The following is a 59,194-nucleotide window of genomic DNA, read 5'->3' on the forward strand; positions in this document are numbered from 1 at the left end:
CACACACACACACACACACACACACACACACACACACACACACACACACACACCACCAGTGTTCCATAAGCAGACGTCTGAATGGTAGCTGTAAGGTGTGTGTGTGTGTGTGTGTGTGTGTGTGTGTGTGTGTGTGTGTGTGTGTGTGTGTGTGTGTATGTGTGTGTGTGTGTGTGTGTGAATGTGGCTGCTGCCGTCAAGCTCCTGGCGTTGACACAGTAAACTGATACTAAAGGGTCTGAGAGGGGAAATATCTCCCCGCCACACACACACACACACACACACATACGTATATACACTCACACACACACTCTAGAGGGAGAGGAGAGCACTGGAGGAGCGGCACTCACACGGAGATTGAGTTACAGCTGAATTAGATCTGAGCTGTGGGAACCAGCACCTTCCCCTAGACACACACACACCACACACACCACACACACACACACACACACACACACACACACACACACACACACACACACACACACACACACACACACACACACACACACACACACACACACACACACACACACACACACACACACACACACACGCTGTCACTTCTTGACACCATAGACACGCTGGGACACACGCTGAGATGATGCAGTATGTGTATACATTCTCACACACACACACCCCTTATAAACAAACAAACGGTCATGAACAGATGCAGGAAAAGCCTCAGAAAGAAACACACACACACACACACACACACACACACACACACACACACACACACACACACACACACACACACACACACACACACACACACACACACACACACACACACACACACACGAATATGACATCAAAGAAAAAATCCCACAAATAAATAGCAAGTATGAACACGACATGATAGAGCGTGTTTATGTGTGTGGCTGGATTAACTGACATAATCATAAACACTGATACTGTAAACAGAACACACACTCACACACATTTGTGTCACCCATTGACAACAGAGCGAGGGAGGCGGCAAGTTAATATCTGGTGCAAACACTGCGATATGTGTGTGTATGTGTATGTGTGTGTGTGTGTGTGTGTGTGTGTGTGTGTGTGTGTATGTGTATGTGTGTGTGTGTGTGTGTGTGTGTGTGTGTGTGTGTGTGTGTGTGTGTGTGTGTGTGTGTGTGTGTGTGTGTGTGTGTGTGTGTGTGTGTGTATTGATCGGGCTGGCCTTGACTTGGGGATGGTGGCCCTAAATAAAGCGAGACTGAAAAGAAAGACGACAGAAGAGAGGCCACCACACCGAAAGCCAGTAAACTCTCCACATCTTAATTGCCCTTCCGTTTTCACATGGTAATGCCTTTTCCTTATATGTGTGAGTGTGTGTGTGTGTGTGTGTGTGTGTGTGTGTGTGTGTGTGTGTGTGTGTGTGTGTGTGAGTGTGTGAGTGTGTGAGTGTGTGAGTGTGTGAGTGTGTGTGTGTGTGTGTGTGTGTGTGTGTGTGTTTATTTGTGTGCCCCTGCCAGGTTCACACAGCGAAGCCCGCCAGTGTGCCATAAACACACACTCTGTGCCCCTCGCTCCATTGTACACACAGCCGGATGGAGGGATGGATGGAGCGTTTCCACCCCCACATACACCCGTTTTGTTTCATCAACCAACGTTTCCCATCACCCCCTCCTGATCTGCCACTGCTTCGTGGAGTGTTCTGGCATTTTAGACCTCTCTGAGTCACTCTTTTCTCTTGATTCATATGCAGCAATTCTTACGAACTTACAAACAGTCGGAGTGATGTTATGTTTTAACAAACTGAGAGGAATGAGAGCAAAGCTTGGACAGTCCTTGTACTTTTTCTGTGTGAGGTCAGTGTCAAGCTAATGTATGAAATGCTTTTCCTTTTTTTTTAATTCACACTAAGCATACAGTATAATACTGGGATGTTCTCAACAGTACTGTTTTCCTTCACCCTGCCAGAACACCATTAGAGAAATCTTTATCTTTGATTTTTATACTTGAAACATTCCTTTTTTAGATAAACTGCTCCATTATTTCACTTTTATTATGTTCAACAAGTGATTCTGTATTGGAAATATATGTAACAAGAAACACATTTTAAAAAGAAGAAATTCACTCGTTTTATAATTCTAGTTTTCTGATTAACAGAAGACATTATGGAACTGTTTTTCGATCACCATTACCAAAAATGTAACCTTTACACTACAGCATGTGTCAAATCAATTTAGTTCCCCTTCAAAGGTGGAACACCGATGAAAGATTACTCAGAAACCATCCATCGCTGTGTCACATCAAAGTCAGCTGTCAAGAGCAGTATTAAGCCGCCCGCCCACAACACTTTGAGTTTGGGATCTCCATTAATGTTTCCTCTCCCTTTGACCTCTGACCTCTCAGGGCCTTGATATGATGTGAAGGTAAAGATCTCACACACACACACACACCCAATGGGGCACAATTAGGTTCCCCTGTCGACAACTGCAGCTGTGACCACATGATTACCTGTTTTTCCACCTTAGGTTCTATAATGTCACACACACACATAAACAACCCCCCTGAACTTCCCCTTGCCACAACCAACACACACACCTACGCTGTGCCGCCATCCGTTTAGCCCCGTCCCCGTGGGCGAGAGCTCCAGGAGCACCAGGGGAGTGAAAGGGGAGTGCAAACAAACTCTCCCCAGGTCCGGGGCTCCGGTTTCAGCCTTCCGTCCGCCGTGGCTGGGGGGCCATGGGAACACGAAGCGCCAGGGGCCCTGTGTCAATAAGGAGCAGTGGTTCAACACAATGGGGGCCTGCCTGCAGACAACACCGCTGACAGACACCCACACAAAAGGGCCTGTGAATGGGAAGGAGGCTCATGCACGCACACATGCACACATGCACACATGCACACACACACACACACACACACACACACACACACACACACACACACACACACACACACACACAAGAATAGAGCAGTGTGTGGTTGCCCACAAGGCCAGTGTTGATGACTGCTTGTGTGTGTACACACACTCCAACACACATGCCCACGCAGACATAAACACTATGATAATGCCTGAAGTCTGTACAAGGTTTAAACGTACAGCACTGTGTGAACCAGAGAGAAACAGTGTGACAAACACACATCAGTAGATTTTACTTTAAATGCATTCTTGGCATTTGTTCTATGGAATTTGTTGCATTGAGTCGTTCCGATAAAATAAGATGGATTGTCACAGAAAAGTGTACCATCAGATACTGATATCGCACTGTGTAAAGCAGTGTTTGCTCCTGACTTATTCTGCTCTTCGTGCATGCTTTGAAACAAGAATACCTTATCTGATTTCATGCCATAAATGTGTTTACACGACTACTGGCACAAAGGTTTTAGTGTGTGCCTCTAATGTCAGAACAAAATAGGATGACAAAATTAAAACTGAAATCATTGAAGAGAAACATTGAAAAAAGTTGTATAACCTTGTGATTTGTGTTATATGTGTCTGTCTCTCCTCTAGCTTATTGTACTCTGCACCAACCAAAAGTATTTGTATTGTTGTCTAAGCAAGGATCAAATTACTGCTTGTTATTGAGGATTAACACATTTAAACAAATCACTTTTTGTATTACTAGCATTTAGAAAACATTGCTACAAAATATGTCTAGAGGAATCATTTAAACCCTGCAACCCCAGTGTTAGCAGACCTGTACTTCTCCATTGCATGGATGAGTTGTTCCATCAGTGTTCTCAGTGAATAACTGGGACAGTGCAGGAGCTTTGTGGACTGTGAAGGAAGGAGGCAAAGAGAAGTGCTGCCACCTGGTGTCGGCCCAGACAGAAAGTAAAGCTGTGTTTTATTCCCGACTCGGAACAGCAGATGGCAGCAAATGAAAAATCATATTCCTTGTAAGGAGGAAGGAGAACACTTGGAATTAATGTTAATCAGTAAGTGATGTATTTTGAGCTGCATGTAACTTGGCAGTGGTCAGTAAATCTCTGAAAACATCTCATCGTCAGCAGACTCCCTCTTACTGTGTGCTGTGCGTCACCCTGTTGTTATCCTTTAACCACAGGTGTGTCAGTGTGCAAACTGTTAGTTTACAGCGAAGGACACACTTACAATTAACTTCCTTAAAGGGAGTTTCTAAATCTGGCAGAGCTAGTGTTACGGCAGCCAATATTCATGACTGTTGTGTACGTGTAGTCTTCTTTAACAGTGCAATATCTTTCTGACTAAACTATATCACTGAACCGTTTTTTTTAAAGGTTATGACATTTAGGTCAAATATGAGCATGAGAGAATTGATGCAAAACTACCATGATACATATCTGCTTAACACCTAATACAAATAATCTGAAAACAGTGTAGTCCATGTTGATCACCAAGATTATCACAAAGCAAAATGTGGTAAACTGGATATTATTTGTATGCAGAGAGAATTGAGTTTCACTTGATTATTGTGCCTGAGCAAATGAGAAAAACTAAGTATAATCTCCTGAGCATGGTCAGACACTTCACAAGGCTGTTATAACAATAATACAATAAGTGTTGGATGATATGAAATACAGGCATGTTTTAGGCTGCCTGGTTCCACCTTGTTCGGTGAGTTGGGGTCTTAATATAAAAAAGGTAATGTACCAAAGTGGTTCAGTCTGAAATGCATCTCTTTGGTAGTTTTTGGATAGAAAGTGTTGCTGCTCTTGGTCTTATGGAGAAAGAAGTTTGTTAGACCATCATCAGAAGAGCAAGGTTAAATAATTGCACACAAAAGGTTAAAGCAATATCAAAGTTTTATTCTTAAAATGTAGTATAGAGAGGAACAGTAGTACAATTCAGACAGAAAAAAAGGAGAATGTAGTTCCATCTTTGATAAAAACGTAAAAAGAGTAACCTGAATTTGCCGTGTTCGGAGGGCACTGAGGCGCGGCCCGAGTTTTGCATCACTGTTAAAGTTCGAGAGAAATTGAAAAATACAACCTTTTGAACAGCGTAAAAAAATACAGCTGGGGAAAGAAAACCTCTGCTTTACATCTTTAGTGTTTTTTGCTTTTGTTTTCAATGTTTGTTTTTTTGTCCATATAACAAATACAGCATAAAATCTAAAATGATACATCGTTTTGAGTTTCATTCGTTACAGTAAAATCAGTAGAATGGTAAATAGTATCAAAAGAACAAACAAGACAACAGGTTGGTGTGATGAGCAAGCACACGGCGTGAACAGAGAGCGAGCGGCGGAGAAAGGTTCACGGAAATAAAACCGCCACGCAGGGAGGTTTTGAGCTGACCATGTGTTCCATTAAGTAAATCCACTAGTTAAATAATATATTCTTCATATATATATATATATATATATATATATATATATTTATCTCATATAATCTCCACATATAGATATATATATATATATCCGCAATATAACTCCTCCCACAGTGATTTGAAGGTAAAAGTGACACGAAGAGGATGAATATCTCTAGGACTTAAAATATATCTTCTTGCACTGAGTAAAGGGAAGTTACACATCTTCTGTATCATTAGCACTTCAGTACATGTTGTAAAATCCACTGCATATGAACAGATAACTGCTGATCCAAGGTTTTAACCCGCAAACAATCCGTGTTTCTTTAGAAAATATGTGCTTAATGAAACAACAAAAGAAGGAAAGGAAACATCTGTGGAAAACAAAATATGCATCTAGGGTAAAGTGAATGATTCTGTAGCATAACAACATTTAAAAATCTCAACAATTACAGACACGAGCAAGGATTCTCTACACTAAGCAAGTTTCCACCTGGCTTCTCTCATACATTATTCAACAATAATTAAAAACAATTTTGGTTGGACAAATAGAAATTAACAGTCTTGATTGCATTTTGGAGTCAATGTATATATAATATTAAATAACAACACAGAAATATCTAATAAAAAAACGTTGCGCATTGGAAGAAGACACAACAGTTTATAAAGTTCCATTCAGACCCGCTTTTTGGGAAGCGAAGAAGCATAAAAAGAAAATGATATTCAGGAACACAAAATAAGTGCATGTCTATGAGGCGCCATAGAGCTTCACTTTTTGTGGAACAAAGTGTTTTTCTACCTGGCAGACCTAAAGAAATAAACAAACTAACATCAAATTAAACCCACGACATTTTTGTATACTTTTAAACACATGGAAAATGGAGTTCTTTCAGACATCACGCATGATTTTCTACACACTTCGTTCCCCTCTCAACCAACGTTCAAGTGATTTCAAAATATATATATATATATATATAAACTGTATTTACTTTATAACTCAGTACCAAATATAAACAAACGTATACAGGTATTGATGTTGATTAGGTCCTCGATTACAAGTACTGCCGGTAGTTCTATAAAATGGTATGTGTGTGTGTCTCTTTGTGTGTGCATTAAATAAAAAGCTTAAAAACATGGCAAAGCATACCTGATAGTCGCCGTAGCACAACAGTGTTCTATAGATTAAGCTGATTACATATAAGTATAACTGAGTCAGTTTAAGCTTTATGATTAGAAACATCATATATAGCCAGTAGGTCCAGTATTCTGCGACAAGCATTATAGCACCAAACGTTTCGTCATTTGGCAAAATTCAAGCTTTAAGTGAAAGTCAAATGCTTTTGTTTAATAATAAAGTGTTACTGTGACGCCGTGATTTGTATAAAGCTAGCAATAACATTTCCCCTTGTACTTTTTTTTTATTTTTTTAATTCATCTTCCTCTCCCCCCCCACCCCCCACCTCACGTTTTCTTTTCTTTTTCTTTTTCTTAAGCGTATTCAGTAGTTTTTGCGTCCTGCTAAATCTTGGTGTGCGGTCTGTTTGGCACAATACCACAGCCCTCTTAAATTAATTATAAATATGGCTGTAATACATTAGAGTCACAAAACAGATTTTTTGGTTCCAAGATTTTTGCAGGGAAAGAAAATAAAAAATGTAAAGAATATAATAATATTTAGCGCATCTAAACAAGATCTACAGAGCAAGTTAAACATCTTCCTGTGGACAATAATGCTCTTCTTCTGTCTACAAGCACCGAGCGATATACTTTCAGATTGTGCAGAGAGCCACAGCCACTCTCTCTGCTCGCAGACAAAAACAGAAATAAAAAATTATCGATAAGACCATTATAACCTCTCTTCATAAATTAAATAATTAACATTTCGCTTTTTTAAATGATTGGCCTACCCCATCTCAAAACTACATCATTACCCTGCCCAAGTCTCCCCAACCCAAAACAGGAAATAGAAATACATCACCAAAAACCTGATTTATCATATTATTCGTCGATAGAATCTTTCTCCTGTGGGCTCTCGGCCCAGAGTTGGACACAATTTAACAATAATAAAATCTGTACATCTTGGAGTTCCCACTCTACGAAAGCTTTTCATTTTTTTTTAAATCCATCTTTTTGTCGTATACTTGCACAATTAAGTAACCTCAAGGTTTGATAGCACTTTGGAGTTGATTGTTTACCAGCTAGTTTACATATATATTATAAACATCAACTTATTTTTAGTTTTGTTTCTCAAGCTTGTTTAAATTCTTAGTCCTCTTCCGGGGCAGTGCCAGCGTTGCCCTCACCCCAATTTGATTGGTCGTTGTCGGTGGGCTCCTCCCCATCCAGGTCCTCTCCTTCCTCGCCCTCGAAGTCTTCATCACGGGGGAACTCCATGCCCTCCTGCGTGGCCTGGTGCGAGTCTGCGCAGTCGGCACAGACGCCGTAGCGCCGCGAGCCGTGACGGATCCCGACGCTCGCCGCCAGCATGAAGATCTTCTTACACACCATGCACTTGTACTTTTTGTCCTTCTTGTGCACCTTTAGGGGAGAAGGGGGCAGGGCAGAGAGGGTTGGGGAAAGGATGAGAGCACTTTTACTTTTTATCGCTTTAAAAAAGAAGGTACTTAAAAAGATATGCGAAAAGTCCACAGAATTCCTTTTTAATCACAACAATTATTTGGTATTTACATATCTGTTCCAGGGTTTTCGTTAGCCGGTAATTACCGGTTTTTAGCTGGTAACATTTATTAAAAAAACGGTAAATTCAAAATGTCTGGTAATAATTAGGGATGCTCCGATCGATCGGCCGCCGGTCATTATCGGCCGATATCCACTCTTAGTAGTTTGATCTGTGCTCTCTATAAAGGCCGATCAGGAGAGCTGGATCTGATCGATATGGACATAAACGCGAGTGAAGTGTAACCGGACGCGAGAGAGAGATCAGATCAGATCAGCTGCTGCATGATCACCTGAAGCCCCGCCCACTGTTTAGGGAGCTGCATGAGAAACTGACGGGCTGTCAGGAGAGGGAGGGAGGGAGAGAGAGAGGATCCGTTTCTCCCGTGTAATTATTCAAAGTTAATGTAAACTTTTGAATAATGTACTTTATCTACTACAAGTAGTTTGTTTGAATGTAATAATTATGTTTTGTTATTTGTGGAATCATTTATTGAAAAATAAATCTGAATTTCTCTATCTGTTATAAACTGAAGCAATATAAAATGAGCCCCATTAACTGAGTTTTAAACATCAGCATATCCGGTCATAGTCCGGTAATTACCTGCTAACGGAAACTCTGATACACAATTCTTCTTCTTATTATTATTATTATTATTATTATTATTGAAACATGACCGGTAAGTTTCAAATTTGTCTGGTAAAATAAATTCTGTCCGGACCATTTGACCGGCGAGAAAAAAATCCTAGCGGAAACCCTGATCTGTTCATATAACATTGCATAGAGAACGTGTTTTGAAAATGTCCCATTAAGCTTAATTTAACATTCAACAGATTACATTATTATTTGATGCAGAAAACTGCTGCCTGTCATACAGGTTGTTCTGCCGGTACAACTGGTTTAGCCTCCTGATTTAAAAACACGTAATGTCCTATCTTAGACATACTGTAGGTCTCACATCCATTTGTTGTTAGACATTTTGTGCCTCTAAGATATGTTAGAAAACCAGTATCATTGCATTCAACTTCTCACTCCCTGGAGCGAAGAGCTGCCTGACACAAAACGTGAGGCGGGGTGCAAAGATGCGAGGGTGGCCTAAGCTCTGTAGCGTTTGGCAGAAGATGGTGGCTGCGCCTCACACGGCGGTGTAAAAGAGAGGGTCCGTTGCATATGTGGACTCACCAGGGAATGTCTCTTGACGTGCTCGCGGCGGGTGAACAGCTTGCCGCAGATGTCACAGCTGAAGGAGCGCACGCCAGAGTGGATGATCAGGTGTCTCTTCAGCGTGCGCCGGTGCTTGGCGATGTAGTTACAGTGGGGGCACTTGAGCTTATTGAGGGCTAGGTGTGAGGACTCGCCTGCGAAGAGAGAGAAACAAAAACATTCAGACAAAGTGATTTAGAGACTTCATGTCTAAGGATTTTTGATTTAGTGTACATCATAAAAACGGTTCAATTGCCACACCCACTGAGAAAAAGCATTTTTCCTGCCCTCTTTTTTCTCCTCTTAAAAAAACAATACCACATTTTACTCCTACACAATAGACTGCTTGGTCACCATATGTATTGGGACCACCATGTCTTCTCTCAACTGACACCCGTTTCTTTACTAAATAAAAAAAATATATAAGAAACTCAACCATTGTTTTCTCCTTCAGTTAGATTTATGGCATTGGAAGAACAAACCGGAGATGGACGAAGACAATCATCATAAAAGCTACATCTGCATCTATAGATCTTCTAATGAGGGAGGGGTGTGTCAGGAACCAATATCCTGTTTATCAAATCACAGAGTTAAGATGCGGTAACCATTACGGAGAATAGGACACCACAAAGGGATGTATCACAAAAAGCCTCTTTAGCAAAAGTTTGCTCAACTGTAGATGAAATAGAATACTGCACAGCTCTGTCACTGTTGCTAAGTAACTGTACGTAAGGATGCTGGAGGTCTCATTAAGGCAGTGTTACAAAGGATGCAGACACGTATTCGCAGTGAATGTAAAGCAGGGCTGTCGTTGTTCTACATGGACGTAATAATGTCGTTTGGTAGAAGATATTAAAGAATTCATCATTACCAGACCAGTGGTTGTGATGGCAACTAACCGTTTTTAAAAGAGGTTCAACTAATAACGTATTGCCTCATTATATTAAGAATATATCAATTATCAGCTTTTTTATATTACCCATAATGCTGATTATCTAGTGCATTCTGGATGTTCAGTAATATGGGGGAGCACCCGTAACATCAAACCCAATCAAATACAACACCTTTATTTATCAACCATGAAGATCGGCTTCAATAAGATTGAAAGACGAGATGTTTGTTTTTTTTGTGTCTAAATGAGAGACATCAATGTCCTCACACAAACACAGATGTTTATGCTAAACAAACTCCTGAGGACAGCTGGGCTGACAAATAAATAAGCAACCTATTGATTCTGAAGAGCCTCCTAACAGAGTGGTAGTGCTTCAGTGTTGAAAAGGGGGGGGGGGGGGGGGGGGGGGCTTTTGTTTGAGCCAGGGTGAACACAACAGAGGCGTTGTCAGGGCAGGTTGCTAGGGAGAGGAAAGCGGAGGAGGGTTGATGAGAAGCAGGTCACCTGAGTATTTTCCGTGTCTGTATTCTGGATAGAATTATATTTCATAATACCAATAATGATTAGTAATTGCACTGTTTCGTTTTTTGAGTTTTAGATATTTTTTTAAGCTTGTTTTTATATTCTAATCTCTTCTGTTTTTAATGTCTGTTTTAATTGTTTTTTAATATCATTTTTTATAAATATCTTGTTGCCCCAATGTGAAATGTATAAATAAAAATGACTCGACTTACTTTTAACCTTTAGAGGTTAAGAATACAATAGAAGTTTCTTAAGTGTATTTTACTTTTTACTTTAAGGCCAATAGGCTCTTTCGCACCAGAGTACTTTTCCCACCGAACTAGGCCGATAAGGGGGGGGGTGGGGTTCACATCAAAAAGGATCTGGAACTAGTCCCTAGTTCGCGTGAACCAAACAATTTCTGATTGGCTGGGCGAATTGCAAACCACGCCCCGTAAAACTCCGAAAAGTTTTGTGAACCCAAAGCAGAAGAAGAAGCGACGTCAGTGGCTTCATTTGTCTAATCCTCCGTCAGGGACTTATTCCGGTGAGAACGCGATCTACTAGAACAGTTGGAGGGACTAAAGAGTTCGGGGGGAACAAGTACCGGGGACAAGTACCGGCTAAGTACTTGGTGTGAAAGCAGCTAATCACCCAGATACTCTTCTACCACAAATAATAATATTGTCTCTTTCATTCCCTATGCATAGTGGGAAGCAAGTGTCCAACAGCACTGGTGTGTTTTTTTTTGAAAGCATACATTAACTTTTCGACACTGCAATCTTAACACACTGCATACATACTTATTATCAGTGCGATGTATGGCATTAGGCTGCATAGCTTTGTGTACTTTAGACAATGGCTGGCTACTCCACCACCACTTTGAAACTGATTAGTATTTTCTGACCTAAATGAATACAATTGACTTTATTCATACCTGGACAGTTTGTAAAGACACTGACATGAGCATGTCATTTTGACAACAATTAAATAGAAATAACTATTGACTCGACTGCCCACACTCAATTAGGAAGATGCATTTAAGTTAAACTTTTCAAGTTGCGTTGAAACTGTTTTTTTAGTTTAGTTTTTTTTAGTGGTAGTCTAGCGAGTGCGGCGTCTTACCATTCTCCCAAGACTCCCCTTGCTGTAAGTCCTGGATGATGCTATACTGGATCTGATTGGCCAGCTCTGGGAAAGGGGGAGGGGGGGGACAAGAGAAGCGAGAGGGAGAAAGAGAGGAGAGGTGGGTGAGAGCCTGGATGGGGGGGTTGCACACCTCACAACGCCTTGTGTACACAACTAACCAAACCCCCCACGTGAAACAAAGGAAGTTTTAGTTAACCACATAGGTCAGCCCACACACAAACAGACAGGTCCCTACTATATGTAAAACAGTGTGCTCCCCTGGCCAGAGAGCAAACTGATGGTGTAACCTGGGCTCCAGCGGGGAGGGGGTTAATGAGAGTCTGCCCCTCACACCGGCTCAGCTTACACCCAGCTTTTGAAAGCACTTGTGTGAGAGCACCTGTGTGTGTCCTGTTCCTCCAGCTTAGAGCCCATTAAAGACACGCCCCTGTGTGTCAGAGAGAGAGAGTGTGTGTGTGTGTGTGTGTGTGTGTGTGTGTGTGTGTGTGTGTGTGTGTGTGTGTGTGTGTGTGTCCATTCTACCCAGGTCAATATTTGGAATAGTGAGGACAGTCCCAGTGCATTAGAGTGGATTAGGGAGGGGAGGGAGTGCCCCTGTTAGCTTTGCACCTCGTATGGATTTGGTAAGTTATTGTGCATTTGTGTGCACGCTTCAACAGCGACTAGTGTGTGTGTATGCAAATGCATTTCACCTGCTCTGTGTGCAGCACGCACCCTTTACAACAATCCAACAGTGTTGTTTGGAGAAGACCCAAGAATTTATTGGCCATGAGCTGTGAGGCTCAGCGATGCAAAAGCAGACAGCGATGGCAAAGTACTTATATCCTTCCAACCAGCCTTCACTTTCAGCTGCTATTTTCCACACAACACTAGCTTTCATGTCAATCTGTAAACCATCTACCTCCAATGGTTTCAGACATTTTCCCTGCAAAAAGCTATGTGTTTCATGGTTAAAGTCTCTTAAACAACATGATTCTGTGCTTTTTCTCCCAAATGTTTAAGTTATAAACTGAACAGGTTTGGGTTTAGTTTTTTTTTTGTCATTTGCCAAGACTATATCCAATTAGGAAACAGCCACCTTATAAAAAGAGAAAAATTAAAAAGCACAAATTATTTAAAAAGGGAAGATACGCAACAGCGGAGAGATTACCACCATTTGGGAGACTGCGTTTCCATTCTTGGCACATGACCACACAGATCAAAGTGAGGCTAAATGAAACCCAAATGGTTTACATCACTGAGGCAAACTGGGACAGCTAATATTGGTGGATGACTGCTCCTAGGCTCGGTCAAAAAAATGCAAGCCAGCCAAGACTAAACGCACAAGAGGGCCGTCTAGTTTTAGATCGAACATCTCACAACCAGAAGATGATGTTTTGGTATTTAATCATGTCCGCACGCACAACAGTAAACCCTTCCAGTCCCTTCTGCATCATTGCTTTATGGAATAATCTAATAACCCACAGCAGATAAGGCTAACCATTGGACACACTCATTTTATTTCAGTAAAGCGTAACTAATATTTTAGATATCATGTGACACAGATATCTAGAGCGAGTCACTTCAAATGAGCAGTGTGCAAAACACAAGACTAATCAAGCCTAGACAGCACAGAGAGGCTGTGGGAACAAAATGAAGATTTAGCAAATTCATTTAAATGGTACTCATCGTGTGCGACACACACACACACACACACACACACCCCCACCACCCCCCCCCCCCCCCCCGATCGGGCAATCTATTATACCAGTATCATGCAGCTCGCGGATCCAGTAATGAGTGACCCGACAGTAAAACTAAACATATCTATAACTAGTTTAGGTAGTTTGAGAGGTAATTAAAATAGCTACGTGTGATATTCTAACCTGAAGTGTGAGTTTTTGTCCGCTCACCGCTGCATGTGATCTATTGGGCTCAGGGCCATCTGTAAATTAGCTTAGATGGCCCACAGGGCCATCTCCCAACACACACACACACACACACACACACACACACACACACATACAATTAAAAACTGTCAACTTAAAAGCTTGACTAAATAGTGTTATGACTCTAAAAAGTTAGATACAAAAGAAATTAAATAGGCTGGCATATTACATATTTGTTCTGATAGTTCCCTCCATCTCACCTTGCCTTAACAAATCGAGAGCAAAAGTGTTAAAGAATTCACTTTCAAAAAGCCAGTCAGTCAAAAATGTGGAAAAGAGAAACTGAAAAAAAAAACTAGCAACACAGAGCCTTTTGTGAACATTGCTTTTAAATAGGGGAACCTAAAAGCTCTAAACACAATAGATAGTAGTAGAGGGCCCTGAAATAATGTACTTTTTGATAAGGTCCAAAAGGGCAAAAGGCCCTCCTGTCACTCTGACACTACACTGCATCAGCAGAATGTGTTTCTGTATCAAATCCTAGATTTTAAGCCCTTATAGAGACTAAATATGCGCAGATCTATTTTTAAACTCTTAACATAGAGTATACTGTATGAATGAATGGTCTGCTGAGCACAAAACTATCATTTAAGGGTAAACAGTTTCCTTGAAACCTTTTACTGTGACTAACAGCCTACTTGAAGTCCTAACCATATCTTTATTTGGAAACGTAGTATACATTAAGGAGAGACGCGGAGCTAAACAGCAAAGACACATGAGGAGGAGAAGGGACGAGAGTTAGCACACATGCAGACAAACAGTCTTTAAGTCTCTTTAGGCTATTACAACACCCTGGATCACTTTGTGCACACATTAAAAAGAACCATAGGAGGAGTTGGAGGCACTAACAGCCTTCAAGTGCATTTAGGGAGGCTTCTTCATTTCCCTGCATTAGGGAGTCTCTCTCTTTCTCTCATACAAAATGTAGATCTCTCACTTTCTACACACACCCTGCTCCTCACACATCACCTCCCCTCCCCCCGATCCATACCACTTCACTTAATATGTGATATCATTATGGAGCGCCATGCTTAATGGGGCCAACAGAAGGAGAAGGCAGCAGCTATGAGAAGAGATTACTGTCAAATAAGAGCGCTACACTGTATGTGGATAGTGATGCATAGATTAAGGTAAAAGAACGAGGTATCAAAAGGTCAACAGAAAGGGAGAAGATCAACGGGTGCAAAAGTTTTATCAAGAAAGATATTGGATTTAATATTATTACCAACCACATCATATAAAGTGGTATTTTGAGGATAGTTCCATCCCCTAATCCCGTTAAATATCTACTCTTTTGTGATTTTATAGATACACATTACCCATCTGAACCATAACATAGCTTCAACATCATTGCATTGTACTTAGTCTTATCAAATCTCTCTTCTTTTCATCAGAACCAGTCTCAGCAGCGATGTGGCAACACACCTCTGAGACAAAGCAGTCCAGGTGGGCGTCACGTTGCTAAGCCCCCTGCTCTGGGGTGATTAAAGGATCTTGGGGGGAGTTACTCAAGTCTTGGCTCTGCACAGCAGGTTAAAAGCTAGATAAGCAACTATCCTGTTAGGGGTCACAGCAGGGAATGAATGGAAGGGGTGGAAATCTATACTTTTGGTGTTGTGATCAATTATTTGATCATGAATACTAGTGACCGCGCCTGTGTTACCGACGGGTGGCCACAGATGAGCTTTTAGCACGAAATCGATACGACCCTTACTGGTGATAGATCTTTCATATTCAAAAGTCATACAAAGGTGTGATCTTTATGAGCATAATTATACCACAATTTCCAGGCTTGCAAAAAGAGGATCAAATACTAAAGCCATATGAACTTCAGGGTTATCCTCTTCAGCCCTACTGACCGCCCCGGAGGTTAATCATTAAATCGCAGGAATTTTTCAAAACCTACCGAATTCCATTTCAAATACAGAATTCAACCATAGACAGTTTATGCGAGCATCATTTAGCTTCAAGTGAATGTTGGGACAAGGAGAAACTGAATGTCACGGTAATCTTAGTGTTTAGAGGTTAAAAGTTCAATTTAAAAAGTTAAATCGGGGGGGGGGGGGCAAGCAGAAGCTAGTTAGTGATGCTAGCTGACCCAACTGGTTACATTTTCCAACTAGCTTATATTGGTTGATTCCAATTTTTTAGCTGAGTATTTATATAATCTGTCCCTCACAACTTTGTTTTATTTGTTTAGTGTTCCCCAAGCCATTGTCATAAATGTATTTGCAGTATTGTAGATTCTCTAAACAATGTCCAAACACAATGAATAGACGTGCAAATAAAAGAGAAAGTGAAGCATTCAAATGAAGTTTTTCAGGTCAGCATTATTTATCTAACTTTGAAGTACTTAGTTCAGCCCTACAAATGATAATATGTCACATTCTGCATGCACCTCCCTACCTCATAAAGGGAGCTTGTTCCTTTGACCTACAGTGAGTATACAGTGTGACTGATAGCAATAAGAAATTCATGAGGTAACGGTGAAATCTATTTATATATCATAGGGGAAAGGACTGGCCGTTGTGAGGATATGAAGCGTGTTTAGAGCTACAAATGTGTCTCATACCTGCATTCTCTGAGAGGGAGGAGAAGTCCTCTCTCGGGAAGGAGGCAGAGGGCTGGAGGAACATCCCCTCTTCAAATCCCTCTTCAGGCTCTGGAGGAAAGTTGTACACAAAACGGCGTGTGGTGGTCTGTTTTTTCCTCCGCCCGCTTCCTGCCGCTGAATCCGGGGCTTCTTGTTTGATTGATGCGGAGGCTCCTGCAGCGCCACCTGTGACCGGCTCGTTCCAGATGAAGACCTGTCCTCTGGCCGACCGTGGGTCATTGGTCTCTCCTGAATCAGACGAGTTGTCGTTGTGGTGGCTCCAGTTACCAGAGGCTCCGGGGGTCACCAGGGCACAGCCCTCACTCCCAACCACGGTCACCTCTATGTCACTGGACTCCTCCTTTACCCTGCCACCTGTGTCTTCGTCTTCCATTGATTCCTTTCCTTGATTGTTGCTGCTGGCCTTGATCGACAGCTTTGACAGGATGCTTGTGGCCCAGAAGTTGCTTGGCTTGCGGTCCAGGCTTCTCTGTCCGTCTTTGGACACCGTCTGCCTCTTGTTGTAGTCCACCACCACTGAATCAGGAGCCTCCTGCTTGATGCTGATATTCAGGGCATCCTTTATAAAAGCCCTGCATGAATGTACGACCTCTGTCATCTGGAGGTAACTGGCGACAGACATCACCTCAATGGCATTTTGGCTTGTGAGCAGCAGATTCCCAGAGTAGAGAAAGTCGAGGATGACTGAGAAGCCCTGCACGGCAGCAACATCCAGGTGCGTGGTCGAGGCCTGGTCCTGGGCCTCGCTCTTGGTCAGACAGTAGAGGGTTTTGAAGTAGCGGCTGCCCGCAACCAGGATGTTCTTGTGTGCGCGGAACACCTGGCCCGAGACGTTTATGTTTACGTCGCAGAGGATGCCATTTTTGCGTTGCTTGTCCAGCTCCTGGAGCAGCTGGTAACAGTAGGAGTTCTCGTCGGGCTTGAGGCGGTAGTCGTCCTCTGAGCAGTGATTGGAGGGGCTGCCGTTGTCCGAGGGCCTCATTGTCTCCTATTAACATGAAAGAGAAGGAAAAAAAGAGAAAAACACATTTAATACGTGTTCTCACAAATGAGCAAAAGCAAGCAATAACAAACAAACAAACTTGCAAAAAATATTTGCCCTTCCTGAAATTCTGTCTGTACTATAAACAGGAACAGACACACACCCTCTGGGCTCACGGTGTGGCACCTGCCCAGTGGGGGAAACAGGTTCGACAGGCTCTTGTTACGGGGGGGGGGGGGGGGGGGGGAAGAAGCAATGGAAGGTGTGTTGCCGTTTGGCTGGGTAATATTACCTACCCCTATAAGCTATTTAATATCAAGCCCTAACCAAAAAATAACGCAATGCCAGATAATATTATAATAAAGACTGTAATTTAACGTATAAAAAAGGGAAAAGTATTTTCCTTTTGTAGTAAAACTTAAGCTGAGAGCACGGATATTGTGATAGGAGGGTGAAAATATTCAGTAAATCAAATCTTTAAAACAACAGTGAAAACTTAAAAAGACAACATCGTTTTTGGTTGAGTTTTAGGTAGATGGAATATTTTATTCCATTTATGCTTTAATAAAAACACCTCAACAAGATACCACTTTTGCACCTGCTTTTGTTTAGAAGTCCAAGGCAAAACAAAAATGACATCACCAAGCAAAGTGAAAAGCAGGAGACATCATCTCGAAGATCACTCTCCATTAGAATTCCCCTCTTACAGAGTTGAAAATCAACTTTTATTAATTGTATTTCATTCAAAGCAAGGATTATAAATGTTTCAGAAGCATTCACTTAACCTCCATTTGTAGTAACACTGGAGTTAGATATTTATTTTGTAATCGTAAATGAATACTTCAACGGTGCTTCGTTTATCAACTCCAGTAGATGTGTAAGAAGACTTTACACACTTCCTATATCTTTCTCTTCAATTTGCAAGCTAGATGTAAAACAGGCCATTATTGGTCCTGAAGGAAGGGCCGCCCAGTGTGTAAAGCAGGACACGACGTGGCTGTAGGATGGGAGGGGAACTGGCAGAAGCATAGAACTGCCCTGTAACAGCCCCCCTCCCCCCTCATAGCAGGGCAAAGGGCCAGACTGGTACGGCGCAGAGAAGAGGGGAGTATTTACATGTGTATGCATACTTGTACATATGCACACATGCATAATAAACAGCCAATACACACATGCATAATAAACAGCACACACACACACACACACACACACACACACACACACACACACACACACACACACACACACACACACACACACACACACACACACACACACACACACACACACACACACACACACACACACACACACACACACACACACACACACACACACACACACACACACACACACACACACACACACACACACACACACACACACACACACACACACACACACACACACACACACACACACACACACACACACACACACACACACACACACACACACACACACACACACACACACACACACACACACACACACACTTTTAGAATTGCACAGCAGATGTCCTAATCCAGAATAATTCACATTGCTCGAGCCTTGCATTTTTGCCCCCGCCTACCACCATCTCTGCTGCGCACACATGCATGTACACTCGCACACACAACTACACAGAAACCAAGCTGCCTACACATACACACAGCTGGGGTTTCAGCTCGAGTAATTCAGATTAAATCCATTTCTCTGAGGTCCCCACCCAGCCCCCACCCCTACTCCCTCCACACTGCAGTGCTTGTCCAGGGCAGCCTGGGCACACAGGATAGTATAGGGGGGCTTATCATCCTCTGCCACAGCTGGAGGGGAGAGATGAAGAGATAGGATGGACTAAAATCAGAGGCAGAATGAGGGAGGGATTGGGAGGGGGGAAAGTGGACATACTTTGCTGGCTAGAAGAAATGAAGAAGACAGAAATAATAAAAGGACACGAGAGCAGAATTGTAGAATTCTGGCAACGAGTTGATGCAAATAAGTGTGAAAAGAAGATGAGAAATGGTGACGGTCGTAACATAAAAGAAAAAGAGCCTGATAACGGGCACAACGAAAAGCAAGCAAGAGCATGAGGCAGAGATTGAGAGAGCGAGACCTTGAGCCTCGAAAAAAAGGGCGGAGGAGAAAATGTGGAGCAGAGGGGGACGGAAAACCAGTGCGCTAGAGAGAAGGAGTTGGGTCACCCCATTTTAGCCTTCACAATAGCCCGTGTTCTCCCCGAGGCTCATTGTCCACTCACTGTAGGCCTTTGTGAAAGGTTTCGGCACTCACTCTCTTATTACACAGCAGCTCCCACTCGCAGGCATAGAAAGGAGCCAGAGAGCGTGTGGGTGAGGCGAAGAGGATGGGGAGAGAGGAGAACAATTATTCCATGATATACACATCAAAGCCTCTGGAGAGGCATGGTCATCATTCTGAGTACTGTGGTGGAATAGATTGGTGTGGGGAAGGGCAGGAGTGCTATCACAACAAGAGGTGTTGGATGAGCATCCGATCTACAATGAATTTAGTTTTTGCTGCTTCGTTTTCGTCCAGTGCTTTTTCTTTTTCATTTGTTGAGGAAAAAAAAGGGCTTTCAATTTGCTGAGCAAGCCGGCAAATAAAGTTAGAAGATGGGGAGGGTTGAATAGAAAAAGAAAAAAAAAGAGACTATATGTTAGAAATGCAATAAATAAACAAGCGCTTCTCAGACTCAAGAGTACCTTGGAATGTACAGATGTGTTTTATCTTTCCAACTTACTGGCCATCCCACCCCCAAACCCCAAGATTCCCCACAGCTTTTATCCATTACACATAGCAAGGCATTGGGCCAGAGAGGTAAGACTCTGCCTGGCAGTTCTGATAGGAGTTGTGTGTGTGTGTGTGTGTGTGTTGGAGTCAGGCTAGGAGAGCCTGGTACTGGATAAGTTGCTCCATACTGGCCTCATCAGCAGCAGCAGCAGCATCATCATCATCATCATCCTTTCTCCAGATGTGCCACGTGTGAGCAGGGAGCTTAGAGAACCAGCAGACCGACCCTGCAGAGCAGATGCTGGAGGCAAAACCAGCCTGAGCCAAGAGAGAATGTGGGGACAATATCAACCTCCCCCGTTGTGACGTGGCTAGGTTTTTATTTGAGCCAGAATTGGTAGCGGTGGAAGAATGAGAGTGCAAAAAGAATCCAAGAGGGCTCTGGGAAAGAAAAATCCTTTGATCTAGATACATGGACGCTTAAAAATCTACCGGGAATGACCGATAACAACTGATTTACAGGTGGATTAAACATCATCAAGATGGTCATAAAGTCAAGCTTATTGAAGGGCTCGCCTCAGGCAGACTATTTACAGATCATGTGATACAGCACTGCGCCCATTCAACATAATGAACCACCGGAGCCAGTTTTTGTTTACCTTACATGTTTGCCTCCATCCCCTCATTTGTCTACCCCCGACCACCATCAATCCAGTCCCATGACCAGCCCAGCCCTGAGGCCATCTCCGCCGGTCGTTCCCCTAACTCATCTACTGTATCCTTCCCTAACCCCCCGACCCACCCCTCTTCACCCAAACCCGTCTGTCCCCAGATGCTAGAACAATACTGCAGTGTGTGTTCGGCCCAAGGTGTGGGAGGGCTGCACTGAGTGTCTCCCGGCCTCCTAACAATGCTCTGACAGAAGAGGCAGAGATAGGGGGGGGGGGGAAGAAAATGAGGGGAGGCTAGAGTCACTGGCAGTTTCAACATGAAGAATTTTCCCTCTGGCTCCACCCCACCCCTTTTCCTTGACCTGTGGCCCCCAATAAACATCCCATCTATCTGTTGAACTCAAGACTGCAAAGGGTGGGTCCCCTTTCCCGTTCGGGGTGACTCACTCTTAACAATGAGTCTGGTGTTATCTCAACTAAAATGAGAGGTTGTAATGACTTTTGTAGACATTTTTCAATTCCCCCCTGGGATAAACACTTATCTTATCTTACACCCCATTTAGACCAACACAGTGATGCAGGTAAAACATTTGTTTGGCCGTCAAACTGAATGAGGCTACGCTGATCAACAGACATGGCTTCAGGAGCCTTATCCTGGTCTGGGTTGACTGTAAGGGTTCGGTTAACAAACATCTTAGAATTGGACATTTAATTTGACATTCTCACAAAGAATGATAAAGGGAGACAAGAAAGCAATAGTTGAGTAAGAAACAAAGAGGGGATTTATGGAAAGGCTGTGTGTGGAGAGAACTCCACATGAAAATATGATTGTAGATTATTGTCTCTGTAGATGGTGGCGACAGGGGATTACTCTGCAACAACCAATGTGGGTTTAACAGAGACAGACACACAAACACACCCTTTTACCAATTTTTGAACAAAAGGAACACACAGTTACTAGAGAATAAATGAAACTCTTTAAGGTCCCGGATCCGTGATCTCAGATTTGATTTACGGGGAAATGCATTACTTTTGGCCAGTCTTAACCTTTTACCAGTGAGCATAGGGAATAATCTGAGCACAAGACAGTGTCGAGAACAGCCCCCTTTTACAAGTAGACCCACATTTACCACAGCTGCCCTGGTGTGCTAGGGGTAATCGAGTTAGGTTTAACGAATGCAGCAGAGGCCTGACTAACGTCAGGAATGGGTGAATAGAAAAAAACGTTGCCTTATAACACCATCATTCCTTTTTAATGTACTGCCGCACAATGCTACCTTACTAAACATACACAGCCGCTATTATTTTCAACAGTACTGTATAAGAGCGAGTATGGCTTTACTCAAAAGTCAGTCATTAGAAAAAATATCTAATCTGAGGAACCCTAAAATATAATTTAATAAAAAATTATTATGAAATTATCTCATAATGTGGCCTGGGGACTGCATCGTCCCAGCTCTATTCTACTTGAAGAAATGACCTGGATAACCTCTCAGTGCAGTGTCAGGGGTCCTTGTTGCTAGGGAAACGCCACACCAAGCCCCTAATCCACACTTACTGCCCTCCTTACGAATCAGAGATGTGTACAAGTTAGTGGATCACTTTAAGTCATTCTGATTAGTGATAGCGTGTGCAAAGCAAGGAACTAAATGTAGTAGTACAATCCGCTCTGCTCACAAATCAGAGTCAAACAGCACCCGCTCTTAATTCCCCTGACAGCTCAAACCAATGTCAGGATAGGCAATCGGATGTGGAAATATAGAAGAAACAGAAAGTGATAATACGTTCCAGAATAAGGATTGATGGGAGAAATGCCCTTTGACACCAGATTGTTCGGGCAAATATGCACTCCCAGTTTTTATGAGGTCTCTTAAGGAGTACCAGAATGTTGGCTACACGGCAATACAAATAATTAACCAATAAAAAGACGTCATGCACATAAATAAAGACATAGTTCACCAATATTGTGCAATTGATTTTGATTCTAAGCAAACAAATACTGTCACTAAGTTTATACCTACCTTAAGCTTAGGCTAACCATGTGGTCTTTATATGCCAATTAAGTAAAGAGGGCCACTTTCCCAATACAGTTTAAGTCTTGTGCATATGTGATGGTGTCTTAAATCATAAGATATGCCCCAAAGGTATAACATTAATGCCCATTAATTCACAAATATGTGGATGACAGGGTCAGGTGATGCCATGTCATTCTATTTACTGACATCTATTTTACCCATTCAAGTCTATTCATAAAAAGGGCCATGCATGCTGTCAGGCTCCAGGCTACATGATTTACTCTCCTGCTCTTGTCCAGCCCTGCAAGTGACACCATCTATGGATTTTGGGGGGTCATTTTAGCACAATGCCTCTAATTTAGCTCCCCAAAGGGAGGAGGAGGTGGAGGAGGAGGAAGAAATGCGCCATAGGTCACCCGGGACTGCGAGCCAGCAGAACTGCCTGATGAGAGGCTGAGAGGAGGGGGGTTGGGCAGGGGTGCGGTTCCCCAAAGGCTGCTAGGGTCGAGCCCTTGCCATTTTGTGACCTTTAGCAAGCTAGTAGCAATCAAGGCAGCTGCTGATGAAACAAAAAGGGTTTGTTGTACAGTGTGTACAACAAAAACACAAGCGTATAATACGACCAACACTCTCCATTAGCTGTTGCTGACTCTTTAGTGATTTCGAAATGACTTGCAGTTGTTGTTGTGTGACTTGTTATTAATTCTCCATTCTAAGGAAACAGCCTCCAGTGTAGCAGGTGTCAGTGGAGCAGGTTTGTGCGTGTCACTTGACTGATGAATAGGCAGACACTGACATCCGTGTCACTAACGCTAAAAAATGTATTTGTGTGTTTCGCCATTCATTAGTCGACATTAACTTCTCTAGGGGCTTTCCACTACAGTGTCTGCCCTTCTACCTCCGGCTGCACAGCGAAGCTTCAAGCGGCTAACCGGCTAGGCTAGTGGTTAGCTCAGGTTAGCAGGCTGACGCTAGCTAATCAGCCGGGAGAAGGGATTGTGAAGCTTAAGTATTTTCGCCTTCGTTTTGTTTCAGAAGTTGTGGAAACTGACGCTAAATACTGACAAACAACACTTTTTAAGACATATGTTATGAGCAATGTGTGACAGGTATTTGTTGTCACGCTAAGTCGTCATGGAGCTAACGTTACCTGTTTGGTGGGGTCATTCCTGCCGTGCTCAGAAGACAGGTGATGTCTCAGCAGCAAGGCCCTCTTGTAGTTGCGACTGCCTTTCACAAGCTCGTCGCTGTTTTTAGTGGCAATGTTGTGACACCAAGCGCAAGACATGACTCCAGTCTCCTGGCAAAATTTTAGCCATGGAAATTCTTGCAACCACGACGCATGGAATACCGAGTGTTTCTGAAGCAACTTCTGCGGTCTCATCTCTACTGCTGATTTCCTGGAGCCCGACTCGCCCCCGGTCGCACCGCTTCCCGACTCCGTGCCTTCGTCGTTGTTACCGGCACCGTTTGCCTCTGTCGAGCTGTTCCCCTCCCTGGACCCGTCCTCCGCTTTCACGGAGCCGACACGGTCGTCCCCGGCTGCCCAGCTGCCCTCTTCCGGGTCCTCTTCCTCCTCCGCCTCGGGTTCCGTGCTATCGCTGACAGACCCAGCGCCCTCCACTCTCTTCTGCGACGATTCTTTAGCCCCGAGATCCCTGTCCTCCTCTTGATCCGGCCCGTTCCCGTTAAAATGTCGGTCTTGACAGGTCGGGGCCTCCCAGCTGTTACAGTTCCCCCCACCGATACCGCTGGACGCCGTTAACCCAGCTAATCCACCTCCTCGGAAAGCCAGCGACCTGCGGTTTCTCTCACCGGACATTTTTCTTAATATATATTACAATCTTCCCCTTCTCAACAGTATCCCCCTTACGCAAAATATATAGTTGTAAACGATGTATTTTCCGAAAGAGATGGACCGTCGTCGTTTCTTTTCCCCGCTTTGGCCCTCCCGGTGAGAGTATGTAGGTTATGCGGAAATAAATAAAGGTTTTAAACGCATAATGAATTTCAGGGTTCTCGCTGCGTCCGCGCAGGCCCCGCAGAGGTCGAATGGCAACGACTTTCCTCCCCACAATGCACCTCGACCAGAGAAAGGGGGGTTGTCAGAGGGAGGGGGCGGCTTTTAAAGGAAGATGGGGAGCTGTTGATCAGTAAGGGGTCTTTGTGTTTAAAGGCTGCACCCATTTTCCGCATGCTTTTAATCTTTTGACTTTGCTTGTCTACTCAGCCCATGAATGCTGACTTGTGTGCCCCACTTACCCCTATGCTTAACGGGGTTACCATGATATTCCTATAGCCTACTATTCCTATGGGAATACTACAATAACTTTTAGTGTGTCTTTTTCTACTTTGTTGATTTTTGACTGCAATCATAAACAAGATAAAGCATCGACTAAATATATATCAACACATATTTCGACAAAGTAGTTCATGCATATGTGCAAATGTATTGTGATAATTATTTACAAATACAAATGCTTATTAATGTCCCATTACATCTAGTAATATAATTGTCAAGAATACTACTAAGTGTAGGTCACTATGATATCATAATTTAAAAAATGTATTAAACCAATATTTATTTGTTATAAAATAATGAATAAATAGACACTCATGATAATATATTGAAAAGACGTGACTGTAATGAAGTCATGTGGTGTGTGAGCATGTACATGATGTAGTAGAAACCTCAAGAGACCAGTTAGATATAACAGCTTACAGTAGAATACATTTTGTCATATCAACATGTATCTCAAGTTTCTGTTCCCTGTCATCGGGATCAGGTCCAGCAGGTGGCACTCTCTCATGTGGACATGTGTGTGTGTGTGTGTGTGTGTGTGTGTGTGTGTGTGTGTGTGTGTGTGTGTGTGTGTGTGTGTAGTGTGTGTGTGTGTGTGTGTGTGTGTGTGTGTGTGTGTGTGTGTGTGTGTGTGTGTGTGTGTGTGTGTGTGTGTGTGTGTGTGTGTGTGTGTGTGTGTGTGTGGGGGGGGGGTGTGTTTGTAATTCTTGACATAGTTGAGTTTCTAGTTTCAATGCTGTCCAATTAAGGGCTTTACACGCAGTGTGTGAACAAGAGTTGGATTTAACCCAGGGTTTGATTACCAAAGGGTGGGGGTTGCAGCCCACTGTAATGGTTAAATTCCCAAGGGTGTAATAAGGCATGTCATGTACTTTTAACTTGTCATGATAAACACAAGAATGAATTTGACAAATTGAGTTTCCATGCTCTGAATGCAATAGTGTCAAACTATTCTCATTAGAAATAAACAAGTAACCCTTGTGATACGTTTCTGCAACTCTAATGTATTTAGCTCGGTAATACTTAAATTACAATTCTATTATTATTTTTTAAATCACGTTGATTTTGCCTCAATTGCAGGAACAAACTTAATTTTCCAGTTCAGTGTAGTCTCTTTATGTTATTGCCTTGAAGTTAATGTCTCCATTAAGATTGACATGAAGTTTCACTTCAACCCAGTGTCATTGACAATTGCCATAACAATAAATAATTATTAATATATTTGGATTGCAAGCATTGAAATGTCATTAATACAATTGTATCCAATAACAGTAATTCAACAAAATGAATGAATTTAAATGGTATGTAAAAGCTAGATACATATTTATTTGAAAAAGTGTATACCACAAAAAAAAAGTTATTTTATAATGTATATATATATATGTTTATATTTAAGCACGTTATTGTAACTTGCACTTTATAAGTATCTTAGATGTACTTTTTATTTTTGTATGATGTTCAATTTGTACACATCTTAATTGTGTTGTTGGAGGGAGCCTGAAATAGATATCCATTGCCTGTACATTCAATGTAATTGTTGTGCATATGATCAAATGTACTTCAAAACCAAAACCATTCCATGTATAAAAACATTTAACTTAGGTATGACAGGTATGCACGTTTAAGTTTGAGTAATACAGTAAAATAAATATTTATATAAAGAAATAATGACGTGTCGCTGTCATACAGCTCTGCCTTGTTGATGGTGTAAAACTTGATCCACGTGCTCGCCTCTGTTTACACTGCTGCGTGATGACGTCACACGGAACCCCACCCCTCACGGCGAGCTGCCTGGCAACATGAGAGAGAGAGCAGGAAGGTCTGCAGCCGTTAAGTGAACAACCTGCTCACTCTGGACTCAAAAACTACAAGAAACCACTCCCAGCGGTACAATGGAGGATACAGAGACAGGTAATGCATTTGCTAAAATATCTCTCAGTATCACTATGTTGTCATCTGAAAAAGGTTTCGGTAAACTTTTGTCTTATATGAAAGTTAGCAACTAGCTAACTTTGCGCAGTTACAGTTGGTGCGCTGAGAACATATGCTACTGTTCACTTCAAACTCAAATACAAATGCATTTCCGTGACAATGTTTGGACTTATTGAAGAAAAATAAATATGTTTTATCAATAGAATGACAACGGTAACCAGGGATATCACGGAAGTAGAATATTACACAGCATTTGTTTAGGTTACTTCAGTGAAATAAACGAAGAAGTTGTTATTTCCATTAAGGTAAATACTTGTTGGGCCTACTTTCATATACCCTAAATGGTGAATTGGGCGTAGTTTTGATATTATCAAAAGTATTCGGTTGAAGATTGTTCTTAGAGTTGATAACACATGTACGATCTTAAACTTTTACAAGTAGGTTACACCCATTTGAAAGATTACTACATAATCTCCCCACCTTGGTTATACCTGTTCATGTCAAGTCAAACTGTCTAGAATTTCGAGCTTTTTTGAAAAAAGGAATGATTGCATAAAGTTGTTTGAAAGTAGCATCTTCCCGTCAGTCAATGTTGGAAGGCTGTGAGGCTTGTTAGGGAGGTCAAACAGGCCTAAGCACACGTGTGGGACTGCCAAGCATTTTTAATAAAAAAATAAAAGATGAGGGGAGTGCATGATTCACAGATATGCTGTGACTGCATTGGAGCATTCCTGCGTCCTTTCCTCTCCAACACCTACTGGGACATTTCCAACCCTGCTAAGCAACCATCTGCTTTGTTATACCTTGGCACAAAACTGAACCATCCTCCAGGTTTGTCTACTTGCATATGATACACTGTAGTTCAAGAAATTAGACATTTTCAACAAATAGAGCTTTGGTAGGATTCAGTTAATTTGATCATAATCCCTCTTCTCCTGTACTTCCTTTGCTCATACCATGACCTTGTAGCTATTGTGGAAAGAGAGGAGTGACAGAGGTCTATTTGTTCATCCCAAGGGGGTGCCAGCTAAACAAGGCATAGCCTCGACCTCATTTCCCTTCAGCAGAAACATTCTTCAACCCCCTGGAGAAATGTAATTTCCTGATGTCTGCATGCTGTATTTCGTCTTTTTTTCTTTACCCCAAGGTGAAGAATATTGAAAGCACCAAGGGATGGCTCAGCATATTTGAGATATTGACGGATGTTACCTTCTACTGGCTGATGATGAGGTGCTTTTTAATATCAGACTTAATCAGATGTTTTAGTCTCTGTGCGTGAGCTAGTGGTGACCATAGTAACAGACATACTTTACCATTTCCCTGAAGTAGCTCATAATGGTTTTTATTTGGTTTAGAGAGGTGTTTCCATCCATGTATTTTTTTTATAAAATAGTTTCTGAGTCAGTTCAGGATAAGGAGTACTTGTTTGGCTGCTTGTCTTGTGACCATGGTTCCTCTTTGTTAGTGTATGTTTCCTCTGCTCTTCCTATGTGTGCAAAGTTTTCCCTCAACACATTACATTATTTTCCACCGTGTGTGTGTGCATCTTTTCTTTTTGTTTCTCTTAAAGTTGGCATATGTGGCAGTTTTGGATGTCTTTTATGCAGCAGAAGTACACTTTCCTCCTTCCTTTTTGTCATTGTATTCCTTTTCAATATAATCATAGGAACTGATTAAGTTCTGCTTTTTATAGTCCCACTCTCATGGCAACAGGAGCAGGAGGTGAAGTTCACTGTATTGTAACACATGTATGCAGGTCTCTATGGTAGCTGGCCTGGCAACATCTGCACCTGCGTCCTTGTTAATGTTTTTCCTTGTAATTGTCACCTGAGAGAAATTCAACCTGCTCAGTTACCGGTAAAAAAAGGTACTTGAATGCATTACGGATCTTGTTTTTCTATCTGTTTTTGTTAATTCAGTGTATTACAAACGGTGTTAAGGGGTTCTTCTTCCAAACATTTGTCAGTATTTCAAGTGGCACATAACAACAGCTGATTGGCTGATGGTTTAGGAAGAAAAGAGGTCATTGTGGATACTGAGTTTGTCTGACTCGCTCTGTCATGCGTCTGCTCTCCTCTGACGGTGTCACCTCTTTCTTTTCCCTGCAATTGAATGGATGTTCTAGTCGTAACTTCAGATCGTATAGTTCCTTTTTTTAGCTTGTGTTGGAATCTCTCTGCTTAAGTTGTAGCTGTGTAGCACAGTTGAATTTGAGATTGTCTTAAGGAATAGCGTATTTGCCATGGGATATTTTTTTGGTACCGGCATTGATTTTTTTTGTCATTGGTGATGTCTGTGCATTTTTTCTTATACAGAACACCTTATACCTTTTTATATATCAACTACGTATGTTCATTCTGAGGACTTTATGCCAGTGTTCTTGAAATTCCCGTCAAGTTTTTATTCCCTTAAATCTCACCAGAATATCTCACGCTATACTATTTTCTAGCTTGTCAAGAAAGTCATGATCTGTGGGATCCTGGCTGTAGCATGTGTCTGGCATTTCCTGGCTCCTTGATAGAAGCATTTGCTCTTTTCTCAAATGAGATGTCCAAAAGGCAGACAGTCAGGCTTACCAATCCATCTTGTTTTTCAAAATTAGTAGTCTTATGAGATTGATCATGTGCAGTGGCCAACATTTTTGCCTTATTAGATTTCAGTAAGGCACACCTGGATGCTTTCAGTTGTGAGGAAGTCTGTGTCACAGATAATATTCCTCCAACCATGTCGGCCTACAGCTGACTTGTTTGTGTTAGCGATGCGTTTCGCTAAAAGAAAATCATATTTTCCTAGATATCTTGAGAATTTGGTCAAAATACTGACCAAAAATCAAGTTAGTCAAATGGATGTTTATCCTCTGTCCTGTTTTTAGACATTCTGAAAAGTGCTTTTGCATTTTTACATGATGGAACATGTTGAAACGTCATAGCTGTAATACAATAATGTTCATTAAATAAATACTGTTCATGTCAGCATTATAGATCAAAGACAACTCGGCAGCTATCTTTATTTTGTATTTGTTCCATTGTGAGCCATCATTGAACTGAAACACACTACTCAGCTCTTAGCCTAACCAGAAAAGCTACAGTTTGTCAGCAGATCTTAACATTTCCTCTCAAAGATTAAAGGGAAATCCCCATGTCTGTTTAAAAACTTTGATCTTTGAGATGATAGTTCTTTGAATGAAAGTTGAGCTGAATGTGGTGTATGATTAAAATGTTCCCTGCCTATGTTCTATGAGCTATTTATAACCGCCCTTTAAAACATCAGCACTATGCCTAGCTTACTACGGAGAGAGTGATGAACATCACAGCTATTGCAAGACAAGTTGAGGCAAAGATAACTCTTTCTAACCAGTGGGCGACACATCATATTTGTGTTAATCGTTTCATGCAATAAAATGCAGTCTTAAATAGTATTTGTTACATAACTTGAAGAGAAAACTATAGTAATGGTTCACTCATATAATGCAGTAGCCATTACATTCCTTATCATTTCACTTCTTTTTTATGGAGAATGTTTCATTAACCTGTGAGATTTGGCCGAGCAGAGGTCTCACCTGTCTGCTAGCTCTGGCATCAGACGCTGTATCTTCCAACATGACACTGTAGAGAGAAACTTTGGCCCTCACTGTCAAATGGAGCACAGTGGGTGTAGATTATACATTAACAACTATATACCTTAACAGAAGATTTCATTTGGTCCCATTTTAAAAACATTTTTCCATTCAGTGAGGACGTGACATTTTTAAACAAGACTTAAAAATACAAATCTCTGTAATGTTGTCTGTAAACCACCACAGTTTCCAGGGTTTCTGTTCTGCTTTTACTTCTTAACTCGGTTGTTTTTAAGGGAATATTTTTGAAACAAGGCAGTTGAAATCTCTAATTTAAGTAAAGCATAATTGGGTAGAATCTGCCTTTTTTTTTTTATAGCTTTTGAAAGTGCCCTGGCCTGAACATGATTAAGGGACTATGCACATGGTATAAGAATAAGGCCTATACCAAGTTTTTTCTTAAATATGTTGGATTTCAATATGTCAGATCTTGTTTTAAGAATGATCCTGACTTACGGCCCCTACATACGGCGGCGTGCGTTGACGCTTCAACGCTTCTGCCCATTCACTTTGAATGGGGTGACGTCACGCTTCGCCGAACTGCATTGTGGGAGCAAAGGGTAGCTTTGCTCGCGTAGCCCCCCCGTTTTTAGCAAAACTTTAACATTTTTAGAGATACTGTAAGCTTGCTAACTTTCTTTCCAAGATTTATAAGAGGAGAGTCAATATGAAGTTAAAGCTAGCAGCTGGCTAGCTTAGCTTAGCTTGTTGATGTAGTGCCAGTGTTAAACCATCTTCCATTTACTGTACAGGTCAGTGTCTGTGTTCCCTCTGTGGTGTAGCTACTCTTTCTCCCCCCTTAATGTTTTTTCCCATGATGCACATGTCATGTGAACTTTGTGGGCTCTCTCCCTGGATCCTCAGTCAGCCATGTCTCATGATTCTTGTTTTAGGCCAATCATGTGACAGTGTATGCCATGAATAATGAGGTAATGGATCTCATGCGGTGCTTCATTAACCAATTGAAAATGGCTGTTTGTGCCTGGTTACAGTCTGTGTGGATGGGTACCCATGTGTTGTTTTTGATGCTATGTTATTTGGTTTATAAATCAAATATATTAAATCATCCGTTCCAAGAACTTCCTAAAGTTGGATCTAACTTCAAAGATTGTTTTAAAGCAAATCACATGAGTCCAGTGTAAGCACTGTTAAGCAGGGCTGAAGTTTGGAATTAATGTTAAGTATTGATCAAGTATTTTGTGATATAAAACATGTATTTACAATTAAAAACATTTTTTGGAAAAACACAAAAAAAGCCATTACAAATAAATAAAAACTAGCACCATGATTGATTACCTTGAGCGTATGGAAATTATAATAAAGCTTAATTTATAAAAATGATAGATATTACACGCAAAAAAACCAAATGTTGCTGCTGTTATATCTTCTTTCTGAATATTGCATGTTTAAGATGTGTAAAACATATTTTGTTGTGAAAAGAGGGCCTATGGGTTAGGGGGCTCTCTTGGTTTTGTTGTACATGTCCGTGTGAGACCATCTGAGAAACAAGAAGAAAGGAACGATGCTGGGGAATATTCACTGTCCTTGGTGCGGGCCTATATGAGTGCATGCATGCATGTTGATACTTGATCGTTTGCTTTGAGAGACTGTATGTGTGTCACTTCCTGAACTGACCTTGCTGAATGGACGCAATGAAGCCTGACTCTGCAGATCAGGGCACAGCACAGTTACATTAGTTAGCCTTGCCTGACCCAAATGATCTGGAAAGTACAGAAAAAAACATACATGTTTTGTTTAAATCATGCTTTCTACTAGAAACTTCCCACAGCTTCACTATACTATCACCCTCAGGGAACTGTTGTGCTCAGAATGTCTTTATCTCTCTCCTAACCTCCAGCTGCAATACAGTCTTGATAACATCTACATCCTTTGTCATAAAGTTGGTGCTGGAATGCCACCAGGCTGCTTTTCCACTCCTCTGCAGCCTTTAGGGTAGTAGCAGGTGTGTATACAATTGCTGGCTTTTGACACTCCCTGACTGTCTTTAAATGCAACGAGACGTGACCTATTTGTGCACATTTCTTATCTTCGTGCAGCATGAATTCTTTCACAGCTATCTCTGCTTTAGACACATATAAGTATGACATGGCACTCTCCGATTTTGCATGGGGGAAAATGTGATTTACTGTATTATGTGGTTTGCTGGTTATAACCTGTGTTGTTTGAGTAAGAAATAATGGCAGTTAAATTATAATAGAGGTTAATTGAATAGAGTTGGTTTAACAATTAGTGAAATAATTATGAGCTACAGTATTTTTACAGCTAGTTTTTTCAATGAAAATCATAGTTGCTGACCTGATATTTACAGACATATAAAGCCACATATACATGTTCTCTTTAGTCCACATAGAGCACTTTTCCTCAAGTAGCGTACACACAATACCAAGTGTAGCCTCTGGCATGCTCTCCCCTCCATTAGCACTGACTAGCATTACTGCTGCTCCAAGCCGGACCGGCCACCCCGGATTAGCGCTTTTCCGTAATCTGGGACACTGCAGATTACGCTTTTCATCTAATGCCCGCCACACACCATGTGACCAGCCCACACAAATGGGACCTCTTGTATTCCCTCCTTGGATGAAAGGCTTGTTGACAGAAAGTGAGTGAGGGAGGGAATCGACAGAGAGACCTGAGAGTTATTGAAACCCGGAGTGTAACGCAATATCTCACAGTGGCTAACATCTGAAAACGACGCTGATTGTGCAAAAGGATTTTTGAAGGATGGATTGAGCATTGACCTTTGGGATTACGGAACAGAGGCAGGGTGTGTGTGGAGAGAGTGTGTGTGTTTAACAGCTGCTTGAAGACACAGGTAACTTATTAACAGCAAGAAAGGAGCAGGGAGTTCACTACGCCTCGGCCTGCTGCAGAATGGAAATCCAGCTTCGCTTTGCTCTCACCACCTGAAAGCCAATAAAAACGTTTTCACACACTTGGATATTGCGTTCCCTCACACACACCACAAGAGTGCAGGACGCTGTAGAAAGGGAGTGAGCACGCGCCGGGATCACATGCAGACAATCAGCACTCTGCTGGCTGTGCTGTGGTGGGGGTGGCGGTAGGGAGGTGGAAGTCACTCCGACCAACAAACACTCCAGGCTGTAAACATGGAGCCCCTGGAGGAGTACCACTCGCCCTTTGACTTTGAACAAGGAGTGAACGCCAACTACCTGTACCTCTCGCCGGCCTACAGCGACACGCCGCCCAGCTCGCCAGCTGTCAGGACCAGAGGTAATCACAAGGAGATGGAGAGGCCGGCGGGCGGAGGATGTGAGGACTTTATATGTGTGTGTTTGTGTGTGTGTGCTGGAAAAACACTGGTTTGGTTCATTGGTTGCTAAGCATTTTGGGGAATAGAAAAGCTGTGTGTGTGATATTTTTGGTTTCTTCCAATTACCGTTTATCTCGTTTAGTTTTAAGAATTCCAGACTGTTTTAATATAAATGATTTGAACTTATTTCTATTTGTTGTTGTTGTATGGATCTGATTATTTCATTACACCACTCTTCTAATGCACCAAGACTGTCTCAACACCTTGTACTGTTTCTTTCATTTGATTTAAAAATGACTTATTGTTTGTGAAACCTAGAAATGTAATGTCATTACAGTTCATCAGAAACATCTTTATAACAAATAGGATGTGTCATTTACTTTGAAGTGTCTTTGCCGACTCAATCAGTCAAATAGATGTTTTTGTCTTTGTAATTGAGTATGGAGGAAATCGGATCATGTTTATATTTTTGATTTGACTTTCTTAACTCAATCTATTCATACCTTATTTGAATTGTAGACTGTATTATAGACCACTTTATGAACAGAAATACAGCATGGAAGAACATTCTACATTTCTTAAAGCTGCTTATTATTGTCAAAAGTCACAATTATAAACTACTAATTATGAATAGACCCAAGAGCTTGTAACTTGCATGTGCTGACAGTTTGTCAAATCTTTCGTTCAGACAGCTTTAAAGCTTTAAGTTGATTCCTCATTAGTTGTTACCCTCTTCCTCTCACCGTGTGTCTGCTTTGATCTGAAACTCTCTGCGCTAACTGATGGACCCACACCTACACGGCGCACATTTGCTGATCAGCTACCTCCACACTCGCACATACAGATCTTGCATTGCTGCCTGAAGAAATATATTTCAACATTGTAAATTGGAGGTATTCAGAAAGGTGTACGCCGATAAAACCTGTTTGTTTTTTTTAAGTAAAAGAGGACGGAGGGAAAGTGAATGACATAATTCATTCACTGTAGTGTGCGTCTGTTCATTAGGTGTGTGTGTGTAAAGCCTCTGCTGTATCATCAGTGATGGGAGATGAGGGCTTGAGGGCAGATGATGTGTGATGCTTCAGAGGAACAGCGGGGGGTGGGTTGGGGGTTGTCATCCCTCTGTTCATTAAACAGTAATGCCCATCTCTATTTCCTCTGTAAACAATTTACTGATTTGTAGTAGTCAGGTCCCCTGCATGTTTTAACTGGTAAATGTTTTCAGACATATTTAATCATCACTTCGTATTCCCACGGTATTAATTAATGTTAGAGCGAGTCATGGCACAGCCCAGTCCTAAGATCCTGTTCGCTGTGAGGAAATGTCTCTGTGGGAATATCATTTAGCTTCTGGTATTTCTGTCTCATTTATAATATGTAAGAACTGGGTGTTTAGAGGAGTGATATCAAATAGAGAAAGGGTGTTTCCTATGAGGAGTGAGATGGAGGATTGGAGGAGATTATATAGGGTTTTGTCAAGGGGGGAAACTGCTGTTTATCTTATACGTCTCCTTGTATGAATATGTTACCTTAACCCATTTCCACTCGTATTGCTAACCTTTGCTAACCAGCGGCTGGATTGTAGCCTAATATATTTTACTGACATACACGAGTGTTATCAATCTTCTTTCTAACTCTTGGCAAGAAAGTGAACAAGCATACAGCTAATTACAGAAAAATGATGATCAACCAGCTCAAATGACCAGACAAATGCAGAAAAATATGTTTTTGTAGGCAAATGAAACAATGTTATTTAGCGCCCTACGGTATTCAAAGGAACAACCCAAATGTTCTTGCTAGTATCATGTTACTTGTGGTTTCAAAAGTTAAATTAGATTTACAAGGTCAAGGGTTTAATGAAATGTACTTTCAAGTCTGTTTTGCTCGTACATCAGGCTGTACTGCATCTGGTAATAGCACAGTAGAGTCCTAGTTCTTTTCTCTAGCAGTTCCTTTTTTCTAATTCCCCCCACAATGATTTATTCAACTCCAGGGTTTCCCCTTTATTTATACACTTTCCTATTTCTGACTTTATTTCTACATTTGTACTTTAACGGTGAATATTTAAAATGATAAAGAAAGAGCAGATAAGAAGAAATGGACTCCAGAGGCATGTTTGTGTATTCCCCGCTCATCTCTGACCCATTATATCCTCACCTGCTCTCTCCCGCTGTCTGAGCCCAGGATGGCTCCATCGAGAAAGGTCTTTGTATTATTGATGCAGCAAAGCGGCTCCTACTGGGCATCGAGGATGAGTGTTCACTGTATACTGTATGTGTGAGGAGTGAACACATGACTGTGTGAGAGGGAGGAGGTGTGGCTGTACGGTAGAAATGAAACCTGTTCCCTCTTTGATACCACCCATCATCAAACAGCAACTTTAGCATCCTTTACTTTCCTTAAGCTTATTTCCTCGTCCTCCAGGGGAACAGCATGTCAGCTGGGCAGGGTTTGACAACCAACATCAGCCCCCCCCCTCCCACTCACACCCCCACCACCTGTTCGCTGTCATGCTGCCAACATGGGCACACATGTCTTCTTAAATAAAGACGAGACTCCACAAAGGCTCTACAGCTTCAAAGCAGACATGACTCGCCAGAGAGAGTTATACGGATGGATCTAATATTTTCTTATTTGACCTCCCAGGTTCCCAGCTACATCCAGTCTCAGTCCCTGAGGTGGGAGAAGATGCAGTGAAGTCTGTCGGGCCCTCTCCCCCTCCCCCAGGCATGACAGAAGAGGAGCAGCAGGAGCTACAAGAAGAGTTGTTCAAGGTCAGGAGGGATCAGGGATTACAGAAGTCTTGGTTCATGGAATCAAAATCAGGTGTTGGACCCGATCCAGATCGTGGAGAGGACTTTTAAAAGCAGGCTCCATTCTGTTCACCACAGCTTTCCATAACAACAAGATGCTTATTTCAGTCCCCTGGAGCGGCTCAAACCACTTACCTTGCTTCAGATGATTGATGCGTAATTCCCATGGCAGCCAATGTTTCCAGCAGCTCTTTTGTAATGGTGGCATCTTGTTTGCTTTGATTCAACAGGAAGGAAAAAATGGAGTATATAAGTTAAACTCTTAAAAGAACCTGAGCTGTATGTGCCTTTTTTGTTTTTTTAAAGAGCTGCCACATTTTGAGCAGCTTCAACTTACTGGGAAACAAACTAACTTGATGCTTCCTGACCAATCAATTATTTGATCCATGAAATGTCAGAAAAAAACCAAATCCCAGTAACCAAGTTGACAGCTTACATGTTTTATTCGACTAACAGTCCAAATCAAATAATCTACAATGTTAAACATGAAAAAGCAGAACATTTACAAATTGAGGAAGCTGAATTCATGTAAATCTTGTTTTGATTGTGTATCCAAATAGTTACTTATTTATCTCAACATATTGTCTCTATTTGGAAATAAACAGTTGATAATATTTAACCTTCACTCTTTATTTGGTTAAACGAATATAGACCAGGTTAAAGATACCGTGTACATCTAAACTTAAAAAAAGTATATGTTAATGTCTCCGTCTGTGCGTGTGTGTGCAGGTTGAGGATGAGATCCAGACTCTGTCCCAGGTGCTGGCAGCTAAGGAGAAGCAGCTGGCGGACATTAAGAGGCAGCTGGGCATCACACCTCTCAACGAGCTGAAACAGAACTTCACCAAAACCTGGCAGGATGTCACCACCTCCATCGCGTGAGTGCCCGCCCACCACAGCATGCTGCCGTCTGACCTTACAGCACACTATATTTCACTAGATACATTTCCCATGGTACCAAGCTCTTCCCTTTAGATTATAGGCAATAACATCTCTCATGAGATAGCTCTGGTAGTAGCTTGTCCTCTGACCTCATGACACACAGCTCGATTATACAGCATTTCTTCAACATATACATCTTCTTTGTTCATGTTTTATTCATTTCCGCACTGAGTGCCTTGAATACATGGTTTTAATCCGTCAGCGCTGTTGAGAGGAGGCTCTTTCTCCTCTGAACAATAATAACAAAAAGGATGTCAGTGCTTTTGACAAGCTGCCTGTAGCACATGTGAAACCGTTTGATGGGTTTCAAATGAGAGGAAACGGGGAGCATTGTTAAATGGAGAAGACATTGAGGTTTAGTTCACATCTTGACTCTTCTTTTCAGTCTTTGATCTCTTTGTCTCTTCTAATCACTTTCATATCTTCTCATTTTGCTTCCCATTCTCTCCTCTCTCTCAGCTATAAGAGGACCTCTGAAACTCTGTCCCAGGCGGGTCAGAAGGCCACGGCGGCGTTCTCCAACATGGGCTCAGCCATCACCCGGAAGCTGGAGGATGTCAGGTGAGTCAGACGGGAGACTTCAGAATGTGTAAAGCACCGTATCTCTGAGGGACAGCAGTATCTTTGATGAATCGCCCCTCAAAGTGCTGGTTAGATGGACTGTTAGAATCAGCCTTAATATACTAATGTCTTCTTTAGTTTCTTTCTTATAGTCCAGCGGTTCCCAACCTGTGCATTGCAAGTGGGCCGCCAAATAATTTGCAAAACATTATGATTTGTGTGGAAACATTTCATTATTAAGATTTGTTTGTATCCTTTCTCTTTCTTGATCCTCCTTAGCAACGGTCATTACAGTCTTTGACAGCGGTCTGTTCTACTGGATTAACAACGTGTCACGTGTTCTGAATTGACCAATCAGAACTTTATTCAGCCTCCGTATTGTTTATGGTTGAATGTGGGCTGCCAACATTTTTTTTATTTCTTAAGTTGGCCCTGAGTTGAAAAACGTTGGGAACCGCTGTGGTCTAATTCGTTTGCACATTTTTTCAGCATGTCATCAACCAAATTCTACCGACTAGCCTGAAATAGTCATATCTACGCATAAATGTAGAGGTTATTAGGTGTGTTTGTGCATACAGTACATAGCCAATGTATGGGGATAGATTAAATAGATACACTTTCTGTCCTTAAATCCTACTTTCAAACTACCTTCTTCAATATCTACCAATAAACATGATATTTTCTGGTAAAACAAGGCTTAAAAAAAACAGCAACAGATTGCTCCATTGGAGATAGAGCTCCAGATATAGCCTTCACCCCCCAATCCTAATCCGTTTTCTCCCCTGTCATCCTCCTTCTCTGGGGATTATTGAGCTGCAAAAATAAGATTATTAGCCCCTCAAAGCAGCAGTGTGCGGAGAAATGCAGCCTCATGGATGAGCCTGCACACAGAGACCGTTTTGGGGGGTGGGGTAGTGAGGATCGACCTGACAGGGGTCAAAGAGGGGGGATGTGTGTGTGTGTGTGTGTGTGTGTGTGTGTGTGTGTGTGTGTGTGTGTGTGTGTGTGTGTGTGTGTGTGTGTGTGTGTGTGTGTGTGTGTGTGTGTGTGTGTGTGTGTGTGTGTGTGTGTGTGTGTGTGTGTGTGTGTGTGTGTGTGTGTGTGTGTGTGTGTGTGTGTGTGTGTGTGTGTGTGTGTGTGTGTGTGTGTGTGTGTGACATCCCCCCGTAATACGCAGGATTAGCGCACACCCACTGTGTTAATACACAATCAATCTTAATGGGATAAAGTAGGATTAATGCACTTAGAATACTCACTGATTGAACATATAGAAGATGTATGTTGTGTTTGAACATGCAAGCCTGTCTTTCTCTCATTGTGTACTATTTTTAAAATGACTACTAACGCCCCCTTTCTTCTCCATTACGCTGTCGGATAGTATGCGCTCATTGCAACACTCAGCTAGTATGCCTGTCATGAGGTAAGAGGAAGTTTGTGTTGATGTGACAGGCACACAGTGGAGCCCTCTGAACTATAACTGTTGAATTAAATATGATCCAGGAAAAGGCTGCACTGTGTGTTTTTGCAGGACTACAGGAAATAGACTCTTGTTTGGCTTTGGATCAGTATTTCCATTTTATAAAAAGGTCCTAAGTATGTGAGTTGAGTTTGTCAAAGACGACCAATGCTAATATCTACCATGAGCTATCCAGCTGCAGCTTTTATAATCTTAGCTCGACAGACCTCTCTTTCGTCCATTTGACAGCAGCCTTGCAAAAATATGGAGATAAAAGGTATCTTTGAAACCCAAGGCAGCATCCGTTAGCTGCTTGTTTAGACATCCACATTCAGGAAGACGCTCGGTCCAGTGTTGAACTCATTCCAGATATGAGTGAATTTGATGAAGTGTAGGTCTAAATGTGTCAGATTAGAGTGTACATCTTTTTCATATTCAATTAATTTACGGATTATTACCTGAGCAATTGATTAAATAATGAATTGTTAAGTCTATAAAATGTATTTCAAACTATTTAAGGGGTGTCTTCAAATTGTTTGTTTTGTCTGACCAACACATACATTTAGTTTTCTGTCAAAGAAGACTAAACATGTTCATATTTGAGAGTTTATAAAAACTGAACCTACTCAGTTATCCATATAGTAGCTGATTGACTATTTGTCAATGTAATGGCTAATGTATAATTCATTTCAGCACTATGCGAAATAAAAAACAAAGTAATGCAATCATGCAAACCATTCTGACCTCAAAAATATCACAGAACATTAGCATCCATCATGTTTCTGCAGCTCTCCCTCTAAGGTCTGCCTAGATTTATTAAAGTTGTATGAAACAACATTTCAAATGCTACAAATCGATATTTATGTTGACTGTTCCCATCCTGCTCATTCTTTACTCTCATGGTTGTGTTTTCATGGAAATCAACACCTCTTGGCATCGTTCTGTAGAAATGGGTCACTTTAAAATCCTACATTGTCTGTGTTGAGTATCAGATGACATGACCTCTAAAGGTGTGTTATCCTGCTCCTTCTAACTTCTGAAGAGGTGACTTGTTCATATTTTGCTGAAATTGTATTGAGTATATAAGCATGTCAGATGTATTCAAGTGCTGTAGGTTGGTCTGTGATTTTGTGGTTTTTTGTCTTTTATTTGACAGGAATGCAGCACCAACCTTCAAGTCCTTTGAGGAGAAAGTGGAGATTTTGAAGGTAACATTTTATTTTGTTCAGACACGCCTTACAAAACCTTGGCAGCTGAACTAATGACTATAAGGACTTATAGTATTTAACGGGAATGTAAACAGGACATTTCACTCATTTTGTTTCCTTATATTTGTGTGTTGCCTTTTAGCAGCTTAATGAAGTCTTATAGACATGGTCAGATACTTTTGTATGTTAACTGAAAACATAACCATTTCAATTAGTATGTAGTCAATCTATGAATAGCTTTATCTAATAATCCCAAAGTGGAATCCAGCAAACTGAAACACTTATACAGCTATGTTTAGCTAGCATTAGCCACTTTAAGCTACTGTTTTACACCCCCAAATGACGCTGTGGCAGCAGAATACCTCAGTCTTTTAAACTACATGATTGTAAAAGGATTATGTTATTATTTTTTATTTAAATCGATGTATTTAAATCTTATCCCCCAGATAAGGCTACTTAGTGAACCTTGTGTTTTAAAGAATTGAATTTGTTTGTGTGTATGTATTACTTTGAGTTACTGAATAATTCTTCCTTGTCTTTCCTCCTCCCTCTTCCTCAGACTACGATCAGTCCCCCAGCCTCCTCCAGTAGCCAAGGCGAGCAGGCGGGCCCCTCCAATGAGACTTTGCCCGGTGTGCCTGAAGGCTCGCCCCCCCAGGAGACTCCAATGAACTGAGACCTGCCTGACCTCCCAGCCGCCCCTCCTCACTTGACCCCATCACCCCTGGACCGCCAACACTCGCCCCCTAAACTCTTTGTGTGCCAGTCTCCCTTTTTATTGGAAACAAGTGACTTACCACAGCCTGTGATCTAATTGTCTGGTCTCTTTGTTTGACACGTGCGCTCTCTTGTTATCTTGTGTGGAAACTGAAAGCATGGGATGGGTGCAGGCATGGGGTCTCGTGTCGACCAGACGTATTTGAGTCTACTCTGGCTCGCTGTGGGAGAAATACTCCCTGCTGTAGGACTTCTCCTTTTCTCCCTATTTATCTGCCTTTGTCTTACCAGCAACACTCAGATGCCAAACATGTTTGTTTTTCTTTGTCAAATTAACACTGTTTAACATGTTTTTGATTGTAACAAAAAAACACAAATATAGAAATATTACAAAATTGACAAGAGAAAGATTTATACCAAAAAATACATTATTATAAGCACTTGTTTTGTCTAACTCCATTTTGTGGCTGTTTTTGGTTTACCATTTTGGGGCCTGGATCATTTCCGTTTTCTTGTTAAACTTAGGACAACGCACAATCCTAAATTAGTCTAACACTAGTTTCATATATGTACCTTTTGTATACTTTACCCCACAGTACTGAGCCAACAATACTGTGTGTCACGACTGCAGCCACCAACTACAAAGCTGGTATTTCAAAACACACTTCAGAATAAAAAGCTTTCCTTTTTCCATTGTTAAGAGTCCGTCAGAAAATGGGCTCCACGCTCATATAGTTACAGGAAAACAGCCAAGATCAGTAAAACAGCAGCAGAGCCAACACAGTGGAGATTCAGCCTTGACCCGAGGTGAGTGAAATAAATGTGTCTCTTCCAGAGCCAGAGTCAATATTTAAACACTAGTCCATTGTTTCTGCCTGGGAGGCAACACCTAGTCTCTCCCCTTTCTGTCGATAAGCAAGGCAGAGACTCCTGTGGCAGTTTTATTGTTTACTTTTATAGAAGTATTGAACTAAATTTCCCTTAGTGTTCAAGTTTGACTTTGTTATTTTAGCCATGGTAGCAGAATGGCTCTATAAATGGTAGCAGGCTGTTTGGTTAGTCCAACACTGAAATATCTTAATGATTGGAGGAATGTCATCAAATATTTTACTAAGTCATTAATTCCCTTTTGGGGATCCCTTAACTTTTAGTTAAGGCACAATCACTGTCTTAATTTCTCCAATCCTTTGGTTCATGACAAGTCATTGTATGCAAATTAGCAAGCTAACGTTGCTATTTAGCCAACCTGACCTGCTAGCATGGCTGAAATCTTGTTACCCCATTTTATTTTGAGACAAATGTTCAAATTCTGCTTTTGTTTCAGAGTCTGGGAAAAATATACAGTAGTACAGGATTAAAAACAGTATTTTTTGAAAATGCTGCTTTCAAACAGACCAAAAAACCTTTTCTAATTGTTTCAATATGGTTATATCAGCAGTAGCCTTAATCACATAACACTTTTCTTGAGTTGGCTTTAAATCTCATGTTGCTTTAGAATGATTAAATATTATAATCTATTTCACTAAATAGTTACACCCAAAATATATTTTTAATATGCACAAGGCTTTTGATGAAGGTAAAATAAAACTTGAAAGGCAAACAGAACCGGTCTGAACACAGCCAAGGTTTCCTCTGATATACAGATGGAGGACACTAACACTTCTCCTGTTACGATGGGCAGGACCAGCCTGGTACAAATCTTCCCCTGCTGGTGTTCAATCGCAAAACATGAATGTGAATCAACTCTCCCATTTAATCATTAGTGTAGCAGTTGGCATAAGAAACTAGATCAGTGTCCCAGGAAAATGCCAAATACGGGCTTTCTGCTGTTAAGATCTTGTTTTCGCCAACCATCACAAAAATGTGTTTGCTATTCTGAGTTGACAGTGTATGGATTTTTAACAGTACAGTATCTCCTGTCCTCATGTAACACCACTTTCTAGCCATGACCTGGTTCCCTGAGAGATTTAGTTATACAGCCTTTTATCTCAGGCATGAGGGTTTTATTTGCATTTAGTCATGCAATCAGTGACACACACGATTTGTTTGTTCTATTATTGGAACCATGGAGTGAAAACATGCACTTTAATGAAAAATACCTCCTAAAAAACCTTGTTCTGAGTCTTTGTGACAATAAAGGTGAAATGGGGATTTATTTACATGCGTTTCTCAAATGCAACATGCCACTGCTTTTTGAAGGATGTGACATTCTTTTTAACAAATCAGTGTGTCTATCACGAAACACATCAGAATTAATTCACAGAAGGTCCAAACATGTGACTGTATGCCTTTGAGGACAAAACAAACCTCTACAGCTGCAGAGCCACATTTGAACACAAGAGGGCAGCCAAGAATAAAGACAACCCCAGATGCCTTTATCTTTCTCCATCCAAAACCACACCAGATTGACTCCCTGCTGCTGTACTGACTCAGTCATAATAACTGCTCAATATTATATTTAGTAGATATTTGATAAACTTCACCTTTGGTTGTTGCTCAATAAGTCATTAAGGCGTTAATGAAGAAACATTCAGGGGTTTTAACGACTTATTGTATTGTAAAATAAAAGTGAGTAGGGAAAATTTCTTATTTAGAGTGGCTTAAAAAAAAGTAAATTACTGGTTGTCCAGACCAGTGGATTGCTGAAGTATTTCCTTATTCAACAAGTAATATTTAATCTGTCAAGTAAACAATTATAAAATACCTCATATCCTGGTTATGGAGGCAGGTGGACCCACATGCATAGGCAACAGGAAGGAAGAAGGAAAATAATAATGTATACTACACTCAGATGAAGGCAAAATAGTTACAGCTGGCTCGAAAGATGAAGAGGAACACTTTTGACCACACAATGAAACAGAGGAAACACACCTGCTAAATATATTGGGACAGGAGGGTGAGAGGGGCAGGTGAGAGCTGAAACTCATCGGGGCGGAGCACGCAATCACAAAGGCGGTAGAAAGGTCCAAAGGCAGGAGGTAAAACAAGACCTGACATATAACGAGAAGAAAAAGTCAAACAGGAAACAAACTAAGCCAATGACAATTTACCCATTATCATTATCTTCGAGTTCAATATTTGTTAAATATTGGGAAATGTCTCCCTTTTCATCCAGAACTACATTGAGACAATACTTAAATGTATTCTATTATTTTAATGGACAGACAAAAGGTAAATCAAGAAATCTGATATTGTACTTTAAAAGTAATATTGCATATCGTCACCTTCTTAAACTAATGGCCTAAGTCATATTTTGGAGAAAAATGTTTTTTTGCCTAAATCATCTCTTCTTGATGCTGGCCACCTCTGGTAAAATTGCCTAAATTGAAAAGAAAGTGCTTTTCATACCCTGATAGTATAATGGCCTATGTCAAGAGTATGACTTAGGCAATATATTTTTAAAAGATAATTGCTTAAGTCACATTGTCTTGTGACTTAGGCAATTTGACAAGCTTTACAAAATAGCTGATTCAAGAAGAAAGAAAAACTAACAGATAAACTAAGTTATTTTCATGGTTCAGGGCTTGTCCCCTTAAGTGATGTTTACTATTCTATAGGCTAGGCTATACATTTTGTGTAGTTATTTAGTCTTTTAATTTCACAATGTATAGTTACTGTAGCTAATGTAGCTACTGTAGGTACTATAGTTACTGTAGCTCCATGAAGCTTGCACACATTTCTCTCTGGGACAATAAAGACTCATCTAAAAACGAATCTAATCTTTCAAAACTAACGGTTACAATTACAGCATAATTATAAATAAGGAAAAGTAAATGTTGCGTTTGTCTGTTTTAATTCTTAATATTGTCCTTTTTCCACATTACATTTCCATCTTATTAGGAAAGATGAAATGTGTTTTTAACTGAATTTGGCCAAATAATATTCATTAAATAGCATTAATGTATTAATGCATAGGACCACAATGCAATTACAAAAATGTTTTTCACAATGATCACACAGTTGTGACCGTACGCCTACTCCTTTTTGGTAGGAGATGCACTTGACTTTTCAGACACCGATCAGGAATCATCCAATGAAAATGAGACTGTCGTTAAAGAGGTGGAGCAGCATGTACTAGGCCAAGACACTGTGTTTCTCAATGTCGAGGACGCTTCCTTTTCCTCCGAGTCAGGTACATCAGAGGCTAGGCAAGAATCATTCCTGGCTTTCGGAGAACGAAGAATGGAACAGGCTAGCACGTGTGCAGGTGTGCGTCATATGAGAGGCCCCGCCTTACATGTTCTGCCAAAGATTTGGGGAATTGGTCGGTGCGCAAAGCATTATGGGCATTTTAAGACCGCGGAGTCTACACATGTGCAGCCTCGAAATTTCCAGCAACGAATTACGCGGGCCTCGGTAGAATTCCAAGGTTCCTGGACATTGGAACAGTCCTTTGGCGGCACTCAATGACGTATTATCCTTGAAATAGTGGCTCTGGAGCAGCTTTGCTCGACATTGAGAAACACCCTGAATCAGATGGAGCAGACAATAACCTAAACACTTTCATTGAAGAAGAGAGTGTTGCTGAAGATGCCTTAGCAGACCCGTCCACACCATGAAGAAGACATAGATGATGATGATGTTATCATTGACCCAAACTACAATCCATCCTCTGATGAGTCCTCTGTCCCTGAAAATGAAGACAGTCTGGCAGCAACTTCAGAACATTATGGTCTCATCTAGAGGATGTGTATGAAAACAATATGGTCAAAAGGAAACGACATAAATACCTCAGCCCAGAAACATGGAAGCAAAATGAATCCAAGAAGAAACATCTCAAAGGAATGGCATACAAGGCCAAAGGTGGCAAATAAATAGCTGCAAAGGCTATAGGCCTTCCCTGCAATTTGAAGTTCTGTCAACGAGTCACAACTTGAGATTGTCAATCCATTACAGAAGAGCAGAGGCAGTGGATATTTCAGAAAGTTTGGTCAATGGACAACTGGGAAGAACATACGTCACCACTTTGGTCACAAAGGTTGCCATGAAGCAAAATAAAGAAAGTTGGTGAGGGATCCAGGCGCAGTTCATAATTTTCCTACCAACTGAAACTTCAGGATGGAACAAATCTTAAAGTGTGCAAAGCTTTTTTTCTTCTACACTTGGTATCCCTGAAAGAACCATTACACTGGCTGAACAAAAATACCATCGACCATGACGAACAAGTGGCAGACCCCTCCAACTACATCTCCACCTAAGAGTGGCAAAAATGCAAAGCTGGAAATTGCTGTTACAGATTTCCTTAAAGACTGGTTATAGGATCTGCCCACTGTTGATTCGCACTACTGCAGAAGCACAGCGACCTACAAAGACAAGAAGTTCGTTCACCCAGGCACAACCATCTCCCAACTACATCAGGAATATCAACAGGCAGCTGCAACTGCTGAAGTTGACGCTCTGCCAATCAAGGCGAGGAGGTTTCAGGACCTTCCATCCATGAAACATGTCATGCCCTTCGAGTGTCATCAGCTTTTTGACAATTTGCCACATAATTAGACCCACTTAGACCCACCCCCACACACACCCCCCCACACACACACACACCCCCCCCCCCCCCCACACACCCCCCCCCCCCCCCCCCACACACACACACACACACACACACACACACACACCCCCCCCACACACACACACCCCCCCCCACACACACACACACACACACACACACACACACACACACACACACACACACACGCGCACACACACACACACACACACACGACTGGGAAAGGTTCAGGGGAGAAACTAATTTAAATGGAAAAGGGTTAGCTACAATTAAAAACACAGCAAAGAAGAGCTGGAGGGAGTAGTGAGGAGAGGCACATGCCTCCTCAGGGTTTGATTTACTTGCCTTTTGTTTTATTTAGCTAAGAGTGATTTAAGTTGTAGCTTTTGAGTTTGCTATATTGAATTACTGTAAAGGGCCAACCACGGCCAAACTGCCCTCTGTTTCCTGAGTCTGTATGCTCCTCTAGCATTTTAAACTGTTAGTGGCTGACCCAGCCCCATGGTCTGTCACAGTAATGCAGAAAAGAGAAGTGCACTGTTTTGCCTAACTCACTTACTCCAGAAGTAATAAGGCCTAAGTCAGGTTTCAAATTGCCTAAGTCACAACAACATGTTCGTAAATTGGCCTAAGTCATCTAATCCTCTTATTTTACACAATTGACAGAAAGTGTTATTTGTATGTCAATAGTCATATATTGTCATAACCTTTTTGTGTGAAATAATTAATATATATCATATATTCTATATTTGGTTAAGTTTTTTCTGTTTTTTGAAAAACGTTCAAATATGACTTGGGCCATTAGTTTAAGAAGGTGACGATATGCACTTTTTTGACTTTTGAGAGAATTTTTTCGCATAATGTTAAGGAGCAAAGCGCTGTTTGAACTCAGCAGAGAAGAGAGAAGACACAGTGACAGTGGATACCAAACAGCTACCAAAAAATCTTTATTCAGTTCTAACCAGATGCCTCCAGAGTCTTCCAGTCGCACAGAGATAACTCTGGAGAAGGTCTTCACTGTAAACAGAGTCAAAAACAACAACAGCAATTTGTCAGAAAACACTATTAATAACAAGAACAATGGCAGTTTCTACATACACACACAGATCGGATAAGAAAAAAATAACTGGTACGGGAGGTAACAGTCAGTGTGTTTTCTAAAAATCTTAATATAATCATATCAATTTCAATATATTGTGGAAAAGAATATAATAAAACATCATTGTTGCAATAGAGTATATTTGTGATATAACATATATATTGCAGGTGCTTGTGTGGTGTTTAAACAATAAAATCCCATGAATGTGTGACAACTGTCAGTGTGTGTAGTATGATGGAGCAGGCCTTGTTTTAAATGAGTTCAAACATGGCTTAGTTTGTGTGTGAGTTTAGAAGGCAAAACTTGAAAAAAATATAAAAAGTATCCTGAATGACTTCCCAACATCCCTGACAGTGAGGGTGTATCATTCTTACGTCTGCTTGTTTTATATGAAGCTACAACAAGCGCACAGCTAGCTTAGCTTAGCACAATTACTTGAATCAAGGGGAAATCTAACTTTTTCTAACCAGCCCCGTCAGAGCTCACAAATAAATACATTATATCTCACAAAACGTGAGTGTTGTTTTAGGGGGGTTAGGTGTCTGACTTTAGCATGCCCAGGAATGTTTAACTTCAAGTGTTTGTGCTTGGTTAAGCTAATCATGCTACTAGTGATAGCATCATGGTCATATTCAGAAAAAAGACAAGAAACACAGTTCAGCTTAAATGAGCTGAAAAGTAGATTTGGTTACAGACCAGTTGTACAGACAGAGCCAGACTAACTGACACCATTTTAAACCTTTATGCTAACCAGAATGTAGCGTCACATTTGAAGATTTAAACATGAGAGTGCAATCTTAACAACTAACACATCAATATAAAATAGACTTAAAATAAAGTTTTAGAAGTGCTGGCAAGCCATTTTTTGTTACCTTCTGACAGAGCCAGGCTAGCTGTTTTGGCTTAGTTCATAGCTACTGTATAGCATACATGAGAGCGGAATCAATATTTTTGATGGAACTCTCGGCAAGAATGCCATATTTCCAAAAATGAAACACTTAAATTTGAAGTTCGAGCGCTTCCTGTATATCACTACATAACTCTCTCTTTATCTTGTGTTTCCAGATCAAAAACACTTGATTAATTCTGGTCCATATGGGCCTCTTTCTTTCTCCATGCCCGCCACATTTCTTTGAACCTCCTGTGCCCTCAAAGCAAAGGGAAGCTATTCATTTCATGGACAGCAACGATTCTTATCAACTGAGGTCTGAGGTCACAGATGGAGCCTTCGTACATCATTTGCTGTTTTCATCGCCCTCGTCAATTATTCAATGTCTTGGACACAGACGGACACTCTGGCTCTTCTGCACCTCAACCGGCTGCTCGAGCGCCTCAGCAGAGCAGACAGACAAAGTCATTAATGCCTGGATACACATCTCTACAATCATTGCATCATGTGAAATGTCAGTGAACTTCAACCAGATGCAATGTGAATCCATGTTTCGCATCATAAACTCCTCACATTTCATTTTGGTCATCTGATGGAGGGCAAAGCTCTGCAGACGCAAGCGTTTATGATAATGAAGCACACACACTTTGACTGGTCTGAAAAAAACAGCATGGGGAGGTTTTATTATGTCAATGTACTAGTTGATAACGCATGAGGTATGACAGTTTGCACATTGAAACGTGCATTTATGGCCGCAGGAATGGCTTGATCTCAGAGTAGAGGTGAACACACACATGCTCAGTAATCTTCTATTCTTACACACACACAAACAAACAGACAAACAGTGGAGGTGTTAGTGCTACATGGAGCAGATGGGATATTCCTCGGGCGGTCATGTGAAACACACACTTCATCATCTCTTGCTATACACACACACACACTTCATCATCTCTTGCTATACACACACACACACACACACACACACACACACACACACACACACACACACACACACACACACACACACACACACACACACACACACACACACACACACACACACACACACACACACACACACACACACACACACACACACACACACACACACACACACACACACACACACACACACACACACACACACACACACACACACACACACACACACACACACACACACGATGCCATGAGTTTGACCCAGCAGCCTCTCACCAGTGAGTTCTTCACATCATCACAGGATTAGACCTAAAGCTACGGGGACATATGTTGAGCAACAGGAGCACATATTGCCCGAATGACATGATCTAACATAGTTGGCTTTCACACCTCTTTCACTCATATTGTGTATCTGTGTGTGTCTGTGTGTGTGTGTGTGCGCGTGCTTGCGTGTGTGTGTGCGTGTGCCTTGGTTGTGTGATTTTAGCTTATGCATGAGTGCAGTAACAGAAGTTCTGCCCAAAAGGTATTTATGAAAAATAAAACATAGGCGACAATGTTTGCTGCTGAGATATTTAGTTGCATAATTTGAAATGCTTGTTTTATAAATTCCACTTGATAAATGATGCAGGGTGACATTAATTTTGCAGTTGGAAGGTGGATTAGAAAAGGAAAGAGCCGTGTCAATTTAGAAAAACATCCGGCATCTTCAAACTTTTTTAGCGCTGAAGGATAAATGTTGTCTCATTCATCCTGCAGCCATGAATACATACTGTTACTCCTGATGACCCAGAGGAAATACACTCTTCTAGCTCATCCCGTACTCATTTTCTCCACATAAACATAAAACAAGCAGAGTGGTGAGGAGAGGCTTTAGGAGACAAGTCATTCATATCAGAGTCGACAGTGTTTGAAGTATCAGAGCACTCTTGTGTCATTAATAATTGTGCAGCCTTCGGCAAAACGCAATTTTCTCCTAACTTGTTTTTTTAGGATGAGATGTTTGAGGTAATTGATGCTAATTGGAGGAGACAAATTCAGTGAGATCATACCAGAATATATTGCTTTTGTTTTGTATGAAATACTCAGCCCGCACATCTGCAAACAGTTTTCAATACTTTCTCTTCTTGTCTTGCACATAAAAAGGCTAACTTTTATAGGAATAATTGACATTTTGGGAAACATGCTTATTTGTTATCTTGCTGAGAGTTTAACACAATGATAGGTTTGACTATTGTTTGGCTCAGAACATTAACTTGATTGAGGCGCCGCCAACATCCCCGAGCTATTTTTGTTTTGTTCCGAAAAAAACTTTGCACATAAAAGCCAATTGTAGTTTTTACACTTGTTTTTTTGCACTGATTACCCAAACAAGATATTTTGTTTGAATAACATATATTTAAGGTTTTGTATCGGGAGTTTCCCTATTTCCCCTAGTCTTTATGCTAAGCTAAACAGCTGGTGGCTGTGATTTTCTATTTGGCAAAGTGGTATCAATCTTCTTATTTATCTCTCAGCAAGTTGCATGCTAAAAATGTGCTTATATATCTCGATGGTGAAATATTCCTTTGACATTTCCTCAATACTTTTGATGCACCAAAAGCTGATACTGCCTATGAAAGGACATCCTGAGCTTCACCTCAGCAAAGAAATAGTGGGCTACCCCCCCAAGAAAACAACATCTCTCCTGTTAATGTCTGATAATGTAGTGTCAACATTTTACGACCAACTGTGTCACCAAATGTGCGGTCCATGAACAGATCTGGAGAATCTACAATTTAAGTGTACAGTCTGGAAACACTTATAAAACATTTACATTTAGAGGCTTCAAGAGGATATAAAACGCAACACACTGTGCCGGCCACATCAGGGTGGAGAGCAGCCTCAAGTCTTGAACAAGCCTGTGGTTACCTCCAAGCGGGGATAGGCCACAACAAGGTTAACATATTACACATGTGTATAAGAAATACATTTCTTATTGTATAAGTACCACATGGTTTTGGCCTCATCCGATTAGACACAGATGGACAATATCATCTTGTTAAAGCTCCCGGTGTGTTTTCAGCAGAGGGTTTGGGATGCAGCTGGAGGAAGAACAACTGAGACTTCACACTTCAGACCTCGTCATACCTCCAGCTGGATCTGTTCCCCTCTCTCAAAGCGAGGCTTTAGTGCACAGCCTCCTCTAGTGATCCGTTTTCCAGAAGCATCCGCCTCCACCTACTGGGACTGGCTAACTGTTAATACACACACACGAGGATGGAGAGAGCCTCACTGTGACTGTAACAAATTGGCCCGTGCCAGCAGGGAATCTCAGGTACTTCTGGCTCTTTTGAACAAATGAGAAAACATGAGATGTTTCTCTCTGTATCGTAACTTTGTAAAAGCAAAATGTAGTTTGCTGATGAAATGAAATTAAAGAACATTGAGGCAAGCCCGGCTGCTCCCAACCCATCATGTACGCCGAAGTACAAATAGAGCCCATTTATATAAAGACATGTATTTGCATGCACATGCAGTATTAAAAATACAGTTAGACCAGAGTGTATATATCCTGTTTGAAAAAAGAGAGTACAAATCCAGTTTAGGTCTACATGATTGTAATAAGTACAAAACAGCCAATGAGATGATGCAGTTTAAATAGTATTCTGTTCAAACTGAAAGAGCTGTAAAATATTCTTAAATGTTGATATTCTGAATAATACAAATTCAGGCTGAGAAAGCAGGTTACTTTGGAAATCCTTAAAAACGGATCGTCTCACTGACTTTTTCACAGGCTGTTTGCTAAGTGAGGCGTCCTTGATTTCCTAAACATTTCTACTACAACAGAAATTGTTCACATCGACATACACTAACCTACAAGCCCTTGTAAGTAAGGGAGAGAGGAAGTGTTGTTTGGGAAAACAAAGAGAAGTAGTAACAAGTGAAAAAAAACATCATACATTTGGATCCAAATATACAAGTAACAGCAAATAGTAGAAAAGTCATATTTGCAACAACTTTCTAGATCCGAGGCCAAAAGGGCCCCTGAACGCAACTCACAGGACATTTCTTTGTATCACAAATCTTTGAATTATAGGTATAGAAAGCAGACCAGCCAGCACCAGAAACATCCATCATCGTCACTGTGGCCCTAGACACTTTATAATCACACCTCCACACAGTTTCTGAACACCTGGAGAGGTCCACTCTAGAAACTCTACGCTCATCAAGGCACATTCAGGACTCCTATATTCCTCCAGATGACCCTAATGGGGTCAAAGCAGCTCCTGGAAACACAACCCAAGGACTTCTTATTCATGTTTGAGGGGAAGCCCCCAAAAAAGGTGTTTACAGAAGCATCCACTGTTCAACCCTCCTCCTAATTTACAATCCTGAATGAAAGATGGAGGGTCCCTCCTCTTTCTATTGACAGCACCTCCACCCTACCCGCATGGTTGCCATAGAAACTAACAGTTACTGGGATGTTTGACTTCACACTGCTACTAAATCCATACTCAGGGTCATGCAAGGCAACGCTTTGACTGCTCAGGTGAACTCCACTCTGCGCTTTTCTTTAATAACAAATTGAATACTAATCCAGTCATTCTCACATAGCGTCTGACTGCCACCTGCTGCAGATACTGTTGGGTGGCGTTTTTCTGCAGAACACAAGAGGGTCTGTGTGCAGGCGCTGCAAGTCAACAGAAAACAACTCTGTGGGCATGTGCTGACATGTTTTATCGGCCGCTACAAGTGCATGGCTAATCTGCAACCGCAGAGCTCAGGGGGACAGCTGATTGACGGGATACCCGACACTCTAATTTCAACTTCCAGAGCAAATACAAATGGAAATGAGAAGATTTTTTAGAATTCAATTCAGAGATGTCACATCAACATACTTATATCTAGCTTGGATATACTGTGCTGCAGTTTAATCTGTATATATTGTAGATTATATTGAGCTATACTTGGATGATATAAGGTGTAATAAGTGTCAGCCTCCTGTCACAAACAAGTCTTGTCATGTATGAAATATTGATCTCAGTAAGGATCAACTGCATACATCATGAATGCTTATAAAACTGTCAACATATGAACTGCAGATAAAGCCATCACTGTTCAGAAGCTAGCTGGACAACATGCATGGACATATCGTGTGTGTGTGTGTGTGTGTGTGTGTGTGTGTGTGTGTGTGTGTGTGTGTGTGTGTGTGTGTGTGGCTGTGTTTCGGGACATAAACACTGAGGGTCCCTCATAACTCACAAGAGTTGATTTTTATGTCGTCCGTAAGCAGAATAATGCTATCTCGTTTTATTCAGTCTATAAATCATGGCAGAACGCTCAGCCCTTTATTAGGCGGCAGAGGAGGGGGTAAACACAGCAGAGAACAAAAGCCAGAGCAGCGGCTCAATATGAAGGGAGACACAAAAGAAGTGCTCATAAGTATTCATATCACTCGCACTAGAGCAACAACACCGCCTATTGTGGCTCTTTGATGCCACAGTTTGAATTCTGCTGTGCGAACACATGTTTATGTAATGCTGTGTTTAGATGCTCTCCCCCAGGTTGCAGGGCTGCCAGCTGACTTCTGCTCTAATGTGAATAAGATCAGATCAGAAGCATGAAGCCATATGGCCTGTTTGGCATCATTAGGGTAAAATATAAGAGTCATTATCCTTCTTCGTTTTGCCCAAAAGGAAGTTAATTATCCAATATCCAAAACATTCACAACATGTTCATCCGTCTGGTGCAAATGGACTGTGATGTCAGTTCAAATGACCATTTCCTGCTTTTACGAGCGACCACAGGTGAGTTTGTGTTGCTCTTAAAAGATATTGCCATGTTTAATGTTTGTGGGAAGTTCAGTTTGTATATTAGCTGATGAAACCATTTCAACTTTGGGCCTATTAACTCACTCCTTCTGAAGCTTTCGACAGTGTCAGATGCTTTTCATCACTAGAGCGTATGCTTCTTATCAAATCAAAGAAACATGTACAATTTTAACAATTCCTTGACAAATGATGCCATGAATGAAGACTGTGTGATATGGGCGAAAGCTAAATGAACCTTAGGCTGATGTTTGGGGAATAGCAACATATTTATTATTCTCTAAAATAAGATTTTTTGAAGCAATAAATCATAATAAATGACCGTGTTCTTTGCTCTTACCTACATGTCTGAGGTCAACAAGTAGGCACGGAGCAATGAGCACTGGTCACCAAAATAAAAGCATGAACACTGATGAAGACGCAGGTGAGAAAAAACAGAGGGCTGCGGGCGACCCCCCCACTAACTGGTGTCTGGACACTTTGTAGGCTTGAGGCATGGTGTTTTTATTTTCATGTTCTACAGCATAACATTGTGTACAAAAAATGGAGTTAGTATGACCAGAGGACAACATGGGAGAAACAGAATGGGATATAGCACCTCCATTTCTCCACGTCCGTGTCCACAGCACCAAAATGCAAAAAGGTATGCAAAGACAGACATGGCTGAGAATCTGTGAACGAAACCCTCAATGCGGCGGCCATCTTTGAGCCATTGGTGATGAATGGACCCAAAGATGTTCTCAGTACAACAATGCACAGTCCAAAAACAAATCCCAGAGTTTCAACAGAGATGGTAAGGATTGAGAAATATGGCAGTAACTCTCTTTTGGAGGGTTTGGATTTACCCCAAACAAGGGTGTGTGAGATTAGCTTATTTTGGCCGACCCTTACAACAAGCCATGAGATGGTGACAGTGGCTCAGAGCATATTTTAAAGTGAGCTGCCTAGAGATGCTGCCATTAAAAAATATCCAGCCTGAACCTCTGGATAACTGCTGTAGGGACTTGTTCCTGGACAGAATCTGATTGGCAGCCAGATTTTTCCACAGTTCAATGGAGGAGACGGTCCTGCCACCATGAAAGAGAGAGAGAGCAGTGGGAAGTGCATGGAGTTAAAACAAAAAAACGATATCTGCCACATCCAGCCAATGGCAGCCGCATCAACAAAAAACATCTTTCAACTCAAAAGCGTTGGTTCGTCAGCTGACAGAAACGCCACGGGCCGTTTGACAAAGGTGTGGAGCTCCTTGGGAGGAGCGAGAGTAACGCTGGAGGGTGGGGGTGGGGAGGGGAGGGGGGGGTGGCAGAGCACAGTGCTCCAGTTGCAGCTACTTTGCCTGGGGCTCCTTCACATCCATACACAGGAGTGTGTCACTACACACATGAGTGCAAACACACCCGAGATGTCAATCAAACTAATTGCAAGTGAGCCTGCATGGCACCCAGAGAGGTGAATTGGAAAGAAGATAAAGGTTTTAATCAACTGTGGATTTCCACCGCTTAGCAGCAGCGGCAGCAGGGGGGGGGGGGGGTCTACGTGAAGGCGCTGCAGGCGGGTCACCCTGCCTGGGCTTCCCCCTAACAATACAAAAAACCTTTTAGCAGAACATGAAAACAAAATGTATAAACAGTATATGTCATCATTTATATATATATATGGAAAAAATATAAAACAAACAGCCAAATCAATGTCTTTTTTTGCTTTTGAAAATGTGAACATGTTGTTTCTTTACGTATATATAGATTTGTCTTTTCTTAAACGATAATACGTTTACAAAATACAATGGCAAACCAGTTTGGAGATAATCTAAATATGTCGTTCATAAGGTGGCAAATGTAATGACCGAGGTAACGGGTCATAAACATGGAGCTTAGAGAAAACACAAGAATGACATATATACATGAACACACAAAAACAAATGGAAACAGCTGAGCAAACATAACAGAGCTACCATTTTACCATCAGGTGGGAAAAGACTGCACTGTGAAATGGGCGAGCGAGCGAGTTTATAGCTGGTGTTGGTTTCCAATCATTCTGGGGGGGAAAAGAATCTGTGTGAACTGCCAATAAAGATTTTAGCATGCATTTGAGAAAACATTCAATAATGAAGAGAGTAAATGCAGAATCAGTATCACATATGTAGTATATGTGTCTGTTCGTAGAAACAACATTTCAACCTATTTCAGTACACTGTAATAAAGTAGAGCGCGGCCCCAGGTGAAAAACAGTTGGTCCATTATCACTACAGAGTAAACATCTGTAAACTTTTGGGCTTTAGACAATTTATTTCCTGCCTGAGCAACAAGGAGGCAGAAACTCAAATGAACACATTCAAAAGACAAATCAGACATTTTTACCTTTCCCCCTCTCGACTTCTCAGTGACAAGGTTACGTGGCGGACTCTCCGAACAGCTGGAGTCAAAGCTTTGCTTGCATGTTGCCAAGTGAAGAAAGTGTGCAGTGCACATTGAACAACAAGGAGTGACCTGATCAAGTGCTTATAAATAATTTCTCCAAAACTCTTAGAGCAAATAATGGTTGAAAATGGGGGTAACCCTATTGTGTGTGATCAAATGTTTGCTTTTAGTTGCTCCTATTTTCTTTTAGAAGTTGTAAATGAAAAGGGCTCGTGGAAGATAGCAACATTTTCACCTCAATAGCACCAAGTGCCCCGTGTCACACATACAGTGCAAGTGCCTCACTTTTGGTTTTCAGCCCTCCCCCTTTGGTTAACAGATGATCAAGATGCGCCGTAAACACAAAGATATTTTGTTTCCTTTAGGAAGGTGTAAAGGTTGGCTGAGGAGGAGGGCAGTCTGTCTCTCTGTGTGTGGTCAAAGGTGTTTATCTGTTCGTGGCCTCGCATGCTGACTCCATGCTTCCAGTGCTGTCAGGAAGCCTTTTTTAACACACTTTCTGCAGGTGGTAGGTAAACAGTGTTGGTTTTGCCAAAAAAAAATACATCAACAACAGTAAACATGGTGAACACCTCAACAAAAAGAGAGAAATAGAGAATAAGATACAGGAGCTTTTGGTTGCAAAGTGAAAGAGAGAAGCTATTGAGACTGTGCTGTTCTGTATAACTCCATGTGTCAGCTGCTGGTTGTTGCTTTCTTTAGAATCACATCCCTGATAAAGCAAAGGAAATGAATCAACTGGATAAAAAGTGACATAGAAAACAGATTGAGTGTGAATACCTGTGTTTGTTTGTGTGTGTGAACGCATGGTCCATCTGCTTTCCCTGACTATAAATCGTATCTTTTTTTTGCATTGCTCGTTCACCATGTGTCTCTCTCTTCCTCTCCACGTGTCAGCCGGCCCTCTCGGCTCGGTCGTACATTCCCAGCGGCTGTCAGGGGCGAAGAGCGGGTGAGGAGCCGGTAGAGAGGCTGGCATGTCGGTGATAAAAGATCACCTCAAAAGGTCCAGAAATAAAACAAGACACAAACAAGTCTAAGGGAGAACAAAAACTGCGAGCTTTACCGCCATGCTTTCACGTTCTTCAAAAATGGCAGCAAAGAGGCCCAATCTTCTTTTGGATAAAAAAGTGAAGATTCTTTTCTTTTACTAAAACACACTCCTTCTTTGACTAGACTTTCCATTTAAAAACCAGAGCTTTACAAAACATAGAAAGATGCAACACTGAACCCAACATAAAAAACAGGAAACATCTTTAGATCTATATTTTCTTTACACTGTTTAGCTGCATTGGGGTTTCCCAAAAACTGGGAATGGTGGGAATGGCGAGGACGGCAATGTGAAAGGTGACTCTGCTTTGGTCCCTTCCCCAGCTGGAGTTCAGTTGAGCTTAGGGAGGTGGGGGGGGGGGGGGGCTCAGGGGTAGAGCCAGAGTTTGACGGACAGTTGCGATTTTGAGCTGAAGAAAACCAAATGCATGCAAAACGATGCCCCTCCCCCTTTTCTCTGGCCAAAGGCAGCCGTGCACGTTGGCGTGGCGCTTTGAAGTTGGTGAAGAACGTTCAGTCGGTGAATCTCTGGCAGGCTTTCTTCCAGCGGCAGGCGGTGCACCACATGTCGCGGTTCTCCATCCCGTACACCTTACGGCACTTCTTCCCCTCACCGCGCACCTTCCGACTGAGAGGGAGAAGTGGAAACATTATAAATCATCATCTGTTTAAATGATCAAGTGCACTATCATTCGAAAAACCAGTGGTAAAAAAAAACATTCCTTTTTAAAACATTGAAATCAAATTGTTAAGACTACTAAAATACACAAGCAACATGAGATGATCACTCCCTTTGTACAGAGCCAGGCTAACTGTTTCCATCTGTTTCAAGTCTTTATGCTAAGCTAAGCTAACCAGTTGCTTGCTGTATGAGGGTTGTAATCACACTTCTTATGTGACTCAAGAAAGCATATAATAGTTGCATTTCTCAAAATGTCAAACTATTCTCCTATGTTTTGCCTTTTCTAATTGCAGCTAAACGCCCATCAACAAACAACAAGGTTGTGATGTGTTAAAAAGGAAACAACACATAA

General features: G+C 41.5%; 3 protein-coding genes across 8 annotated transcripts in view; 1 reads left to right on the forward strand and 2 right to left on the reverse strand.

The window, feature by feature from the left end:
• Window positions 1–4,725: 4,725 nt before the first annotated feature.
• Window positions 4,726–24,723, reverse strand: zbtb10 (zinc finger and BTB domain containing 10). Of its 2 annotated transcripts, XM_079654231.1 has the most exons (5): window positions 23,761–24,723; window positions 16,171–17,200; window positions 11,647–11,712; window positions 9,108–9,283; window positions 4,726–7,786 (listed from the first exon to the last, which is right to left on the reverse strand). In XM_079654231.1, exons 1-5 carry the CDS (start codon window positions 24,430–24,432, stop codon window positions 7,514–7,516), a joined length of 2,217 nt encoding a protein of 738 aa, XP_079510357.1. In that variant the 5' UTR covers window positions 24,433–24,723; the 3' UTR covers window positions 4,726–7,513. The 2 variants fall into 2 exon arrangements, with proteins under 2 accessions (XP_079510357.1, XP_079510358.1); XM_079654232.1 differs by lacking the exon at window positions 11,647–11,712.
• Window positions 24,724–26,660: 1,937 nt separating this feature from the next.
• Window positions 26,661–41,889, forward strand: tpd52 (tumor protein D52). 5 transcript variants are annotated; one of them, XM_079654237.1, is made up of 7 exons: window positions 26,661–26,823; window positions 36,399–36,526; window positions 37,295–37,443; window positions 37,967–38,068; window positions 39,447–39,488; window positions 40,681–40,732; window positions 41,292–41,889. In XM_079654237.1, exons 1-7 carry the CDS (start codon window positions 26,805–26,807, stop codon window positions 41,406–41,408), a joined length of 609 nt encoding a protein of 202 aa, XP_079510363.1. In that variant the 5' UTR covers window positions 26,661–26,804; the 3' UTR covers window positions 41,409–41,889. The 5 variants fall into 5 exon arrangements, with proteins under 5 accessions (XP_079510363.1, XP_079510359.1, XP_079510360.1 ...); XM_079654233.1 differs by lacking the exon at window positions 26,661–26,823 and adding an exon at window positions 32,625–33,751; XM_079654234.1 differs by lacking the exon at window positions 26,661–26,823 and adding an exon at window positions 32,633–33,712.
• A 13,292-nt stretch (window positions 41,890–55,181) lies between these two features.
• znf704 (zinc finger protein 704) overlaps window positions 55,182–59,194 on the reverse strand; it is a 53,514-nt gene continuing 49,501 nt past the window's right edge. Inside the window, exon 5 of the mRNA XM_079654653.1 lies at window positions 55,182–58,788. Within this exon, the coding sequence (XP_079510779.1) occupies window positions 58,674–58,788 (115 nt within the window). The 3' untranslated portion in view covers window positions 55,182–58,673. The remainder of the gene's footprint in view (window positions 58,789–59,194) is intronic.

The sequence above is a fragment of the Notothenia rossii genome, assembly GCF_949606895.1.
Source record: "Notothenia rossii genome assembly, chromosome: 10".
NCBI classification, from domain to species: Eukaryota; Metazoa; Chordata; class Actinopteri; order Perciformes; family Nototheniidae; genus Notothenia; species Notothenia rossii.

Coding starts and splice junctions, on each gene's coding strand:
- tpd52 (XM_079654233.1), top strand. CDS start 33,589: ATGGAGCCCCTGGAGGAGTACCACTCGCCCTTTGACTTTGAACAAGGA. Junction 33,752..36,398: donor GAGGCCGGCGGGCGGAGGAT/GTGAGGACTTTA, acceptor TTGACCTCCCAG/GTTCCCAGCTACATCCAGTC. Junction 38,069..39,446: donor CGGAAGCTGGAGGATGTCAG/GTGAGTCAGACG, acceptor GCTGTCGGATAG/TATGCGCTCATTGCAACACT.
- zbtb10 (XM_079654231.1), bottom strand. CDS start 24,432: ATGTCCGGTGAGAGAAACCGCAGGTCGCTGGCTTTCCGAGGAGGTGGA. Junction 17,201..23,760: donor GGAATGACCCCACCAAACAG/GTAACGTTAGCT, acceptor TCATGTTAATAG/GAGACAATGAGGCCCTCGGA. Junction 9,284..11,646: donor AGGGGAGTCTTGGGAGAATG/GTAAGACGCCGC, acceptor CTCTCTTCGCAG/GCGAGTCCTCACACCTAGCC.